Raw genomic sequence first — 72,089 nt, 5'->3', positions numbered from 1 at the left:
GGCAAACCAGTCGCTTATATTAAATTTGTCATCTTTTTTTTCCATCCACTTGTGATTTAAGTGCATTACAATCTGTATTGAAATGAAAGCAGTCAAAAACATTGTAGTACACACTCTGATGCATGTTAATGTCTGTTAGCCACAGTGGACTCCATTGAAGCAACTGTGGTGGACAATGATAATCATGCACCCAGGACAGCATGAAGCTGGCAACACTGCCTACGAGCCAGTGGGTAGAATAAGACTGGAAACTAAAGCCCGTGTAATAGTCCATGCTTGAGTCTGATGTACCTCAGGAGTGGAGCAGGCACCTGGTGTGGTCCACTAGAGGCCACGCAGGTTGAGAACAGTCCACAGTTTAACAGCTCAGCACATTCCTCAGACTAGACTCAGATAATAAAATGATAGGGGGGGACAGCAGAGCAATCTTTGTTTGGAAATAATAAAAGAGAAGTTCAATCAGAAACAGGCATCCCACACATGGTGGAAAGTGGATGCTTTAAATGAAAGCGTGTGTGAATTGTTAAGCATCAGTATATGAGCATTGTCATTCACATATCAGGGTCTCTCATGTTTAGAAAGTGCTTTAGTTCCTTGATTTCCCTAGGACCATTCAATGAAGTCCTTCAAAAGCAGGAGAAGGCACTAAGGGCTCGATGTGAAATGCCATACACCGGCATAAATCAACAGAATGTCAGAGGGGGTTTGTGTTTGTATACTATTTAAATCCAGCCTTATGTGTGCCAATTGCCACAATAGAAATAAAAAATTAAAGTTTAGGCATTAATTCCAGTAAGGCAAAATGAACTTCTGCATATATGTTCCAATTTTAAACAATTCACTAAACCAACCATTCAATCATATTTGCTTTGACATGCAATGAATAAATAATTCACCCCCAAACAATATATCATTTTCTAGTCTAGAGGTATACGGTTACATCAGGTAAAGTGAAGGCAGCCACTGAATAATTTAAAGCCATTACAAGGCTGTATACTCCTGCGATATACATCCATTCATAAAGGAAGGACCTTATTAATTATCTTCATAGAGAAGTTTCTTATGGAAAACTGCAAGGACGCAACCTGACCAGTATATGGAGTGTACTCTTCTATTGCTAAATTGCCCTATGTGCTAAAACCCATCAAAGGAGCAGTACAGTTTATTTACTTTCCCCAAAGGAAGTTCAAGCTTCAGAAACACAGCCCCCCAGATATCCTTCCCCACCCCCATTTTGACAACCCAGTGGGAGGTTATCAGAAAGGTTCATAGTGCACAAATACAGGGAGGGGGAGGCTGGGAGTACACAAACTGAAAAACAACAGTGTAAGTGCATTGTTTTGCAACTGTTACAGAAAGATAGCATGGCATGACTGCATTGCATTAAGAGGCTGAGAAGTATATAGATCACACGTATCTTGCCTGTCTTTTGTGGAAAGAAACAAAACAGAACTCTAGCTAGGCTACATCCTTCTTAAAATAATTAAATAGTCTTAGGAAGCGCAACTTCCACATCAAAACAAAGAGCTAAAGTGAATGATGTGCCATTTCAATAGCTGAAGCCAAAGTAAAAGAGTGTGCCCATACACAGAAGGAAAAAAACGTGCTACAAAAAGGCATCTCATTCAGCAAGTTAGGACAACATAAATGAAGGGTACTAGGGGTACTGGTTTATGTTTGTGTGCCCTGTCAGTCAATACACCTGCATACAGACTAGAGGAGGTGGCTTCAAAGTGGACTCTTTATACCCCTAGATACCCGTCACACACTCAACACTGCAGTGAACCTCAATACTCGCTTCCTTGCGTTTGACTGAATACCCTCGATGTGCAAAGACCACAACAACACAATCAGTCGTTGTCCAGCTGCCGCAATCCCATAGCAGTGTCAGATCAAGCCAGCACGACTGCTAACACCAAACTTGCAGCAGCGAGACTCAGGTAAGTTACAGCAGAGATACAGCCGTGCATTTTCCCCAGGAAGGAAGTACCAAGCAGGTATTGGATTACCACTGAATTTGCATTGATCTTAGCAACGTCCACTAGTATCCCACAGGTTAGCTGATGCGGGAACAGCACAGGCACTACCGTCCAACACTCGGGACAGACAAAAGCACGGCGTGTTTACCAGCTAATGTCATCCTAAAAAAGCAGATCATTACGACACGCATAGACGCACTAGCAGCTGGCTGTGTACACAATCCGAGCGGCTGTCTCACCGAGCAGGGAGCGGAGGTGCTTCAGGCGGGTCAGGACGTCCTTCTTTGGGTCCAGAACTTTCTGTGAAGATTTCTTGACGTCGCCATGGCTCCTTCGCGAAAACATCCCGCTGTAGAAGGCGATCCTGGCGGCTGAGGTCTCCTCCTTTATACCATGCAGTCCCCCGTCTTTCCCACTTTCTCCTCCGTCGCTCCGGGTTGAATGGGAAATTGACGCTGTGCGCCAGCCGTCTCCTCCTTTCGTGGGTGTGTAAACACGGAAGCGCTGCGAGCCCTGGCGTGTGCGTGCTGTGCGTGCTGTGCGTGGGGACGTACGGGAGGGGGCACGTTGCCAGCAGCGGGTGCTGTTGAAATGACTGCCCTGTGCAGCACCTCCAGGCTGTGCTTTGTTTGTGTGTAAAACCCACACAAACACAAGGCACAATAGAGGTGTGGATTGATTAATTCTTCAATGTGAAAATGCAAAGACAACAGTAATCCTAATAAAATGTGTAATTATTAGCTAATAATAATAACTAGAACTGAAGGTATTTGAAGATATTGTCTGCATGAGACAGTACTTTTGCATGATGTGTTTCTGGATATGTTTTTTTTTTTTTTGGTAGTATGTAGGTTTGGAGTAGAATGCATCAGTAATAGTATTTACATGTAATTGATTAGTAGCTGTAGTATATAGCAGGGATACATGATAGTATGTAAGTTAGTATATGTAAGTATTGTTATACATAATTATAATATTTGTATACTTATTTATACTTTATTATTTACATATTGAAGTGATTTTTCAGTGCCTAGTCTGCTGACCTAGAGAAGCCTATTGATGTCCCCCAATTATAGATTGTACTGTAATGCACTGTATTGTAATCTTATATGTTGTACTATAATGTGATACACTAGAATATACTACACTGTATTGTATTGTACTTGTAAAATAATGTAGACTATTACAATGTACTGTATTGTGCTGTATTGCATTGCTTGAAATTGTCATACAAGAGCAAAAAGTATCACACTCAATCAAAAGATGTCATACAGGAGCTCACAGAATACATTAGATACACATTGACATTGTATTCTTAGTATTCTTCTCATTGTATTAATTGAGTCGTAGCCAATTATTAACCCCCGGACCAGTTCTATCGCAGGTTGTTACCATAATTGAAGTCAAAACACGTAAGTGAGGTTAGGAGTAGTAATATATGCAAAGTGACAGTGTGTGGTAAAGCAGCTATATTATAATAGCAAGTAGATTAGTGTGTAAGTATGTAAGTTGGCTCTGTATAGTATGTAACGCAAAAGCAGTGATGTTAAGAACATAAGAACATAAGAAAGTTTACAAATGAGAGGAGGCCATTCGACCCATCATGCTTGTTTGGTGTCCATTAATAACTGAGAGTTCCAAGGATCCTATCCAGTCTATTTTTGAATGTTCCCAAATTTTCAGCTTTAGCCACATCGCTGGGGAGTTTGTTCCAGATTGTGACGCCTCTCTGTGTGAAGAAGTGTCTCCTGTTTTCTGTCTTGAATGCCTTGAAGCCCAATTTCCATTTGTGTCCCCGGGTGCGTGTGTCCCTGCTGATCTGGAAAAGCTCCTCTGGTTTGATGTGGTCGATGCCTTTCATGATTTTGAAGACTTGGATCAAGTCCCCACATAGTCTCCTCTGTTCCAGGGTGAAAAGGTTCAGTTCCTCAGTCTCTCAGTAGGACATTCCCTTCAGACCTGGAATAAGTCTGGTTGCTCTCCTCTGAACTGCCTCTAGAGCAGCGATATCTTTCTTGAAGTGTGGAGCCCAGAACTGTCCACAGTATCCAGATGAGCTCTAACTAGTGCATTGTACAGTCTGAACATCACTGCCCTTGTTCTCAATTCTACACTTTTGACAATATACCCCAACATTATGTTTGCCTTTTTTATTGCTTCCCCACATTGTTTGGATGGAGAAAGTGAGGAGTCCACGTAGACTCCTAGGTCTTTCTCATGCGATACTTCATCTAGTTCTATTCCTCCCATAGTGTAATTATAGTGGACATTTTTGTTACCTGCATGTATTACCTTGCACTTGTCCACATTGAATTTCATCTGCCAGGTGTCGTCCCACAACTGAATGTTATCTAAGTCCCTTTGAATAGCCTGTTGCCGAGAGTGTATCTGCTGAGCCACCTATTTTAGTATCATCGGCAAATTTGACAAGCTTGCTAACTATCCCAGAGTCCAGATCATTAATATAGATTAGAAAAAGCAAAGGCCCGAGTACTGATCCCTGTGGAACTCCACTAACAACCTCACTCCAGTTAAAAGCAACTCCTCTAATCGACACCCTCTGTTTCTATACATCAACCAGTTCATAATCCATCTACTTACATTACCCTGAATGCCTACAGCTTCCAATTTGAGGATCAGTCTTTGGTGTGGAACCTTATCAAAAGCTTTTTGAAAATCTAAGTATATCATATCATATGCTTTCACATGATCTACAGCTGCAGTTGCATGTTCAAAAAATTCTAATAAATTAGTAAGACATGATCTGCCTCATCTAAACCCATGTTGACTATCTCCAAGAATATGGTTTTCATTAAGATGCTCCTCTTTCTGTCTAATAATTTTTTCCAACATTTTACAAGTGATGCAGGTGAGATTGGTTGTTCTGTAATCTCAGTTTTGTCCCCTTTCTTGTGGATTGGTGTGACATTTGCTGTCTTCCAGTCAGTCGGCACATCCCCTGTTCTAAGTGTCATTTGGAATATTTGAGGTAGCGGCCTATAAATAATTTCACTAATTTCTTTAAGTACTGTTGGAAATATCCCATCTGGCCCAGGTGATTTGTTTGTTTTTAATTCTGCTAGTCCCTTTAGTACCTCCTCCTCATTTATCCTGATCTCTCTTAGGGTTTGACTGGACTGGTTGTTAACCTGTAGCACGTTATCTATCTGTTTTTTCTTTTGTAAAAACCTCTGTGAAATACTCATTTAGAACATTTGCCACATCTTGTTCGTTTTCCAAGATACTTCCATTTTTACCCTTTATCTGTTTCACTTCCTCCTTTATTGACCTCTTGCTGTTGTAGTATTGAAAAAATCTCTTTGCATTATAATAATAATGTTTGTTGGTCCTCAATTTGCTAAGTTTTGGTACAAAACAAAAACTAAAAATTAAGTAATAGTGGAGTATATAGCTTACAGTCTGTAAGTGTATCAGTCATTCAGTCAGTATCACAGAGGATAATAATGTAGGAGGACAGGGGCGTGTCATTTGGGACAGGGGCATGTCATAAGGGACAATCTTGTTGGGGACAGAGGCGTACCATAGGGGACAATGTCATTGGGGACAGGGGCCTGTCATAAGGGACAATGTCATTGGGGACTGGGGCATATTGTAGGGGACAATGTCATTGGGGACAGAAGTGATGCAGCCTTATCTTTGGCCCATATACTATACTCCAGTGGCGAGCGGTCATATAGGTAAGCGGTACTTGACCAGAAGTAATTAAAATGATGAGAGAATGTAGCCTACATAATATACATTTAATTTGTATTATATTATTATCACTTGATCTTATCACTATATTTCTGTTAAAATCATATAATTTAAGTATATTTTCTTCTGCCCCATTTATTTTCTCCACAAAGAACAAGCACCGCCTTTCATTTTGAGAGTACAGTGAGAACTATCCGATCTAAGAATGGAAAACTGGCTAGGGTTGAGCTTGCTTCAAGCATGCACTCTTTGTATGCCCAAGTCAGGTGTGCAGCTGCGCATCAGCTCCATCACGCGCATGTTCTATGCTGGCTGAAAATGCTTGTTTAGGCACCACACATGCGCACTGTCAACTAGGGAGTTTGCTTTATTTTTAAGAAGATTCCAAATTCCTCTTGGAACAGCTTCTATGACAGAGCCACTGGAGAATTTACTAGAAAGGATAGCAGGATGGACTTAATTTACAAATAAGGTAGGAAGTGGTGCATTACAGAGCATTACTGGTCCTCCCATGCTGGGGTGTCTGGCCCGCCGAGGCCTCACAACATTGCGTGTTGAGGGGCTTTAGTGTAGCTTGTCCAGTTGCTAATGTTACCACTTGCCACTGGTACCTGTTTTTATATTATCAGTACAACACTGGTCCGTGTCTGTCCTTGTCAGTCAGTATTTTTTTACATTGGAAACTTACCAAATAATGGTGGAGGTCAAAACCCGGCATGTCTGCTGCCTCAGTACTTCATGACGTGACTTCCGGTGATGTGGTATTGTTTCCGCTATCCAGAACTCGTCTTCCCCGCGACAACTCGGTCATTATCAATCCAAGCTGATGTTATGTTTCTTACACCATATCACTCCTTGATAGCAATGATAGTTTCCATAGACCATGTGAAGTGTTGCTGTGTCCACGGCTGTGAGGAAATTGGAGACAGAGTTATTAAGCTCCTTTCCAACAACAGCAGAAGATTAATGTTTGTGCAAGAAATCCCAAAAAGTAATATGTGCAGCTATCACTTGACTCAAATACAAAGAACAAACTACCGAAATGTCATGCTTCTGAGATTTGTCATACAGTATCCACCCTTCTGAATAAGTCTCTCTTCTGGTTGTTTTTATATCAGGTGCAGATAGGTTTACATTGTAGTGTAGTGCAATGTAATATATACCTAAATTGAGAATAAATTACATCAAAGACTAAACAGATTAGTGATACAAATGTTGTCAGCCTGCATTGCCTTTTTACATTGACACCTTATTCAGTTTGGCATGGCTATGCCTGATTTAAATATTAATGTCTTTCACTTAGCTTTCACCGTCCAGGATGTAGGAAGTCACTTACTGTACTTGTGTAAATTGTAAATTGTAAATTGGAATTTGTAAAATGTATTTTGAATTGCTGTTTTAGCTAAATTGAATTTGTAATGATTGATGCCTTGTACTTCACTGTATTTCTGCACTTTGTTTTCACTTATGTTGTAAGTCACCCTGGATAAGGGCGTCTGCCAAGAAATAAAAATAATAATAATAATAATAATAATAATAATAATAATAATAATAATAATAATAATAATAATAATAATGGTAACTTAAATATACTGTTCTGTCTGAAACTGGTGCAGTGACAGTGCTTACCCAACTGAGCTGTTAATTATGTTAATTACTTAATTGAACCTCAAACAATGAAGTAACAATGTGCTTAGATTTGACTTTTTAAATTGTGAAATAAAATAATTGGTTCTTCAATACGTTATTTATACAATTCTATATTTTTTAAAACAATGAAAAGACCCTGATTTAGGAAATGATTATTTCAATTAAATAATTGAGAGCTCGGTTGGAACAAAAAACAGCAGAGTGGGGGCTCCTCCAGGACCAGGGTTGAGAAGGCATGTCGTAGAAGACAAGGTGAGTCTTAGTGGACTGGATATGTTATAGGGGACAGGGTGTATCAAGGTGCTGTATGGGATGCTTCTGAATAGCCATGTATGTATGTGTGTGTGTGTGTGTGTGTGTGTGTGTGTGTGTGTGTGTGTGAGAACAAAAAGTATCTGTAGTGTTATCTGTCTGTGTGTGAGTTTGTGTATGTACTGTGCTGGCTGTGCCTCACAGGACCAGTTGTGATTTTTTAGTATAATGAAACTTTACATATTTAGATATCTATGCATGGGTGTATTTATTCTAATCTTATTTTATTAAAATATTCACTTGCTATGGGGGGCTTGAACCCACAACTTCAACATGTATATTCTACAGCGGCCACATTGTAATTCTGTGTCTGAATAGTATAATGCTTAGTACATCTCTGACTGGGGCAGTGGTGCTGTACTGCACTGTACTGTACTGTACTGTCCTGCTGTTTGCTCTGCTGGGCTACGATTGGACGGTTCAGAGTTCGGCTGAACCAATACTTCAGTTTCATTGGTCACAGGGGACCAATTAGCTTCAGCAGAGGGGCTGCTGTAATTGGTCGACACAGTACCAGAGTCACGTTTGTATATACAATTCCTTCTCTCGCTTTTCAGCACAAGACTGTGTGTCACCTTGTGTAAGAAGCTCTGATTATTAGACCGGTTACTAGGGCCCGACAGATATATCGAAGAACCGATATTATCGTCCGATATTTGCCTTTTAGAGGAATGTATGTATCGGCACATATTCCACCGATATATTTTCTCTAACTATTGGCTAAATATTTTATTCAAATTACAATAAAAACCTCCCTCAGACTTCAGACAATAAATAAATACCTGTTTCTTTGGTTTTACAGTCGTTATGGTGCTTTAGTTTTTGCTGGAAGCTCCAACTCTACACTGACTGTAAGTGCAGCGCCGGTGAAACACACCCACTGAGAAACACAGGCTCATACACCAATAAACATGAGTTTTACTAAAACCCTCATAACGAATGAAAGTTAATTAAATCGCTTTTCAAAATGCACAATAGCAATTAAAATTAAATAAAAAACAGTAAATGTTCACTGAAGATGTTGACTTGGATATCAACAAACAAATGACAAGCAAGCTCAGATCACAGGAAAACATCTAAAGAAAATGAGAGTGAAAAATGCATCTCAGACAATGTTGGATAAAACTGAAACTATACATGATATTTATACAACTATTTCAAATCCTACATTGTGTTTTGGCTGTGATTTGTATTGTAATACATTTAACATACATATTAAATAAGTTACACTTTCAAGGGCATTTTTAAATACATTTCTTTAAAACAAGCGCAGCTGGGCTGGGCTGCCTGCACTAATAACCTGCCCCTGTGTGATGGGCAGTGTTGAGCTCTGAGCAGGACTTGCAAATATGCCAAACCAGCACTTAACACTAACATATTATGTGCTCTAATGTATAGAACATGAATATTTTTCCTTTATTCTCCCTTATTCTGATTTATTTTTACAATGTTTGATTTGTGGTTGTTATTTATCATGAAAAATAATGTTAAGTTTATGTAAAATGTAAAAATGTAAAAGGCCTGCCTTCAGTGCATATTTGACACAATTTCTCTCTGACAGGGAGATATTTGAAGGATCCATGCTAGAAAAGGTCTGTTTTCATGTTAAAAAAATAAATAAAGTAAATATTGCTTCCCAATGATTGGTATTAGTTTCGGACCCCCCAAAAAAACATGTATCGGTCGGCCTCTCCTAGAAATATTCCCACACAGACAGTATAATGGTCCACGGCACTCCCTTAGGTGTGTGTCAGTACAACATAGGAGCTGACGTCAGTGCATGCTCTCGGTACAAGCAAGAGAGGTTAGATGACTCTTAGAAAGCTGCCCTGGCATGTCTATTTGGTACTTTAGCAATATGGCGTTATGAAGATGTTTTTGAACACAGTATTATTCTATTATTAAATACAGCCACAGCAGCAAAATAGAAAAGTTTGTTTTGATATAGTCTTGATTTGCCCTTAACTTAAGCTTATGTCGAGAAGAACGTCATGCAAAATCAGAAGCATATTTCTACATACAGTGAGGGAAAAAAGTATTTGATCCCCTGCTGATTTTGTACGTTTGCCCACTGACAAAGAAATGATCAGTCTATAATTTTAATGGTAGGTGTATTTTAACAGTGAGAGACAGAATAACAACAAATAAATCCAGAAAAACGCATTTTAAAAAAGTTATAAATTGATTTGCATGTTAATGAGGGAAATAAATATTTGATCCCCTATCAATCAGCAAGATTTCTGGCTCCCAGGTGTCTTTTATACAGGTAATGAGCTGAGGTTAGGAGCACTCTCTTAAAGGGACTGCTCCTAATCTCAGCTCGTTACCTGTATAAAAGACACCTGTCCACAGAAGCAATCAATCAATCAGATTCCAAACTCTCCACCATGGCCAAGACCAAAGAGCTGTCCAAGGATGTTCGGGACAAGACTGTAGACCTACACAAGGCTGGAATGGACTACAAGACCATCGCCAAGCAGCTTGGTGAGAAGATGACAACAGTTGGTGCGATTATTCGCAAATGGAAGAAACACAAAATAACTGTCAGTCTCCCTCGGTCTGGGGCTCCATGTAAGATCTCACCTCGTGGAGTTTCAATGATCATGAGAAGGGTGAGGAATCAGCCCAGAACTACACGGGAGGATCTTGTTAATGATCTCAAGGCAGCTGGGACCATAGTCACCAAGAAAACAATTGGTAACACACTACGCCATGAAGGACTGAAATCCTGCAGTGCCCGCAAGGTCCCCCTGCTCAAGAAAGCACATGTACAGGCCCGTCTGAAGTTTGCCAATGAACATCTGAATGATTCAGAGGAGAACTGGGTGAAAGTGTTGTGGTCAGATGAGACCAAAATCGAGCTGTTTGGCATCAACTCAACTCGCCGTGTTTGGAGGAGGAGGAGGAATGACCCCAAGAACACCATCCCCACCGTCATACATGGAGGTGGAAACATTATGCTTTGGGGGTGTTTTTCTGCTAAGGGGACAGGACAAGTGCACCGCATCAAAGGGACGATGGACGGGGCCATGTACCGTCAAATCTTGGGTGAGAACCTCCTTCCCTCAGCCAGGGCATTGAAAATGGGTCGTGGATGGGTATTCCAGCATGACAATGACCCAAAACACACAGCCAAGGCAACAAAGGAGTGGCTCAAGAAGAAGCACATTAAGGTCCTGGAGTGGCCTAGCCAGTCTCCAGACCTTATCCCATAGAAAATCTGTGGAGGGAGCTGAAGGTTCGAGCTGCCAAACGTCAGCCTCGAAACCTTAATGACTTGGAGAGGATCTGCAAAGAGGAGTGGGACAAAATCCCTCCTGAGATGTGTGCAAACCTGGTGGCCAACTACAAGAAACGTCTGACCTCTGTGATTGCCAACAAGGGTTTTGCCACCAAGTACTAAGTCGAAGGGGTCAAATACTTATTTCCCTCATTAACATGCAAATCAATTTATAACTTTTTTGAAATGCGTTTTTCTGGATTTTGTTGTTGTTATTCTGTCTCTCACTGTTAAAATACACCTACCATTAAAATTATAGACTGATCATTTCTTTGTCAGTGGGCAAACGTACAAAATCAGCAGGGGATCAAATACTTTTTTACCTCACTGTACGCTACAATCACATTGAGTTCATTAATGGGTCATTAATTCATATATTAGTTATACAGGTATTTTAGTTTGCATAACATACTTGCCTAGATCATTTATATTGGACTCTACAAAACCGCATCAAATGTTTCTGAACTATAAACCCTGTTACTTAATACTCACCTGTCTTCTGTTCCTACATGCTATTTCTGCCCTGTTCTGACTCTATACTATTCTCTACCCTGTTTTGTTTAATACCCTTTTGTATTTTTATATGACTTTATTTGTTCTCTGTGAGGTGCTGCTGGAGGTGGTGAGTTTTTTTTGTTTTTTTTGCTAGTGTGATCATGTTAGTTGCCATGGATAAAGACATCTGCTAAATGGCTTATAGAAATTAAACATCACAAGAGTCTTTTTTTAAATTATTTTTATGTATGTATTTATTTTTTATTTACAATGGACTTGCCTTGATGATTCCTCTTACTAATGAACAGGCTGGACATTAAGCTAAAAATCCAATTCTATTATTTCCCAGGGTGCATTTGTCTTAGAAAAGCACTCTGCATCTCTACATTAATTGATCTTTTGACTCAAGGGGTTTCTCAAGGTTATGGAAACCATGGTAATTTTTTGAGATAAATAGAGAGTCGTATTTCCATTTAAACTAACCTTTCTAATTTCCACTTCTGAATCATTTTTATTCAGTAAAGGAATAGAAAAATCAAACAAAAGCTCATCACAAAGTGTTCCCTATTTCTGTATCGTAATTATAAGTTACAGTATTAGTTATTTTACATAAATGGTACAAGGTTCTGTATATCTGAACAACAAAGGCTTAGACATGAGGGCAACTATTCTTTATAATCAGCTCAGGGAACATTACAAAGTTAAAAGAAAACAACCCTCCCCGCAAAACAGCAAAAACCCAACACCATAGGGAAGTGCTGAGTCTCAAAGAAGTTCCCAAAAAGTTATTCTCACTTTTTTTCTGTAATCCTTTGTACTGAATAACCATGTAAAAATACAAATATAATTAGTGGCCATGCTTGTAGTGTCTTTTTAAAGAGTAAAAGCCAATCAGACAATACATCTGTAAAAGAGACCTTAACATTAAGCATGCATTAATTGTGCAGTTTTTAAAAAGGTATATACAATGGTATTATAAACACTCACAGACCGTGGACTTCCACAAAGGTACACCATGACTTTTGCATTTATTGTACAACAGCAGAGCAAATGCTGCTAAAGGTCATCTCTATGTGGACACTAAGATTTCAATCAAATGGGGGTCTGATCAGGGTTATTGCATATCAGTGATGCACCCAGGTTCTTGTTTATTATGGCTGCTGAGAGACATAGCTTTCTCGTCATGCTCATTCCTCATCTGTATTTCTATGGTTGAACAGATATGTTTGGGATTAAATTTGGCAGGGAAGTGCCATCTACTGCAGAAATATGCAATTGTAGTTACTGGAGTAATTATATTCTCCTTTAACAGGATACATAATTGAAAGTAGCGATTCTGCTTTTTGGTGTTTTGAGATAGAGGACTTGTACACTGTATGATGAATTCAGGTTGACCACAATTTGTCAACCTTTGGTGTAGACTGTGAACAAATGATACTGGCATGTCAAACCAATAGCATTACTTTTTGGTTATCAATCTGTGGTGCCTTCCTTTAAATAAATAAATAAAAATAAAAAGATGATATAATGGCTTTTTCCTGGAAAAAAACTTTCCTTTGCTGTAAATGTAACGCTGCTGGCTAGCACTTCTTCCAACTCCCTGCTGTACCATTGCAGATGAAGGGCAATTAGATTGCTTCTTTCTTCTGTGGCTTCTCTGTTTCCATTCAATTTGTTTTTTAAAAAGAAGCTTTTATGGAGTGATAAAGAAAACAAATTTTATGGAAGCAAGTCCTCCTGTGGTTAAAGTGAGCTAAAGGTTAGTCTGCTTTAATAGCAGTTCAGCTTCCCGTAGGTTTTAATTGATTATTTAAGTAATTAGCAAGCATACAAATGAACAGTGTACAAATGCAGAACATTAATTTCCCCTGAAGAATCCAGAAAGGTGATAATGTACTTGCAGGACATTGTTGAAAATATGTATAAATTAATCGTTTAAATTGATTAACTGGAACTAATGCTGAGATTTTTCTCTCTCTCGGGAACTGGTATTTCCTTTAAATGCTAATGTGACTCATATAAAGATTTCCCTGGGATTTTTTGTTTTCAGCACATTTCATTGTACATTGAAAAGACCAGAGTTCAACACTGCAGTGACTGACTCTCTATCTTATGAACAGCTTGTGTGAGGTCATAAATACACCTGTTAGTAGAATACAATCAGATATTTAATTTTCTGAGTGGCTTTGGTTAAATTGTTTCTGCTGTTAATTGTGTTTACCTGATTGTTGGGCCAGATTGTGGTTGCCAGTGGAACAAGATTGGCTTTTTAAAGTTAATAACTGTTAACTTTATAGTTTCTGTGGATGAAAAAACAACTACACTTGTTCAAGACATTGTGAGATATGGAATTCTATTACACACGGTTAGGGAAGACCTTTACCATCTCAAAGTAGAAACCCACCATCTGGCTCCTTCATTCATAACAACTTCATAACAAACACTAAGCAGCGCAGCCGTTGAATTATGCTCTCCATAATGCATTCAACCTTATGTAATGGTAAAGGGGATGGAGTGCCAAACACTGTTTAAACAGACTGATTTTACTCTGTCGGGTTTACAAAGCACATAGAGTCCTTTTAAAATGTGTAACTAACATCTGCTGCACTTTTCTCACGGTGTCTGTCAATTGATGTTATATATATTTGCCACGTTAAAGAGGTACTTTGAAGTGAATGGATCTTGATATTTGTGTCACCTAATATATCACTTCCATTAGGTTTGTTTTTCTAGTCTGCTTATTTTCCATTTCATAGGAAAAAACATGAATTACTGTAAGTGATTTGCAGGCTTTCCAGGAATTTTGTAGTATCCATATGCTTTTTTTAAAACAAAAAATGAATCGGCTGATTTTTTGTAGACCTTGTGTCAGGCAGGTTGCCAATCTTTTCAGATTCCTTTAGGCTCCCTTAGATTTCTTTCAATTATTGCATGTGTTAATATTCTGAGACGGGTAAAATGAAGAAAACAAGGTCTGAGAATAGCTTATTTAGTAATAACCGAACTTACAATAACAGAGAGAGGTTGGCAACTCTTATGACTGTATACAAAAATAGTCTAGTTAAATATTGTTAGATATTGTCTGATGTCAGATGAGAGCTTGCAAGCCACTTTGGAAAGGTAGTAGCTGAGGGTGACCAGAAGGTGGTGCTCTTTCTCTGCCCTATCAAATACAGGCCGCTGCAATGGCGATAGAAGACACAGGCCTTTGTGAGGAAACGTTGTCTGTGAAGAAATGTTAATCAAGCAAAAGGTGTTCACACTTACCACGGTAAACATTGTATTGCGCTGATTTGGAGACAGTTGAGCTGTTTAACCTGGTGTCGTATAGAAAATCTCTGCACTGAACAAAGTAGAATTTTGCTACTACTAAAAAGGCTCAAAAGCTGCTTTGCACTGTTTTCTTTTTCTTTTTAAATTGTGCTTTAGCAGGAGTCAGGTTAACATTTTACATTAAGTGGACACTGGGCAGTTGTCTTATTATTAGGCTACTTAAAACCATGACTTTCACATTATTTATTTCATTGTGTATGTTTGATAGCAGGTCTCATCACAAGTAATTTAAAACTCACAAACAACTGTCTGTGGGAAAAAAGGTAGATCATAATATGAGATCAATAAATAAGTACAAAAATATATACTAACTTTCTAAGACAAGAAATGTATGTAGCAAACAGTGCTATATGTGCAGTCCTGGCAAAAAAAATAAAAAAATACAAAACATATATGTTTGTAGGAAAACCTAGATGATGATGTTATTATTATGATTTTTTAAATCTCATGTTGCAAGGAGGCTTTGGAATGGTTCAATATTTTAATCAACCACTTTGGTTTCCTTTATACCACCATCTACTATAAGCTCATCTGCTGCAAAGTTTGTATACAAAGAAAGCAGTAAATCGCATTGGAACATTGTCTCCAAGGGTCAAAGGTCAACATTTGAGCATCAGGTGGAGTGTAGGGCTTTATCTCCAGGAGTACAATAAATTTCTCATAGAGGTCAGCAACGACAAGAAGTACTATCTCCTCTAAAGGACAACGTGCTTTTAGAGAGACAATTTTCCTATTTCAAGGTTTACAATTTATGCACTGAATAGATGCTCGTGAATGGCCCGGCGATGTATGAAAAGGGTAATAGAATTGAATGAAATCACTGATCAATTTGGTCTCAGCCTAGCCATCTTAAGGATGTGCGTTTCATTTACATGAAGTGGACACTGCTTGTAGCCTAAAAAAAAAGGTCTGCATATGTGTTTGGGAAAGTCCAGATTACGCTATTATCCTGATGTAGAAGAAGATGAACAAAAAAAAAAAAATGCATGTGGAGGAGAGGCTATTTTCTGCAATTTGTCCCTTATTTGTCCAATTACCCATTGTCACTGTACTCTTTGGAAGCTCGTTGCTTCTGCTTCCAGAGGCTGTAGGCCAAGAACACACATCTTAATATCAAGACGTAACAATCCTTTTCCATAAGAATCTCCTTTTACCTGTCAGTGACAAAGGACTACACAAGACAACAACTGGACGTTTGCTTTAGTGTCTCAGGTTCCCGTATTAACCGAGAATTGTACAGAAGCTGCAATTACAATTTTTTTGCTAAATTAATGACTAAAAACAGTGAATATTTAAATGCTGTTTAAATGCAACATACCTGGCCCTTTAAATAAATACATACATACATACATACATACATTCATACATACATACATACATACATACATACATACATAAATAAATAAAACCAGTGATAGAGATTTGTATCGCATTACTGTTTTGGTTTTGTCTGAAGTGTAGCTTGTGTTACAGTCATATACTCTATCACTACCATGAGCTGGGTTGTGTTTTAAATATGTTTACACTAGTGTCTGTGCAATCATTACAATGTAGGCTAATTATCTTTGTAGGACAAACCATGCAACAGAAACTCAAAACACATGGATAGATGAAGCCTACTGACATATATACAACATTTCTGTGGATGTAACATGTATTACATGTATACAAAAACAGTGTTCATTAATTTGGTAAGATTTGATCTTTTATTCAACAACTAGTTTATAGATCAATAACTGTAACCCCAATACTGCTCCTACATGAGTAATTAGCACGTTTATAAGCAACTGATGAATATAAAGAGAGAATCTTGTTAATTAAAGAATAGTTTGTAAAAATATTCTTAAATGGGAAAATTCTGCACAAAACCACTACCTCCTATTGCTTTGAATGTGTTTTACCACTAGGCGGCAGCATAGACCAACAAATGCGAGATATTTGACACCAGCTCGGCGACATTCTATCCAAGCTTTGAAAAGCACTTGTCTCCTCTAAATTGTTCTTATAAAGAGCTTGGGTATACTTGACTTTTCTCCTTGTATGGTTATGTCTTTCCTTTTTGTACATATAAGTGCCATTAAAATCCAATGTAACTAATTAGACTCTACTAAGGCACAGAGAATAATAGAAGCACATTTATTAAATGTAATATATTTTGAATAGAAACACTCAGTGACATTTTTAATCTATTTTTTTAACAATCAGTTTATTATTTGAGAATATTTAAATGGAGTAGGTTAACAGCATGAAGCAAAATAAGGGCTACAACTCATATATAAAGACTGGCATAAGAATAAAAACACAATGTGATAGAATTAAACGTTATTGCATTTCACAAAATAGAAAGCTATATCAGATATGAGCCAATCAATTATTACAATTATTATTATTATTATTATTATTATTATTATTATTATTATACAATTATTCTTGGGAAATGGGCTGTTTTTTAGTCTATATGGAGCACATATTTGTTATCTTGTTCTTTTGCCCAATAAGCATTTTGATAGGTCAGTTTAATTACTTGAAATTCATATAAAGCCGGAATATAAACAACGTAAATTGTTGTATTGTAGATATAATGTGTTAGTTGGTCTAATTATTGTGGGTATTGGGGGCTATTTTTGGGAAGAGCCAGATATTCGGAGACAATCGAAAATATCAGTGAAATCCTACATGAAGATGTCCTTCAGGCTATTCTGAAATTACTTTCCTGGACTTCATCCTCCCTACATTACCCCCGACTGCACACACTGTGCCAGGTTGTTCGGTGTGAACTGCATGTGGAAGCTAATGCAGAGAAAAACATGAGCCTTTACAATTGCCCAAATCTATATTTTCATGCAAACACAACACCATGACATTCTGAGCTCATTTGCTCATCAGAAAGGCTTTAGATCAGCCATGATGATGATGATGATGATGATGATGATGATTATTATTATATTTTGCATAGTACTGCTGATATTTCTGTAAATAAATAATTGTAATTAGTATATAACCAATGATCAATGTGTTAAGAATAAATACATACCTACAAATTAAAGCCTATGTTTACATTAAGCATTAGCAATCACAGAACATAAACTAATTTCTTAGTTACATAAGTAGATAAATAATAAGGGTGATGACAATAATAATAATAATAATAATAATAATAATAATAATAATATGATGATGATGATTAATAATAATAATAATAATAATAATAATAATAATAATAATAATAATAATAATAATGCATTGCACGCATGCGCACACCCTGAAAGACATGTTGGGAAATGCAACGTCACCGGCTGTTGTGATCCCGACCTTTGCACTGGAAGTTGCACATAACTATTTACTTTGAGGAAAAAATAGCACGAATATACCGTTTGGAGAACATGGTAAGTACACGGAAAACATTTCAAATGAAATCATCCATAAATTATACTTTCAACAAACAGTTGCATGTACGGCGATGACGTTTTACTGCAAAATGTTGTCAGCAGTTTTTTTTTTTTCCGATTTTTGTCGTAATATAAATGAACAAAACAATATAAAACAAAAAGGCACATTTCTCTTTTCTTTCTGTTCATTTGTTCATTACGTTATGATTTACCACCAGATGTCGTCTCTGTCCTTTTTTCACAGAGCATGTTTAGCATAAATATTTGCGGAGTCAATATTGTAAACTTTTCATGTGCAATAAAATAATATATGAATAGAGTTTCGGGTCAGAAAAATGAAGTAAATTACGACCAACAGAATACGCACGTCTTCCTGCTTTTTGTGACACTAACGGCGTTTTTGTACGGGTATATGTTTTTATTTTGAGGAGTTTTCGGCATTAACATGGTTGTTGTGCTGCGCACTGTGACCGCCAGGTGTCGCCAGGGCGCGCATGTGCGGCTCCACCAGCTGCGCAGTGGAGAACAGCAGGACATCTGCAAGAGACGGACAGACAGAGAGACCTAAAGTGGATATGGTCGCACAGTTCACAGCACAGAAAATTACTTTTTTGTAAAACAAACAAACAAAAAATCATGAATAATTTGCATTAAAGATAACCCACAACCCTACATCACAATTATAATAGTAGTAGTAGTTGTAGCAGTATAAACAAACATTCACTTTATGTTTTTTATGTATGTATGCATCTATGTATTGTAGACAAATTACTTGCCAGATTCTTTGTTAAATTGGTACCACCCATTCTGTCAATATATATCAGCAAATAAATAAGTTTGTTTGTTATTACTTTTACTCACATATTTAGTGATTTCGTGGGTTTGAGTGATTAATCCCTGTCTGCCCCTATACTGAGAGAGTTTTCTAGTCTGTGCTATAAAGCATGCCCTCCTTCTCCAATGAGATATATATATATATATATATATATATATATATATATATATATATATATATATATATATATATACATACACCTGCCATAGTGATTAAGTGCTCCATACAAATAATACATTTAATTATTTATTAGATTTTTTTGATTAAAGCATTAAAGTTTCTTGTAAGGGTTTGACTGTTAAAGGAGGATACTTGGGAGCAATTAAAACATAAGCATAATGTAGGCCAAGTATAATGTGGAAACTCCAGCAAATACTTAATTAAAATGGCACCAACAGCATCTGTATCTCAATTGATAATCTGCAGTGAAATTAATAAGCAGGAGATAATTAAACCATCAATGTGGAGTAAAAACGTATTTTTTACTGTATGCATAGCAGGGGTCTCTATCTTAAATGCATGATATACACTGTACAGTAAATAGTTCTTTAGTGTTCCCTTCTTAATCTGATTCCAATTTAACTTGTCTACTGACACTGTACTGAAAGAGCAGATATTTAATTGAAATTCTTTCACTTTAATTATGTTCACTTAAATTGAAAATTACCTTTTGAATGAGAATCTTGCATCTTTTAACTAACCGCCAAATGGTTTCTACGTTTGTAAAGGCCCGGGAATAATTAATTAATTCAGATAATGTACATATTATCGTACATCAGTAGTGCAGAAATCTCAGACTTGAGCCCACATTATCAGTGCGTGGCCTTGTATTTTCAAAGATCAACACAAATGTAACGTCGATTCTTCTGATTTTGAAAGGGAAAGTGCTGGAAACACAATACTGTACTTAAATGTGTGCTTCCGTGGGTCATTAGCACATGAGTTTGAAGCCTCGCAGAAACTTTTCTTAAGTTGCCTCTCCATGTTTTCCATGAATACATTTCCAATCATACAGCTAATCACAGAAAGGTCACTGAAATACGGTTGTTCAATGCAAAAACATGCTTTAAGAATTTTCACAAAACAACACAGATTTGACCTTTTTCTTTATGAGGAGTTAAGTCTTCACTTCCACTGAAGATGAGGTAGAAAGCTTATTTGTACATGTTGATCAACAAAGGGAAATGATGTTTACAAATACAAATGCTTGTTGTCTCCATTTATGTTTTAATTGCCATTTTGTAAAAGAAAATGATATGGAAGTGGATTTCAAAAACGGACCCCAAGTAATAAAAACAAATCGGGGAAAATGTTTATGTGGAAGTGCAAACCCTTTTAAAACGTTATTCTTTTTTTCTTTTGGAGTGGGGGGTATTGGAGGAACCTCCACTGAGTTGCCCTTGAATCAGCATCTGAGAGAAAAAAAAAGGGTTGGGAAACCAGAGCGATGCCTTACAGACCCGTATTCAGCCCACTGGTGGGGGGGCGGCTAGGGGCTTACAGCAGCAGGGACTCCAGACTTATTCGGGCTTTATATGTGTGACCTCTTGTTCAGCCCTGGAGTGTGTGGGAGCTTCCAAGAAAATAAAAACTTGGTTAACAGACGAAAAGACCCTCTACAGTTTGCTGGCCTATTTGTCCCATTGCCCAAATCTTTGGTGGCAGAGCTGTTTCAGAAATAGGCAATCGATTACATTTCCTTGCACTAGTGGAATTATACCTTATTTACCAAGCAATTTACTTACAAATAATAACAATAACAACAATACAATTTCTTTTAAAGTACTTTTTCATGTAGAACAATTTGTTTAATGGAACAACAGCTCAGAAATGTTGAAAACAAATCACAAATAATCACTGTCGTTCAGATCAGAGAGAGCATTGTACCTGACTGGGCACAAACCTGTCCTTTTCAGAAGAGGTCACACAAACATTACACAGAACCAGCTTCCTTCCACCACGGACGCCACTTTCCCACATCTCCCACTTTAACCCCCCATTCCATCATACCATCATTTACTTTCTTAAACTGACAAAATAAAAGAAAGAAGCATCTCTTCACAACATCGATGGCCAAAGTGTTGTCTCACTATTATTAATTGTTTCCCGGGCCTCGGCTGGAATACAAGCTGCGCAGTGTCTTTCGGTATCTTGCTGACAGGAAATCAATGGCTGGGTTCCCATGGGTAACTAGTTAGTGAGACACTTGTGTGATGTAGGTAGTGGTCCCAGATCTTGATGTCTGCTAATTGTGTCCAGTAAAAATGCATGAGAGAGACAGGGCTTGGGAAATAGGGCCAAGGGCTGAGGAGGAATAAATCCATAAACCAACTCCGGTTTCTGCGGTTTCATAGATAGGCCCTCGCTAGAAAGACTGGACATTCACTCTCCTATCCATTCATGATGGAAACCGATAAATAAGTGATTGTGTGTGAGTGTGTCTGTGTTCTAAAGCTTTGATCTCTGTAGGTTCTGACCCTTTTTTTTTTGGAGAACATTTATATTTAGAGAAATCAATACAGCACAAGTCAAGTTTTTATATGTAAATTGAAGCACAAAAAAGGTTTTCTGACCGCTATGTGAGGCACTGCTGTCTGGAATTGTATACAGCTCTCATAGAAAACACACAAATACAGCTTTCTATGGTGTATATCATGTGGCATGTTGAAATGTTAATATAGATTTTTCTTACTTCAGTCATGATCTGAGGCTGAAGCCAGAGAAAAGGACCAAGACAAATGTATCCATTAGGCCATAGTTAACAATAATTAGAATTTATTCCAGTTTTTTAAAGTTTCTGGATCTTGAGTTTGCTTTGCTGCTGACTTACTGACCCTGATGGGTTTCTGTCTGAAGTTCTGTAACCCAGATTAGTTCCTGGCACCTGCTTTTCCTCAGATTGAGTAGTTCTGCTCTGTACAGTTGCCTGGAGGTGAGGCGTATGCAATAACATTGTCTGAGCCACATGTAGTCTTGGGGTAGCATGCCTTCTCACCTGACTATAACTATGTTGAGTCTCAAGGGAAGCTGGAATTCTGAAGTTTTAAATAATTAGAGTCAACAGCTTTCTTAAGATGATTGAATGCATTGAGATTCTATTCCAGTGTGACATGCTTTCTTTTTAACATGGCTGAAAAGTAGAAGAAAGCTCAGCAAAGTAGTGTATAAGACAGCAAGGTAAAATACAAACAAACCAAACAAATGACACAAGCAGAACTCGAATGCGATTGTGCGAAGAGATTATATTTTTCCCAGGCAGTGAGGTGTCCGCCTGATGCTGACAACACTCAAACTCAAGGTCTAATAGTGCATCTTTTGGAGATGGTAAGTGGAAAACATTGTCATCAGTATGTCAAAAGCTTCTTCTGTATTCTGCCTTTCAGATGTATAAGGGCAAGCTCAATGAGTCATCAAAAAGTGCCATAGATCTAATAAAGACGATATATTTTCTTAAGGATTTAAATAGTCATAACACTTTACTTGTCATTAAACCTGTGTTCCATTCACAGACATAAGACTGTGATGGTTATGCTTTATAGTGTTCACACACAAGTCTCTTCACCTTGTGGACACTAAACTGTGTGTCTGGGAAGGTTACTATTGGTGCCTTCCTGTAGTTTATGTTACTGAATAACAGTTCATTTTGAAGAAGACACACAATATGTCCTGTTGGGTACAGAAGCTTTGTGGAATGTGTTAGACAGACATATTTCCAAGATATTTGGTCCATATCTAGAACCAGTTAAAAAGATATCAAGAACTGCCATCTTTAAAACATTTCTGGACGTGGTACCTTGGACTAGTGTCTTCTTTTCTGCAGCAACAGGTATGAATTTAATACAAGAGCTAGAGAGAGAACACAAACAGTGTGGTAATGTCTTTAGTATTAAGTTCAAACGATGGCCAGTTAAAAGAGTCCAATCTAGAGAACCTGGGAGGGGTGGATAGCACTTCAAGTTACATACATAAATACATAAATACATAAATGTCTAATCCTGTTCAATTCAAGATAGTAATGTGATGGGAGTTTTGTTGAGATTTCAATATTTATCTTAAGCAGTACACAGTCTGTATTATCCTATATTATTGCAATTATCTAATTTAGCACTTTTATTTGATGTCAAACAGCTTGCTCTATTGGTGCAAGAAAAATATAATTCTCTTTTAGATGAGCTGATTGTGTAAGATGGGTAGAAATGGTCAAGACAGGTGTGGGTTGGAAATGGGCAGGACAGGGCAATCAGAGGTTAGGGAAAGATGTTGTGGGCGATCAGGCAGACAGGCAATCGGAAATATCAAAGTTGTGGTTGGGAAGTCAAACAACCCAGCAGGCAAAATACATTAGAAACAACATTTCAACGTTATATTTCAACGTTGAAATTTAATTGAAAATTGGTTGTATTTGCAAATGGAATCAATGTCGAATTGTCAACATTCCTTCAACATCAATTTAATCAGCAAATGCAAACAACCACAGAAAGAGAGAGAGAGAGAGATGACAGATAGAGTTAATCTGGGGGGAGAAGAAAAGAAAACAACTAAAATACACTTTCTTGGTGTTAACTATACAACAGTAGAGGAAAAAACACTGTACAGCTTCAGGATGAACCTAGAATGAAAACTTTTTGGCTGAAATTACTTACAGTACCCTGCACATTTTGTGTACAAAATAACACAAAATGTGTCATAGGACTATTAACACATTTGTTTGTGTAGAATTTCTACACATTACTTCTAAGAGTGTATATTAAACCACCTGAAAATCAGATTTAAAAAATGCTATCAATCTTTTATACACACCCACAGTTTTTCCAATATGTTTATACAGGTCTCCAGCTGAATTCAAGTTGAAGTAAAAAAAAAAAAAAAATGTTGCACGCTGACATTTTTCAAATTTCAAATATCAACGGTCACTGATCAAATATTTTAATTGTAGTTACCATTTTGATAATACATTTGATTAATGCACACATAATACAACATTGTTATCCTGCACTGAAATATTTTGCTAGTAAAATATTTGAGTTAAACTAGCCGTTAATGACTTATTTAAATGAACGAAACTCACAAATATGTTTCCTTTAGAGGATGTGCTTAAATTCTTAAATACCTTCAACAATTTCTACAGTATATAGCAGTTAAACATTTAAGCAGCAAAGACCCTTTCAATAGCCTACACAAATATATATATATACTCTTGAGAAAACCTTCCTCCATACAGACAGCTTCAGTTAAAATGGAGGTTCTTCCCAGGCTGTGTTCAAGTTTAGAGGCTTTCCTGCTTTCACCTAATTGGCTGATTACTTGATTACCCTTTCCGACTCTATCTGATTCGTCGGCTAAGCTGTTTGTAATAGAGTAGCATTATATACACTCACCTAAAGGATTATTAGGAACACCTGTTCAATTTCTCATTAATGCAATTATCTAACCAACCAATCACATGGCAGTTGCTTCAGTGCATTTAGGGGTGTGGTCCTGGTCAAGACAATCTCCTGAACTCCAAACTGAATGTCTGAATGGGAAAGAAAGGTGATTTAAGCAATTTTGAGCGTGGCATGGTTGTTGGTGCCAGACGGGCCGGTCTGAGTATTTCACAATCTGCTCAGTTACTGGGATTTTCACGCACAACCATTTCTAGGGTTTACAAAGAATGGTGTGAAAAGGGAAAAACATCCAGTATGCGGCAGTCCTGTGGGCGAAAATACCTTGTTGATGCTAGAGGTCAGAGGAGAATGGGCCGACTGATTCAAGCTGATAGAAGAGCAACTTTGACTGAAATAACCACTTGTTACAACCGAGGTATGCAGCAAAGCATTTGTGAAGCCACAACACGTACAACCTTGAGGCGGATGGGCTACAACAGCAGAAGACCCCACCGGGTACCACTCATCTCCACTACAAATAGGAAAAAGAGGCTACAATTTGCACAAGCTCACCAAAATTGGACAGTTGAAGACTGGAAAAATGTTGCCTGGTCTGATGAGTCTCGATTTGTGTTGAGACATTCAGATGGTAGAGTCAGAATTTGGTGTAAACAGAATGAGAACATGGATCCATCATGCCTTGTTACCACTGTGCAGGCTGGTGGTGGTGGTGTAATGGTGTGGGGGATGTTTTCTTGGCATACTTTAGGCCCCTTAGTGCCAATTGGGCATCGTTTAAATGCCACGGCCTACCTGAGCATTGTTTCTGACCATGTCCATCCCTTTATGACCACCATGTACCCATCCTCTGATGGCTACTTCCAGCAGGATAATGCACCATGTCACAAAGGTCCAATCATTTCAAATTGGTTTCTTGAACATGACAATGAGTTCACTGTACTAAACTGGCCCCCACAGTCACCAGATCTCAACCCAATAGAGCATCTTTGGGATGTGGTGGAACGGGAGCTTTGTGCCCTGGATGTGCATCCCACAAATCTCCATCAACTGCAAGATGCTATCCTATCAATATGGGCCAACATTTCTAAAGAATGCTTTCAGCACCTTGTTGAATCAATGCCATGTAGAATTAAGGCAGTTCTGAAGGCGAAAGGGGGTCAAACACAGTATTAGTATGGTGTTCCTAATAATCCTTTAGGTGAATGTATATCTTTGTTTTATTTATTAATGGGGATTTTTTTTTTTTACCATGTCACTCAAAATACACCCATGAAAAAAGTACCCACTGAGGAAATACATTTGTTTGAGAGGACATTGTGTTTGTTATCTGGGGGTCTGTTTGATTGTTTTGACTGTTACAACGTCTATTCAACCTGAAAGCAATGTATATTTCGAACTTGATCAATCGTTTCCAAATCCACGTTGAATAGTAGTTCTTGTTGATCCACGTCGCAACCAGATTTCAACCATGAAACAAAGTTGAAATTACGTTGAGTGCCTGCTGGGAAGAGGTTGAGGATTTAAGGCTATACTAAGGCACGGGGAGACTGCTCAGGATTGTAGATAAACTGACAGGACTTTGCGATGACTGAGTGTTAGTGAGGGGTTTATATATGGAGCAGAGAACCAGGTTGGGAGGTGCAGGGCGAATGAGAGCAGAGGGTGATCGCATGAGTGCACAGGGGTTTCAGGAATGTAGATTGAATGATTGAGCTGGCAGAGGTGACTGGTAAGGAAGGGTCATGGTGACATTTAGTGGGGAAAAGTGGAAGTGCTTGGACTGGGAGGAGAGTGGTGGTCTGTGGCCATGATATTACCTCCTGAACTGGACCGGACATGGCGGGGATTGCCACTGGGCCGAAGAGCAGGTGCAGAGGGATGAGCAGCATGAAAGTCAGAAATGAGCGGAGCAGGGAGCACACCATGTAAGCAGGACCATCATCCAGATCCAGAGACAAGACAGGCTAAGGAGAAGGCGAGGGATCTGACACCATAGGCTTTAACAGGGAGACGTGGAATGTGGGTGTGATCCGGTAGTGAGGGGGCAGCTGCAGGCGGTAGGTGACTGGATTTATCTGGTGCAGAATCTGGAACGGACCAATATATTGGGGACTGAGCTTTTTGGAGGGGAGCTTCATCTTGATGTCCCGGGTGGACAGCCAAACCTCCTGTCCCGGCAGATATTGAGGTGCTGGACAGAGTTGATGTTCTGCTGCGGACTTCTGGCGGTGGATCGCGTGTTGCAGCTGGGTGTGTGCCTCTTGCCAGACTGAAGCACTGCGGCGAAACCAGTCATCCAGCACCGGGACATCTGTGGATTCCTCATCCCAAGGAAAGAGGGCAGGCTGGTAACCAAGTGTACATAGGAAGGGAGTGAGGCCAGAGGAAGATCTGGTGAGGGAGTTCTGCGCGTACTCCGCCCAGGGTAGATAGCGACTCCAGTCCATCTGGGACGAGGTGCAATAAGTGCAGAAACCTCCCAATCTCCTGGTTCAGGCGACTGGGTGTGATAGCTGGACATGAGGCTGACATTCATGTTTATTGTCTTGAAAAAGGCAGACCAGACACAGGAGGTGAATTGGGGACCCCGGTTGGAGACGATGTCCTCAGGCAACCCGTAGATGTGGAAGACTGAACAGCATTTCCGCAGTCTTGAGCGCAGTGGGGAGTCCCCACAGAGGGATTAGCTAACAGCCCTTGGAGAACCAGTAGATGGCCACCAGGATGGCGGTGTAGCCCTGGGATTTGGGGAGATCCGTGACAAACTCCACGGCAATATGGGACCAGGGACAATGAGGGACAGGAAGCAGCACGAGCAGACTGACGGGGAGGTGTATGGAGGCTTTGCACTGTGTGCAGGTGGAGCAGGCGCCGACGAACCTGGTGATATTACACACTAAACCGGGCCACCAGAATTTTCCACGAACCAGGATGGATTGCACAGACTGTGGGGCAGGAGAAGAGTCGAATTGGCGAGAGAGGGAGTCCGCCTTGGTGTTCTTCGATCCCGGGCGGTAGGTGAGAGTGAACTGGAACCTGGTGAAGAAGAGTGCCCAGCGCGCATGGCTGGTGTTGACGTGCTTCCCTGACTGGATGTACTCCAGGTTCTGGCGGTTAGTCAGAACTAGGAAGGGATACGCAGCACCCTTCAGCCAGTGCCTCCACTCCTCGAAAGCCATCTTCACAGCGAGGAGCTCACGGTTGCCAACGTCGTAATTTCACTCCGCCGGTGACAGCTTGCGGTAGAAGAAAGCACAGGGGTGAAGCCTGGGTGGCTGTCCATGGCGCTGGGAGAGCACAGCCCCCACTCCAGACTCAGAGGCGTCCACCTCCATGATGAAAGGGAGAGAGGAGTCCGGGTGCCCGAGGATGGGGACTGTCGTGAACAGGGTCTTGAGGCGGGTGAATGCGGCAGTGGCGGTGTCAGTCCAGGTGAATGTCCGGGGGGATCCCTTTAATAGAGAGGTCAGTGGAGAGGCGACAGAACTGAAGTTGACCAGTGCGTTGCCAGTCCGTAACAGCGCTCACCTTCTCCAGGTACATGTGCACACCATGGGCATCGATGACATCTCGCACTTCTCTGCCTTTACATACAGTCCGTTGCGCAGCAGACACTGGAGCACCTGGCGCACCTGGGAGATAGGGCTGGGCGATATGACTTAGTTTGGGCGATACACAATATATATCTCGATATTACTTGTTTTTATCCAATCAAGCTACAAAACAAGAACAAAGACATTCAAACTACAAGTATTTCATTAATCATTAAATATGCAAAACTAACAAATATCACATGCAGGCTGTCATGGTAAATGTAATGCAACACATTACAGCACAAGTGTTGTGTGATTACAATTTTTACTATGATTTACTGTCACATAACAACAATAACACATTTAATAGTAATCACGCAACACATGCACTGTAAAATGGTATAGATTCAGGTAGATTTACCACATCCGGGTTTATAGCGGCGCATTTAACATCTGCTAGACAGACATTTCTCCTCTGACTGTCGCATTTCGATTCTACTTACCGGTACAGCACGTGTTAATACAAAATAGTTATAATAATAATAATAATAATAATAATAATAATAATAATAATAATAATAAAACTGTTGTACCACTTCACCATCTTAATAAAAAGAAAATGTAACTTTCTGCATGTGTTTGCATTGCTTTCCAATGAATTAAAATGCAAACAAACTTTATTATTCTTTAATTTTATACAAATTATATACATCTAAATTAGCGGGGGTGGGGGGTGCGATGGCATATTGTCGGGGGTGCTTGCAGATCGAGTTTAGCCCGGCGACGAGAGTGGGGCAGAACATGTGCGCTTGCGCATTAAAGTGTCTTTTATTTATTTTGGTTATTCTGTGTCAAGTTCACTCTCCTCCATGTTTGTTTGTGTTTCTGATGCACAGAGAAGGGGTATTGGCGAGATTGAATGGCATGATAGCCGTTGTGTGTAATGAACACCGTCTTCCATTCATCCTCCTCTCGAATCCAGATGAGGTTGTAGGTACTGCACAGGTTCAGTTTGGTGAAGTTGCGGGCTCCTCTCAGTTGCTTCAGTGCGGCGGGCACTAAGGGCAGCGGGTACTGGTACTTCACCGTCACTGCATTGAGCCCCCTGTAGTCAATGCAGGGCCGAAGACCCCCATCCTTCTTTGAGACGAAAAAGAAGCTGGTGGTGGCAGGTGACGTGGATGGTCGGATGATTCCCAGGTCCAGACCCTCCCTGATGTACTCCTCCATGGCCTGGGACTCTGGGAGAGAGAGAGGGTAAATGCGCCCTCTGGGAGGAGAGGTGCCTGATAAGAGGTCTATGGTACAGTCCCTGGGTCAGTGCGGTGGCAAACGGGAAGCCTGGGTTTTGCTGAACACCATCGCCAGGTCTGTGTATTCAGGGGGGATCTGTGTCAGAGCAGAAAGAAGGGGGCTCTCTATGTATGTCGCCCAGCAGGAGTGAGACAGGCACCGGGAGAAACAACTCTGCCCCCAGGATATTATGTCCCCATCAGTCCAGGAGATGACTGGGTTGTGGTGAGCAAGCCATGGCAGACTGAGGATGATGTCCGCTCCCGAAGAGTCAATCACAAGGAAGGGGAGCTGTTCTGAATGGAGCAGACCGATGGACATAGTGATGGGGCTTGTCTTTTGGGACACTGGACCACAACCAATGGGCCCGGATGCAGAGAGGAGGCACACATGGTGAGAGAGGGATGTGGTGCTTAATGACTGTCTCCCTGTTAATGAAATTCCCCACAAACCTGGAGTCCAGCAGCGCATAAACAAAGACACGTTTATCGCCGAGCTGGATCCGAGCCCAAACATGGCACTGAGCCGGAGTAACGAGTGTACACAGGGTGGTGCTCACAGGGTCGGCTGGAGGAGTGATGGAGGAGCCAGGACAAATTGAACACTTGACCTGGAAGTGCCCCGACTGACCGCAATACAGACAGAGGTGCTGCTGAACTCTCTGTTGTCTCTCATCAGGGGACAGGCGTGTTCTGCACAGCGGCATGGACTGCATCTCGCACACGGGGCTGGGTGAAGGGCTGAGGCTGGCAGGCGATGAGACACAGCAGGAGTGGACGGGGTTTTCCTCGTCTTCATCAGATTGTCCAGCCTGACCACCAGCTGGATGAGTTGCTCCAGGGTGAGCACCTTGTTTTGGCATACAAGCTCGGCTTGCAGGTCCTGGTCCAGTCCCCAGCGGAACATAGCGAGCAGAGCCCGATCTCCCCATCCCCTGCACTCTGCCAGGGTCCGGAACCTCAGGGCGTAATCCACGGCAGACGAGGAGCCCTTGCACAGCGTGAGGAGCTGTTCCCCATTGTCTCTCCCCTCCACTGGGTAATGGAAGACCTCCTGGCAGTGCTTCAGGAATGCGAATGAGAGCAGAGTGTGATCGTATGAGTGCACAGGGGTTTCAGGAATGTAGATTGAATGATTGAGCTGGCAGAAGTGACTGGTAAGGAAGGGTAATTGTGACATCTATTGGGGAAAAGTGGAAGTGCTTGGACTGGGAGGAGAGTGCTGTTCTGTGGCCATGACAGTATGATTGGTGTAATGTGCTCTATACCTTTAATAAATTGACAATCATGATACGACTTTTTCATTTGTGGGCCAGGAGTTGTTAAAAAAAACAACAACAACAGAAACTGATGAATAAGAGAATACTTCTTGACAAACTTTGAGAAATGTCAGCGTTTAACATTGTGGAGCAGCCCCGTCTCCTATCTACGACAACATGCATTCGGCACCCGATATTTCAGATTTTTGTCCCCCTGCTCTGCAAATCCTCTGCCAATCTCCTCTTAGGAATCTCTGCCAGTCCTCATGCATTATTTTGCTGTACCTCCTTTCTCCTTTTTGATGTGACAGAACAAACCGCGACCTATTAGGATTAGGGCTTTGAAAAGATCTTTGAAGCTGTGCAAGGTTTTCTTTAAACTGAGAACTGACAATGTAAGCTGTGTGGCTGCAGGCATTGAATGGTGTGATTGGGAGTCTTCAGCAAAGTCTTCTGTCAGTTTTTTTTTTTTTCCTTCAGTGCATGTTATATATAAAAATACATAAATGTGTATTTATTTAATGCTCTTTTTGTGCTGTCATAATGGATACTGGCAACAGATGAGTTGACTGAACGTCCTTGTGATATCTGAACTGTTCCTTATAAAACTGAGGACAATTGCTAGTTATTAAAGACGCAGTTTTGAAGGTAACTAAAGATGAAGGGAAATGAAATATGAAAGATGGGAGGAAATGTAAACGGAACTGAAAAGCAGTTAAAGTTATATATATATATATATATATATATATATATATATATATATATATATATATATATATATATATATATATATATATATAAAACATTACTGAACTCTGTTGAAAAGAGGGAATTCACCTCTATATATCCCTAAGCTCTGCTGGCAGAATAGATTTTTGTGCCATTGTTGCTGACATGACATCTAAGGTGAAATGCTTAACTCATTTCTGCTTATAAAGTATTTATTTTGATTTTGCAGTCTTGCATTTGTTTGAGTAATTTGTTAATTCTACAACTGTAGCACGAATGATCACAAGATATTAATTTCTTACTTATAAATGAGACACAGAAACTACCCTTTGACCCCAAAAAATACTCTGAAATATGTTTATTACCTGTTAGTTTTATCTTCATATTATTTTGGAGGTTTTAAGTAATGCTTTTAAAGCCTTTACAATAGTGCTGTTGGAATGTATATTAATGCAGACAATGCATTATTATTGTAAATAATAGTAATGCATATTCCTGACATTTGAACATATATATATATATCTGTATTATCATAGAATATATCATAATGAAAAATATATATGTGCATTCCATCTATTATAGACAGGTTCTAGTTGTCATCTGCAGAGAGATGTTGATTTCAGCAATAGATTCAACAGGATTGTATCTATTGAAATGGCAGAAACTCCCATTTAGATATATCCAAGCTCTTTCTTTACCCTTTGGTTTGGAAAGAAAAAGGTGTTTCCTTCCCGGAGAAAGAAATGTCAGACAATGAAATGTGCAAAAATTAAGTCATGGGACAGTGTGGAGTGTGCGTCCCGCTGAAAAGACAAGGTCTCAAAAAGCTGCGACGATAATGGAAATATTGATCTGCCATTCTATCTTATCTTAAACAGTATTTTCCCTGACTTCTCCCAAAGCTGCAAAAAATAAACTTTCACTCCCCACTGAAGTATATAATCTTCTACTGACTGGAGTGCCTGGAGTTTTCATGTCATTTTCTATGTTGTATTTTAAAATTACTCAACCAAATGCTGACTCCTACAAGAGCAGTCTCAAAGAAGAGATAAAAGAATTGATTTTGTGTACAGTGAAGAATAGGTGTCTGTATTAGATGTGAGTCTATTGGAGTAGCAGCTCTTTTAGAGAAGGATAGGTAATGTGTTTATTTTGAGCTGGCTGTTTAATGACACCTATTGCCTATTTGTCCTGATTAATTTAAATGGAGAAGCATGTACGTGATGTCACCTTCAGTTTTGACGTGTCTGGAATTGTATTGGTAACTTGTGAGTATTTGAATAACATGACTATTGTATTCCATTTCCTTTTCAAAATTGATGTTGCTTTGGAGGTTTGAAACCATTCACAATTAAGTCTGTTTTCATAGTTCACACAGTAGGCTTTAGCTTTGGCAAAAGCAAACGTTTTTGTCTTTTTTGTGTGTTTTTTTTTTAAGTGTCACCACGTGCTAGATGTGTGGCGGATACGGCTTCAGCTGTTTCAAATAAAACTGTATACAGAAAGTCAGTAGCACCTGTTAGAGAAACAGTCAAGCTTTGGCTAATATCCAGGGGGGGGGGCTTGTTGGTATTAAAGTAAAACAGTGCTGTCACTCAGACTCATTCATGTTTGATTTTCATTGATGAGAAAACTACTGGGGCTCAACAGAACATTGTTTCTTGTAAGTGGTGCCTATTGATTGTCAGAAAGCCACGTTGGGTTTCGTTTCATGGCGGGAGCAGCTCATTTTAAAAGGCTTAATGGTGCATGTAACCAGTCCAAAACACTGTGCTTTGGAACAGCACTCTGCAATTTGCCACAGAACTGTCACCGTTTCACTGAATGGCCTATAAATAACAATAAAATTGTAATCGCATATGAATGAGTGTTGCTGGTAGGCATGGGCATAGCAAAAGCTTAGGGACCCTTTAAAACGTCCCCCTAGAAATAAAGATTCAAGAGCACAGACATGGGAAAACAAGCACATTGTCCCAGGGAAGGGTTTGTTTTTTCCTTGCTCCTCTGTTTGAAATAAAAAGCAAGCAGGATCTTTGACATAAAGTGGGTTCTCATGTTATTGCTCGGCTAATCTCCTCCTCTCCAATAAATGCTTAGAATATGCTGTGATAAGATAGCCGCCGTGATTCTGATATCTGTTCATCTTGAATTAAAAAAAAATATATATATATATCACTAAGGACAAAACAGAAATCAATATGCAGTGTTTCGATTTAGTAAGAGGTGACATGAGAAGAACGTTAATTTATTCTATCTATGCAACTAAAATCCTATTAAAAATGGGTTAATTTGGTGGCACTCATTTAAAAAAACACTTAATAACAGTAGGCTACATCAGCTGAGAATCCCATTACAATACTGATGTAATTTATTAGTATAATACATGTCATGACAACACTAACATGATGTTTTGGAGGGGGAGGAAGATGTACGACTGTATTGCACATTGTTTTGTAGTGCAGCACACACCCGATCCTCGCGATTCTACATGCATTGAAGTACCTAGTAGAAGAAAATGTCACACAATCGAGGTGAGTGGGGGCCGCCCCTGTAGCTCCCGGAGACAAAGGCCTATGTATTGAACCTTCACGATATAGCCCCCCATTGCAGTCTGTGGAACAACTACCACAAATTCCCTGGGTTGGGGGGGTTGGTGCTGGTGAAGTGCAGTCTGGGGGGGCGAGGTTGCTGCCAAAGTATCACGGCATGGATCGGGCAAGGGGTGATCAGGACAAATATGGCACTTCAGGAAAGAGAGGGCAGGGCAATGAAAAGGGGCAGTGGCTCGTGCCACCCCAGCACCCCCCTTCTGCATGTCCCTGATTTATTTATACATCTGTGGATTTATTTCTGTAGGTATAAGTAGTGTATTTAAGACAACATAATAGAATGAGGACAGGTTCATGTAGCCTGTATTACACTCTGTATGGAAACTTGGCGCCGCCTCCAGAAGCTGCAATACACTCACTTCAGCCTTATTTCACTTTAACATGCTTTAGCTTTGAGGCATTCTTTCAAAAAACAAGGCCCAAGTCTAAAACAATGGTCTACAATTTTAGAAAAGCAAACCTTGAAGGTATGAGGCGGCAGCACTTAGAAGAGTTAGACTGGAGCACACTGGATACAGATTCGGTTGAAAATGGATGGTTATATTTTAAGAATATACTACTTGAAGCTCAGGAGCCAAAATGGTTTAATAAAGGTATGCAAAAAAAATATCAAGAGGAAGAAAATGTTGTATAACGCATACAAAAGGGATGGAGACGAAACAAAATACATAGAATATGTTGAGCTGCAAAGAGATCTTAAGAAAGGGATCAGGAAAGCAATGAGGGAAATAAGAAAGAAACATAGCTCCTGGAGCTAAAACGAATGCAAAGAGCTTTTTTCAATACAACAGCAAGAGGACAATAAGGGAGGAAGTGAAACAGATAAAGGGCAAACATGGAAGTATCTTAGAAAACAAACAAGATGTGGCAAATGTTCTAAATGTGTATTTCACAGAGGTTTTTACAAAAGAAAAGACAGATAATATGCCACAGGTTAACAATCAGTCCAGGCAAACCCTAAGAGAGATCAGGATAAATGAGGAGGAGGTACTAAAGGGACTAGCAGAATTAAAAACAAACAAATCACCTGGGCCAGATGGTACATTTCCAACAGTACTTAAGGAAATTAGTGAAATTATTTATAGGCTACTAACTCAAATATTCCAAATGACACTTAGAACAGGGGATGTGCCAACTGACTGGAAGACAGCAAATGTCATACCAATCCACAAGAAAGGGGACAAAACTGAGCCAGGAAATTACAGACTAATCAGTCTCACCTGCATCACCTGTAAAATGTTGGAAAAAATGATTAGACAGAAAATAGAGGAGCATCTCAATGAAAACCTTATTCTTGGAGATAGTCAACATGGGTTTAGATGAGGCAGATCATGTCTTACTAATTCATTAGAATTTTTTGAACATGCAAGTGCAGCTGTAGATCATGTGAAAGCATATGATATGATATACTTAGATTGTCAAAAAGCTTTTTATAAAGTTCCACACCAAAGACTGATCCTCAAATTGGAAGCTGTAGTCATTCAGGGTAATGTAAGTAGATGGATTATGAGCTGGTTGATGTCTAGGAAACAGAGGGTGTCGATTAGAGGAGTTGCTTCTAACTGGAGTGAGGTTGTTAGTGGAGTTCCACAGGGATCAGTACTAGGGCCTTTGTTTTTTCTAATCTATATTAATGATCTGGACTCTGGGATAGTTAGCAAGCTTGTCAAATTTGCCGATGATACTAAAATAGGTGGCTCAGCAGATACACTCTCAGCAGCACAGGCTATTCAAAGGGACTTAGATAACATTCAGTTGTGGGACGACACCTGGCAGATGAAATTCAATGTGGACAAGTGCAAGGTAATACATGCAGGTAACAAAAATGTCCACTATAATTACACTATGGGAGGAATAGAACTAGATGAAGTAACACAATGAGAAAGACCTAGGAGTCTACGTGGACTCCTCACTTTCTCCATCCAAACAATGTGGGGAAACAATAAAAAAGGCAAACAGAATGCAAGGGTATATTGTGAAAAGTGTAGAATTGAACAAGGGCAGTGATGTTCAGACTGTACAATGCACTAGTTAGATCTCATCTGGATACTGTGGACAGTTCTGGGCTCCACACTTCAAGAAAGATATCGCTGCTCTAGAGGCAGTTCAGAGGAGAGCAACCAGACTTATTCCAGGTCTAAAGGGAAAGTCCTACTGAGAGACTGAGGGAACTGAACCTTTTCACCCTGGAACAGAGGAGACTACATGGGGACTTGATTCAAGTCTTCAAAATCATGAAAGGCATCGACCACATCAAACCAGAGGAGTTTTTCCAGATCAGCAGGGACACACGTACCCGGGAACACAAATGGAAATTGGGCTTCAAGGCATTCAAGACAGAAAACGGGAGACACTTCTTCACACAGAGAGTCGTCACAATCTGGAACAAACTCCCCAGCAAACATTTGGGAACATTCAAAAACAGACTGAATAGGATCCTTGGATCACTCAGTTATTAATGGACACCAAATGAGCACTATGGGTCGAATGGCCTCCTCTCGTTTGTAAACTTTCTTATGTTCTTAACATAATGTTTAACAGTCAGTAGGCTGTGTGTGGTGTATATTCTATGCTAGATAGCATATTTATGACCAGAAGGTGGGATGCAAGAGGATGCTCAGGGGTTCCTGTTTCCACCAGTACGTACAACGAGTCTAGATTCCACGTTGACAGCAATTACAGTTTATCCTTAGACTTGGTTAATACCTTTCAGCACACATTTGATGGTGAGCTGGTGGAAGACACCAACCTTCATCCATCACAGCTTCTGTGCAGCATGATCAGATTACTCTGGTAATTCAAAATGTCCTTTTGCTCATCTTGTGCACAAGCGGTGAGTGTGTGTCGAATGTTCAGTGATCCCACATTGTTCTTGACATTTCAGTTGGGTATGCCCTAGTTAACAAAACTGTTAGCGATGCTTCACGCTACACACCAGTTAATAATTGGACAGCAAATAAGAGCACAGCTGCCTGTCATTCCTGTCTTGTCTTGCAGAATGTTGCTTTTCTTTTTTCTGCTGAAGTGGGACATAAATGTTGTTTCAAAAAGCATTTGTGGTTAAAATGGACCCCTTGTTTTTGTAGTTAGGGCTAACCAATTTGCTATCAACTGTTCATGAAGTTTTCAGGAAGTGTTTCAGTAAGGGCTACGCAATGACTAGAAAATGGTTGGATCCCCACCCCTAGAGCTTAAAAGTGCTAGTTTAAACAGCTGGACCACATATTATTATTTAATAAAAATATGTCAGGGATTATATGGAAGTGTCAAAACTAACCTATATAATTCTGAATCATCTAAACAGATTTAGAAATGTACACAATGTACACAGCAATATTAGTTGAGTTAAATCCGCACACACTACTTTATCACTGTGACGTCTTGGTTTGTTGATGTATTACTGATTGGATTACACAAGAACTATCGAATTCCCTGTAAGTACTGTCAAAAGGATGGCTGAGGGGGAATTCATTTCACCCCCCCCAGTGTTCGTTCTGCCACTGCTTTGCGGTTTCTGTTACTTGACTGTAGTGCCTGTTCACAAAGACTAACAAGGAGGTATTCCCTTTGCTTTAAAACCTATTGAAAAATTGAATAGATGGTGCAATTAATGTAAGCCATAAAGCTACCCTTGACCTTGAAGCATCTCCATAGTCAGTCTTGCTTCAGACTAGGAGTTCCCAACATTATTCAACAAAATGTCCACTTACCTCATATACCCCTCCCTCTGAGGTTAATGGATTCAATTCTGCAAGGCTGTCGGACATATTTATGGGGAGATCTGGGCGATATAAACCATTTTTTTTCTTTCTTGTCATTTACAAGCTTCTTCCACATAAAAATAGACAAATACCAATAATTTAACTAATGAGAGAGTAGTGAGTAACAGTATGCTTCTTGTCCACATTTTACCCTTGAAATATGTTAAACAGACTGGATGTCTAACTGAAACATGGCCACCTTGCTTCCAAACTTTCTTGAAGATCATTTATTAACATCTGTTCAATGTTTGGAATTTCCAGTAATGTTGACAAAAACTCTTTAAAAATCCTATTTCCATATCTGCTGCCCTATCTCTTTTCGAAATGTAAGGATTTTCTCAGTATGTATAGTGAACACAGGATGTCCACAATATTGTCACTTGAAACACAAATAATCTTTTCATCACTGCCCTGACTGAGCCACCATATGTGATTGTCAAATAAACTCTTTGATGTATTGCAGTATTTAAATTTCCAGTTTCCTATAAATTATGTCAAACAACTTAAAAATTACATTGTCACAATCTCCACTAAGCTTAGAGGAGTTTATGGATATGTTTATTTTGGATCAAACCCCACCTGTTTATATACTGGTTCGCCAGTTGTACACAAACAGTGCAATGCAGTGTGACTCCCAAGTACAAAGCAACATTATAAGAATGAACTTCGATGTGAGTGTGTGTTGTCATTGAAAGCGAGCCAGCTGTTTCTTCTCCTCCTTTGTATGACTGCAAGAACAAACAAGCAGTGAGACCTGAGCCATATCTCGCATCTCCAGTTTTAAACCATGCAACACAACCCCATGCAGGATTTTCAAACGCATTATCAGCCAGCACTTCATTACGTAGAGTAGTCAAATTGTTAGACAGGAGAAACCTTTGCAAAGTTTCAATGGCATTTTTTACTTTCTGGGCAGATCACAGGAACACTTTCAATTTCATGCTGAGAAAAGGAGATTTTTTTTCACATTGAAAATCCATGCTACTGTCAACATATTGTTGTTTGTTTTTTCCTGATCTGTAATACACTACTGTTGTTGTGTTGTGCTGTGACAGGAATTTGGCTGCAGTCAGGAGACCATAGTCCTAAATGTTTTCTCAAAGACCCATTCTTTATGTAGTACATCTTGAGATTTGAAGGCATTTTTGAAGGGTGACACTCTTAAGTTAAAAGATGCCAGATATCCTTTAAAATACAGTTTTGTTATTCAACATCCCTCTTTTTATCTGGCCATTGTTAACGTTATTACACAAAAAAAGAGGCACAGTGACCGTAAACAGGCCAAGAAATGTATACTTGGAAACCGGCAGTCATGATTTTATCTGTTTACTGCACGTTAAGTTTGATGATGTTGTGTACCTATGTTACAACTCTGAAGATCACATCAATGTATGTAGGGTGTGAAAAAAAACACAAAACTTTGGGTTGTAGGTTTGCTCTGGGAACCTCTACTTAAGACTTGGATCTAAACTGACCACATTTGAGATGAAGCAGGGAATTAGAAAACCTTTGTGTGTGGAGTTAATTACAGGTGTTTATACAGTTGACTGGTCTCTCAAGTAATGTTCTTTTGCTTGCGGTTGTGTCAACACCAGTGAATTATGACAAAGGCAATCAGAGCGCTCTGTAATTGTGGGACACTCAGTGAAATGAGCTGGCCAGTGTGGTTTAGTCCACACATCAGCTGCTAACCTCTCGAAGATGTTTCTGTGCCTGTTCCATATGGAGCAGTGAGGGAGACGCAGAGGAACTGATTTAAGCCTCTATGGCTTTTCCTCCCTGGCCTAATCACAGTGATGTTTGTGTCACACAGTGTACTTGCGGTGGTAATTTTCCCATCTTGTAAATTCAAGGTTGAAATTTGGCAAAAGAGTGGGGCCTTGGGGATGGTTATCATTTTTGTTTTTGTTTTCAAACCCCCACAAAATAATGATACTAAGAATAATACAAAATAAAACCCTATCATAGCCTATTTGCTCGAAGGTGGAGATGCATGTAAATACTGTGCAAGTTGGTCGCTCAAGGGCTTCTTTTGTTCAGAGGAATCAAGGTCTCAGTGCTATTGTGAAACACGGGCCACATTGGAGCTGAAGAAGTATGTGAATGATATGACCCTTGTATGAAAGCAACATCTTCTATAGCGTTTCAAGGAGACACTGTTTACACCTTCAAAGGCACTGGAGTAGGATTTTGATCGTGTCTATTCTTTTATTGGCTGCCTGTTTTGAAATATTAAATGGTGGTTTAAAATGTGTTTTTCACCACAGGAGAGCATTCCGTTTGCGGTGTTGTTGTCCCAGATAATACTTATTCCAGGAGGTAAGAGGAGATAGGGATGTGGAGTGAAATGCTTTAAATTGCTTGTAAAAATGCAACTGACTCACATCTAAAATGCTAGTAAAAGTTAACATGCAGAAGGAGTAAAAAGTCTCGATGTTAGAGATATCATGTTCCCAGCCAGTCCAGAATTAGGCCGTTGTGCAAAAGTGCCACCATTGCGTCCCTGCATAAATAAAACTATTTTCTATCCACAATAGGTGGTATGCATTGGGTTTATCATATAACTTGCATGTTCTTGCGTAATCAGTTTTTATTTCATATGATTAAACCTTGTGATTGTTATATATTAATTAATTTTACAACTGATTATATTTCCATTTGGCCACAATCTATTGAACTTACATCATAAAATAACTCCACCAAAAACTGTTATAATTTATAATAATAATAATTTAAATCAAAGCAAGTCTTCAGAGAAACCGATCCCTCAGGCAGATTCTTTTGGGCTATATAGAATACAGCATACAAAGTTACTTTAGGCAGCCTAAAACATAGGCTAAAACCCATTTTGTTACTATGTGCTCAGAGCAGATAAGAAACAATCCTACAGGAGAAGATGGTAACAGACTGATCTAAATCAGTCTGAAGTAGGTGAAAATACTTATACCTGGTTGCACACACCGCCATAACTTCTCATTTCAGACTTCCCTTTGTGAGGACATGTGATTGTGAAAGAGCAGTCTGTAAGTGCTATGCGACAGATGGAATAGAAGACGACGCCATTCTTTACAGACTCTTGAAAACAAATATGTGTTAAAGATATTGTCTTCAACTGGGTAATAACAGACAATCCAGTGTGTAAAGCTGTAGTCCCTGACAAATAAAAAAGAGAAAAAAAAATTACACTGAGCCACTCAAAGAAAATGACTGCAGAATGTCTTGTACTTGAAGTGAAGCATTGAAGAATTCACGGCCGCCGTGTATAATACCATTAGATTTGAAACCGTGATGTATAACATAATCTGGTTATCTGAAAGCTGCTAATGGTATTACTGTATGTAGCTGCCAAACTCTCATTTCCATATTTAAGGTTTGTTTGTGTTCATAACATGCCATATACCTCACAAAAACCCCATCACCTTTTGTTTCAAAGTGTACCAATTGTCTACCAGTTGTGTGTAATATGTCCCAAAGACCACTTAGGGCACCGAGGGAAGAGAGTTACCAATGAGCATAATTCCAGCCTGTTGTGTCCCCAGTGAGGGTGGATATTCCAAATCTACACATATGTTGTACAGAAATATCAAGTCTATCAACACAGTGATCAAATGACAAATGGACAAAATTTGACATTTTAACAGAATTGTCACACGGTGATCAATGCACACCCATGACATGAATTGATAATTATGATATTTTATCTTACCCTGTGCTAGTTTTTTTATCTGTCTGTCATACAGATAGAACCGATAGAACTGCACAGAAACAAATGATTTGGAACAATTTAGCCAGTTATTAAAAAAACAAGCATTAAATGTTATTTTAGATCTCCCAATAAAAAAAAATAATAATATATATATATGTATGTAAAAACACATAGGCTGTAATTGTAGTTACAATACAGATGTATCATTACAAAACTCTTCTTTAAACATATTTAATATATTGTAAAGGTGATCAAATTTCATACCTTTCAACCTAAAATATGATTTGTCTCTGTTTTTTTACAAATAAGTTATTTGTTATCCTCAGTCTATAATATATTAATGCATTTTCTATTTAATGTTTAAATATGCTCTTTGTATGTATTTATTTGATCAATTTAATATCACATGACATGCCACTAAGCAAAAATAAAGAATATGAAATATTTTTTCAATAGATGTATTAAATGTAACCTACAATATCAAACCCAAACATGTCCAATATATAATTAACCTTTAAAACAGATCTATAACTTCAGTAGGCCTACAGCTTTTTTTTGTTATGGGATTATATTCCCTTATATTATACATGTGACTTATACCTTAGCATTTGTTATCATGATACATTTTCATATATTTACCACAGTACCACTTATAAATACATTAAATACATTAAAGAAACAAACAAATACATACATAATTATACATTTAAACCTAAACATTAACGCCCACTAACGTTTTCTTTAGAATCTAACATCTAACTAAATTGTGTGTATTTTCCCATTGACATATGTTTTACAATATATCTACCTAGTATATCAGAAATTAGTCTGAGTCCATACCCCTGCTGTTCTGTGAAATTGAGCCATATGATCTTTAATGTCCATGAAGTAGACAAGGCCAGGGTATAACACCTTACCCTAAGGACACTGCCTCCAATGGTGTCCATTAACTTCATGCTGGGCCTCTGGCAGCCAAGTTCCCTTCCTTGGGGTAGTCTAACCCCACCGAGCCGTCACTACCACTTGTTAGAAGAATGTGACACAGAGACCTCCAACCAAGCAACAAAAGAGTGCATTGAAATCAGTGCGAACACAATCACAGATGGGGGAGCAAAATAATAATACTTTGAACATGGTTAACATGAAAAACACAAAGGGCCATGGGTTTAAAGCAACTCCCTTCTTCGTACCACACACATACATATCAGCTCAAAAATAAAATACAAATCAGATTTAAAATGTGAAAACTATTGATGTTTTGGAACAGAATTTCAGTGCTGTTTTTTTTCTTTTTAACAAAAAGCACTGACATATTAATTTAAGTTATGCTGTACAAGTATGTCCTATTTAATGCGATCCTGGATGCCATTGAATATTCTGTCCTTCTCCATTACAATAATCTGTAGGACATCGCAAAGCCCCAGCACAGCCATTGATTTCTCCATTCTGTTTGGAGGATGACGCTTTTTATGCAGCTACTCCTTCACACAACATGCTAGGATTGTTCCAGCGAGAGAATGTCAGGGGTTAACCCCAGGCAGAGCTCAAACCTTTAATCATTTTACCTTGGTGCTCCGGCGCTACCTTTTCACTTGTCAATATTCGCTGTGAGTGTCCGTGATCCCTGAACCCAGAATGTAAAAGCTGTCTTCCTAGCAATGTGATGGCTAATACAGTGCGCCACTGTATACAGTTGATGGTGTCGAAATAAATTACTTACCTATTGTGTAACTGGATCAGGAATGAAAAGTTCAGAAGAGTGTATTACTTTCTGATCTGCTCTTTACTTAATTTGACCTTGCTAGTCTACAAATACATGTGCGATGAGGGCATTCAATTTGTTGCTTGTGAAAGGTATTGTATTGCTAAAAGCTAATGGTTTGTATCCATCTATCTATTTATCTATTGATCTATGTATCTAGGTATCTATCTCCTTGATTTTAAATGAAGAGACACCACAAGTCTCCTTTTTTTCTTCTTCTTCTAACTTTGTACTTAGTTTAATTTCATGTTTACTAAGCCTTGTTGGTGTGGTTGGTCATTTGACAGAATGCTAAATGAACCCCACCCGGCCAGACCATGTTGTCAGATGCCTGTGATGTCGTTGCTAATGGCTTTCCACATCCAGAGTGACGGAGAGAGTGGGAAGCCGTGGAGATGCCGAACTGCAGGTGGGGAAAAAGCAATTTCATGGTTCATTCCATCGTTAATGCGCTGCTGTAATCTTTTGAGAGCCCTGTCTTTTTGTTTAAGTTTCGCCGAATAAAGGGTTTAACTATCTCGGCTCTGTCAAATTAACCGTCAGACCGAAAGGAATGGGGGAGCTTTCAGTTGGGTGTTTTTGAAGGTAACTAAGTGAGTATTACAGGTGATTCTGTCTGTGCACTGAGGTACACAGGCTAAGTTAATTGCTAGTAGACACATTAGCTCTCAGCTACTTTTCTCAGCCACCCGTTCCCCCCCCACCTCTCTGCTCAGTGCCAGTCAGGGCCAGAAGACAATCAGACCATAAGGGTCGTTTTCTGCAAGAGCTAACCTTTTTCCACCCTTGCAGTTTGAAGCCTTTGTTGACAATGAAATGCTTGGTAGGAACATTAAATTATCAGTTCATGTGTGCAAGGGCAAATTCATTGGTAAGCACAGGAAAAAGTCAGGGAAAACAAACACTCTATCATTTCCACTTCATTTAGCCTTTGAATAGAGATACACTCACCTGGAAAGCGATGCAGTCGGGGGTGCAGTGAGGATAATGTAAAACACACTCCCACCTTGGCCTGTTGTCACAGTAGATTATGTTGCACTTTGGGGCTTTAAGGAAAGGTTAGAGTGAGGTGAAGCCAGGTAAACTAAGAAAGCCTTTTGATTACTGTATTACGTGGCAAGGCAAGGTCAATGTCGTCATCAACCGTAATGGCTAATTCAATGAGCATACGCTGGGTATCAAAATACTGCTTACCTGTAATTGTTTATTTTACACCTGTCCTCTTTGCCTCGTTAACTCATGTTTATGCCACATCTCCCTTGGCATGACCTCCTGCGATGATATAGGATAATTTGTATATACATAATCCTCTATTTCAGAGAATGGTTGGAGATTTTTCGGTGTAGCTGAAAGCTGCATATTAATCGTTCTGAACCTGACTTGAGCTACAAGTGATTCAAAAACTCAATTAGAATCCTACTGGACTTCTGTCGGATACTATTTTATAACCAATGTGTTTTTGCCCTCAAACTTTACTGAATAATCTTAAAATTGCTGCGTAATCATCACATCTAATGAAAGGATGGCAAGTTTTAAATAACACAACCATGTCATAGATATTGTTTAAATTGGCTGTTGTTTAGCATATTGTCGAGATTTTTGTTTCTGCCAGTTCTTTGCTTTGCATCGTGTTTATTCGTCTTTGATGTATGCTGAATTGATGCTTATTTCACAAAACCTGTAACTGTTTTACTTTAGTCTTTTCAATGCCTGGGTGGTTTTAAAGCCTATGTTGCTGTGTACAGTCAGTGCATTAAACAAGTCCTCTCCTGAGCATTGTACTGTATTATATAACAATTTCCCTTTGAATATGTTGTGTTTCCCTTACTTTGGAAAATGTTACATTGTAATAAAGATTGGAAACTTTAACAAGCTGCAAGTTAGACATACTGGATACCAAGATATTTTCCTTGATGTGAGGAAAGCGCACATTTCTAGGGTTAGAACATACCAGCTTAATTGTTGTGTTGATTTTTGTGAGTGTTTACAGCCTAGTAAGGGAGAAATCTTTATAGGTCAAAATCTAGAGAAGTATTTTTCTGAAAGTGATATATCAGCCTCAAATTGAGCAAACCCATGTGCCTTTATGAAATGACTTGTTACGCTTCACAATATGTTGTGTGAGGAGGAATGGCATTTGCTATTATCATTGCTTGAATAATTTAAAACCACACAATGCAAAACATCCTTCAAAAGTCCTCTATTCAGAGCAGGGTAGCTTTCGCTTCACACTTTCTGTTATTTAAATTTTCTGTTTGTTACAAATAGGTTTATCTGTACACAGAAAACACGAGCAGAGGTTTTTGACTGGAGCAGAAAAAATATAGTACTTTAGGGGAAATTAATTGTTGTGTATCACCTAAATGTGAATCATTTGCTTCTGTGTACTTACATGGCACATGTGTTAACCTGATGGAGAGATGATTGACAGCATTGTGTAGAAACAGCTTAAAGAGTGATTAAAATCACTTGGGACAATAGGGACCATCATGAGAAAGAATAGAGTGTAAAACATTGCAAGTCTGGTTGGTCTGGTCAACGCCCCCAACGTAGATGGTGTGTGTTTGTGTGTGTGCGTGTGTGTGTGTGTGGTGTATGTGCAAGGGTAGAGGGTTGAAGTGGAATTAATATGTGGTACTTGTGCATTTTTAATAGATCTGATTGTTAGCATAATCAAGTACAATGTTCTTTCAAAAGACTGAACACAGCTTGCATAGAGCGCTTTCTGTTCTATTATTAGAGATTTTGAGTTTGGGCTTGCGATAGTTTATCAGAAGATTAGGGGGAGAATATTCAAATTTTAAAGAGAAAAAAAGATATGAGCTTTGATCATTTCCCAAGCTGTAGAATCAGTTTAGGAATTGTAATTTACATATATATTTTTTTAACTTATGAAACATAATTACAGGATCCAGGTAAATGAAGATTTCATTTTAATTGAAGAGCAGTTGTCAAACTAGACTTTCTTCTCCATCTCCATTTCGTATCCTCTGAAGGGTGAGATCTTATCATGGATTAGACTGATGATATTTGTCTAATCTAAAATGTGCATGACCACATACTAGGCACAGCTTAAATACTCTCATTAAAAAAACAACAACAACATGCACACACACACAAACTGTTAAACCCGATTGGCAAACTCAACTGACAAGTCGGATAAAATACATCTGATTTACAGCGTAACTTGTCAACCATCCCTCATCAATTGGCATTCACTCCAAGAGCACTCGAGGGAAAGTGAAGTTTCGAAATTCTTAAACGGATGTGTGCTTGTCAGGTGATTGCATAATGAAGTTTAATGGTTCTGTTTGTTTAGCATGGAGCTTTGCTTTTCACACTCCCCCACCTCCTGTGCAACAGCTAAGCCACCAGTTTCTGAAGTGGAAACACTTGAGATACTGAAAGTGACAACATCTTAACATAAGCTGAAGGGAATCTGCTGACAGTTTCCCCCCTATTTACTGTGCTGAAGGGGGAGAGGACAGCCTGGCTTGTCTTGACAGCCTCGGAAAGGTGCAGGTAAGGGATTAAGCAGGTGATTCCCAAAGATCTGTCGCCGGACAACAAGGTGCACCGGCTCCCGCGCCATCAGAGTAATTGTTTTCCGTAGTTTTCTCATCGCAGGTGCCACCAGACAGAAGTCAAACCATGTAATCCCCGAAAATCCAGCCTCTTCCGAGGAGTGTTAACCAGGAATGTTCCACTGGGTCAATGGATTAGACAGAATTCATGGTGGTAGCTTGGCTGAGAGGAGGAATTAGAGAGAAAGGGATAGACGCTGAACCGGTGTTGTATTAAAATGAGCCTACCAGGTGGTCTCGGAAAAGTGGACACAGTGTGTCAAGTAATCTGAAAAGCCGGGGGTCTTTGCAGCTCATTGGCTGGGGGCCTGGTAAAGGACGCTGGCTATGGGGGTGGCACTGATGTAGCTATTGAAGCCTCAGTGAAATGTCTGTCAGGCTTGGTTTACCACAATCAGAGCAGTGATTAGGGCCCTTTTGATGACAGGTTTAGTTTTCTGTCCATTGGAGAGAAGGGGGGGTGGTTGTGGGGGGCTGGAGAGCAGCAGTGCAAGCAGGAGGGGGGGAGGGGCTGGGACAGCATATTTATGTCTTGCACTGGGGGCCTACGTAATTTCCCAGCAGGTCAAGGGGTCAGGTTTGTATTTAGTTAGCGGTAATGATCTCGTTAGGGATCTGAATGGACCACCGTCCAAGCCCATTCAGGGGAATGAGCGTGCCTTCCCTTCCCCCTCCTTTCCCTTCGTTGTGTGGGCTTACACAAGACATGAACTGTGATTAATGGACTTCCAGGGCTTAATAACTTGCAAAACAGTATTAAACAAGGGGAGCCCGGGACAATTGGAGTGGGACCCAGGAGGAGTAGGAGGTGGTTGTAAACAGAACCAGCACAATCGCGAGGCATGGAATTAACTAAAATGGGCGCATACAATGGTACAGCTGGCAACTGGCAGGGAGCCAGGCCTGGGAGAAAGCTGCTTTGCTGCTTCCAGGTGGCCCAGGCCAGGCTTTTCAGTTTTGTAAGTGTTAAAAAATAGAAGAAGAAAAAGGCTACATTTGCAGAGGGAGAGACAGTGAGAGGAAGCCATTGAGCAGAAACAAGAAAGAGATTAAAGAGCAGAGAAAGTGATAAGCAGATAATGGGAAAGACATTCAATGGAACAAGTAATCCTTGACATGCAAGCACAAATATGAATGCTTTTGTTTCTGTATTTAATTTAACCCAAGATGCTAAAGTGGGAAAATGGGGCATAGTAATTTAGCTTGCCCCTCCCCACCCCCCTTTTTTTTTTCTAGTCACCACAGACACCCATTCCCGCCCCTGATGTCATTGTAGGTGCTTGTCAAAATAAATAGAAATAAAACACGGCGCACAACAGAATATAAGGATGTGTGTACATACACCTCCGAAGAGTCATTTCTTCTCTCCACGATATTGTGTCTTTCATGCTTTAGGCAGTGAGTACTTAAGGGTATTCAATTTGGTCTTCTGTTTATGCTAAAAATAAAACAAGCATTTAAAGCCCTTCAAAAAATAAAAATAAAGGAAGATTTGGCAAATCAAAGCTCATAATTCCAAAGTGGTTTAATCCTGTTTTATTGATACATTTTTGTTTCTTTTTCGGAATAAGATGCAACATAAATAATTGACATAAAAGGTAGGAATTGAATACTACTCACACACAATCATAGGAAAATTGACAAACCGAAGACTAAAACAGCCAAGGGTTCTTCAGTTATGATATGAAATTATCTAGACTGAAGACAAATCATCTCCATTGAATTACACTCTATTAATGGTATTATAAAGCAATTTCTTACTTGATTTGACATCCATGTTAATCTCTCTGGATTTCTTTGTGTGGTTGCCATACACTTGGCTTTCACATGTAGTGACGGCAGATTGAAGTTGTATATTTCCTTCCTGTTGACATCCATGACTGTAGACATCTGTATTTAAGATGTTAAAGCAATTAGCCCTCTAACAAACTTGTCTTAACAGTTAAACACGCCATCTTTATAATGCAGCTCTGTAATGCAAAGGTAACATTTCTCTATCTGCATGAATTTTGAAATGGTTGCATGTAACTTTTTTCCATTGATTTCAAATGACTGCAATACCAGTCAGAGCACAATGCTCAGTCAGTGGTTAATCGGTAAAAATGGAAAAGGGGGAGCAGTGTGTGAATGAATGGAAGTGATCTCACACTGGGAGAGGGAACAGAGCCGTCTGCAGATAACCCTCCGTCCTTCATATAATTAGTAGAGTTCTCACCGCTGTATTGGACAGGGAAGACAAGGTGTAGCTTGTTACTGAAAATACATTTTGTGACTTTGTGAAATACCATGAAATCCAATCAATAATTAATTGCAAGAAAAACTACAATTTAAATACATGGAATGTTGAAAGGATTTTGTCAAGATGTCTTAAAAGTTGTAAACCAAATACGATATAGCACAAATTATAAGATGTAATATATGTACTCCTCTTCAATAGTTTTTGCACTTCAAATGGGTGATCTGGCGTATCCCTATCAAAAAGGCCTGCCTACACTGGAAAACATAAATTGAAGAAACAGAGAAAATTGAACAGCATTTTCAGTTGTGCTGGTGCAGTCTGAAATACATTTTGTCTGCAAAGCAAATTAATCATTACATAAGGAAGGGAGAATCAGAGATATAAACCTCGCTCTCCTCACCTACTTGTCTGTCAGTCATTCATTAAGATTGGGGAATAAATGACCAGAGAACTCACTCTGCTGTTGCACTGTGTAATATGTGAGCACCCTCTCTGCTTTGCCAGACCCCTTAAAGATGGGGGGAGAATGGACAGCAACACACTAAATATTATTACATTTATCCGTTTAATGTATTGCACCCAAATGCCAACATTAAATTGAAGTTCATATTTTCTTCCTCAATATTGAGTGCCGATGACTTTTATTTCAATATTTGAACTGATAAAAATAAACTACATTCAGGTAGCCTATACTGCTTTTATTTAATACCTCTAGTTAATGTCTGCATAGCCCCTTTACTTGTTATAGAAACCTGACTTTTTGTCCTCCTGCAGATTTTAAGAGCTGTTGAGTTTATTAAAAGGCATTCCTGTTTTAAGTAAGTAAGGCAGAAGACACAAGCCTGTCGTTTGAAAAGTGACACCAGCACCATAGATACTCTCATGCAGACTAAATGCTGATGTTGGTTATGAAGGCAATTTATTTTATACTGATCAGGACTGCGGTCTAAATCTAAACTACCCTTGAAAAGAATCAAGGGAAAAGTGGGAAGATGGCTTTAACACCTGGGAAATATAGATGGTCATAACAGTTTAAAAGACTACCCCTCCTTTAAACATCAGACATTTCACTACATTATTACAATCGCAGAGTGGAAGTAAAAAGGTTGAAGTGAACAGATTTAAAATGACAGGGTAGGGAGATGATTGATACTGCGCTGGCAAGCACTTTTTAATGGTTACATCTTGTTTACACACCTGTAGAATTGGCAGTTCTTGCCTTCTGTGAAGGAAAAGATTGCATCTGAGGCACAGCAGTCAGGTGGCGCAGAACCATCTCTTTTATGTTTATTTCTTGTTGCTATGGGGAAACAACCTACTCTTTTGCTATTTATTAGCTATAATTATATGCATCCTTTCATAGGGCTGTGCTTTATTACATTTCATATCCCATTAATTTCCAGGAAATACAATTGTGCCACATACCGTGTTCACCTGCATTAAGCAATGTAATACAAACGTCTCTCTCCAGAAAAATAAATACAGATGGATAATAGATGGCCATAATGATGTTTGAAAATATAAAAAGCATATATAATTTAAATACAAGTATTCAAGGCATGTGCATGTAACTTTTACCAAAGACTACAGTGATTAATTAATTTAATAAATCAAATAATTTTTTATACTGGAATGTATACATTAAATGGATAATGTTTAATGCTTACATTAATGGAAAATGTTGGGAGTGAATAGATGTTGACAAGTTTTAGAAAGCATCTAATTTGATTTATTTAAAAGTTTGGACATTCGTAGTATGTAAACAAAAACAGACTACATTTTACTTTGTAGAGCAATGTGTCAATCATGGGATGTGTCGAGTGAGTGAGTGTGTATGTGAGAGTGAATGAGTGTGAGTGTACGTGTGTGTGTTATGAACATATGCAGTCTAATCTGTACTTTTAAGTGGTTGCCCACTGTGTTATTACCAGCATTACAACTGGACTTTGCTAAATAACCTGCTTCATATTATTTGACCATTGACAAAGACAATAGATTATAATTACATCGGCCTGGCTTTATCTCCCGTAACGTTATTAGATTTCGCAGTTGAAAACAGGGGCTATTTGACATTCTCTCCAGTCTGTTTGCTGAGAACTGGGCTGTGACTAAATTCAGAATGAATGACACTGCTAAGAACAGGTTGGATCTAATCTGTTTTTCCTTCAGCTCAGAATTTTTACATTTGTATTTACTTTTTTTGGTAATAAGATTTTTTAAAAATATTTGCGCAAACCCTTAAACACAATGACTGTCTGAGAGGTTGCTCAGTTCTACTGTTTTACCCCCACTTGTCAATGATGCCAATGTGTGCTGCCGATTTTTTTTTTTTTTTTTTTTTTTTACAGCTGTTCTAGAGGCACCGCTCAATCTCCAAACTGCAGAATCCCCTTTCAGCAGGGGCCATGGCTTGATGTTGGTGGTTTTGTGTGACTGCTGAGTTAAGCTTTTGACTCACCGCGTTGATTGTTGAGCAGATTTTTTTATCATGAATAATGTATCTGAAAATAAATGTATCTTTTAATAGCAGTTGCCCATCTGAAGCAGTTCAATTTGCGGGGTTTACACTTTGCAATTGTGTTCTGTCTTTTTGAAGTCTTGCATTTCTTAGTGTCCTAGAGAAGTGTAATCAGGCTTGATTCAGGGGGTCAATACCACTTTTTAAAGAATAGTTTTCTTCAAGTTCACTAAACGGGAGGTGAGGAATAAGCTTAGTGTTGAAGCTGAGAGATAATTCTATTTATCACATGAGCAGGCCATTGTTTTACAAGTTTCATGTCTAGCAGTAACTTCCCTCCGTAAAACCAAGAAACAGAACTTGATTTTTCACTTAAAGTTAAAAAGTGCAACTATTAAATGTAAACCCTGACCGCGATATGTAAACTGCCACTGAACTATTTATTTACTCACATGCATAAATAAATTCCTGCAATTAATGATAGTTTTATTATTTGTTTGTTTGTTCATTCATTCATTCATTCATTCATTTTTTGTAATTGTCTTTACATTATTGAATTGCAAACTCAACAGAAATATATCCATTATATAAATATATCCAGTAAGTAAAGAATATAGGTCTATTCCTTTGAACTCAACTCAATCTAATTGTTGATTTCTGATTTACAAAAACTTAAAATTATTATGAAACCACATTTCCTGAATATTTTAAGTTATAGAAGATATTATATATATATGTATGTATATATATGAACTTCTATAACTTAAAATATTCAGGAAATGTGGTTTCATGACTTTCCAATTTATGTACATAGCATGTGAAATAAATGGGCCATATAGGTGTTATAAAAGTGTTAAAACACCACTACACCCATTTCCTGTGTTCAACATGCAGAAACATGCCAGCTTTAATGCATGCATTACATTGTACGGCAAAGACCGTCTTTGTCTTAGTATTTATACTTAAAACAACAGGGGCAATCGAACAACCAGAGCATTTTAATATCATAATTGTTGAAAAGGTTTCAGATGAAGAGATAATTGCCAAGTATCAATTGAAGTGGGAGGCTATCAAAAATCATCTCTGCATTTATTGATCCATTTGTGTGCTACTAACAAACAAAGAGACTCCATCAAATTGTGCTCCATGCTTAATTTGTTTTCAGATAATACAGTTTTGCTTTCTGACCTGACCATACAGAAACATGAGACTGAAACCTATTCAAGTGAATTATAGAAACCAATGAGGAATCTTGATTGAATTCACAGGTCAGGAGTAGTAGAAAGACCTACCGTGTTTGCAATTACAACTTATACAGAAATATAGTAACAACCTTCACAATACGGTGTATAAACCAGGAAAATTATCAGAAAACTGTGACTGCAGAGAACCTTTGTAATAATAATTGAAAAAAAAAAAGCACCAGCAGTCACTTGTAGCTTGTAACATGAATCTGAATATGTTGGCTTGTTGATGAAGCAAGCAAGTTACCATTTGTGATGTATTCTCATGTCAGCTGGAAACAGGCTTCATGATGGTATAGTATCAATCATATCTGTCACTCAAATGTATATGTATATGCGTAAAAATGTGTGTATACTATTATTAATTTTTTTTCAGCTGCATCAATTTTCCTTAAATGCCTTTTAGAAGGTTTAAGAATGGTGTCACATACATTTTTGAGTTACAATTATTCAACAGAAAAGAAAAAACAAAAATGTTATCAGTTCAGTGTAGAAAACACGGTGAAGGGGCTACCTTGTTTTTAAAGAAAAAATAATAGTTCAAACATTGATGGAATTTAAACATTCAAGTTTTTTTTTTTTGCAATATCAATATACAATATACATCATTGCAATACCAAATGCAATATTTTGATTCACTTCTATATATAAAGGTAACTTATTTAAAAATATCATATTCACTTTCTTTCACAAAAGTCATTTGGAATCTCAAACTGACCCGTCTCTCAATATGCTGTGTAGCTGTGCACTCTAATGGGGGAATAATGAAGCTTACTTTGTTTAACTAGGATAATGTGGATTTATTCTGCTATCACATTCATCATTCTATCAAGCTTTACATCTATATTTGGGCTCTCGGGAAGATAAATGGTCTCGCTTCCTTAAGACTCTGTTTGTGTAATCTAATTCTAGAACTCAGTAGGAATCTTTTATAATTGTTATGCTTCTATAGAAAGCTGATCTGGTGCTGTATTTATAAAAAATAAAATAAAGAAAAAAATGACATACACATCTGGTTTATCAATGTGGTTGTGATATTGCATTTGATCAAAGAAAACCACCCCCTTAATAAAGAATAAAGATTTAAAATGGCTTATTAATTGCTGAACCGATTAGACCTGTAAACAGTTTGGCACAGAAGATGCAATTGAAGGTATATAATGAGATTGAGTCATGGCTATTTCTGCCTGAAAGCTATGGAGTGTCTTGTCTACGCAGTTTATTTCTTGTTGAGTCTTCAATGGGAACAGATTATACAGGTTTGTTATACTTTTACTTCAGCACTTATAACTGCAACACATATAAATATGATGCCAAAAGTAATGATATACACAAGTTTGGACCAAAACAAAAATATCGATAAAAACACAAAATATGTTAAGCTGAATGTTACATAATTTGTTTAATTGTTTAAAGGAATTGTCTTTGATCCTCTATGACTTGACTGAAATGCATCACACAAAATGAAATGTAACATCAATCCTTTTCACGTTTATATTTTAGATATGATTACATAATTTGGAAGCAAAAAGCATGAACTATTTATACCACAAAAAGAAAACAATACTTGTTCTCTTTCTAGAACTATGCAAGAGAACAGCAGGATATGAAATATGAAGTCAGACACAAAACTGTTAGCCAGTCATGTCCTTGTTGCTCACATAAAGGGATTTGCCAAGAATATTACATTTGCTATTAACCTCTTATTTATTCTAGTTCCTTCTGGAAAAAATAACAATAGCGCTGATTGCACCATTTACTTTGCAATTGTTCTTTAGTGGTTGAAAATTATTAGCTTCTGCAGGTGTCAGTGTGCTTCGTCACTATTTTTAGATGTCAAAATCATAATTTATGAATACAGTCTCACTACTGATATCAGTAGAACCTAAATGTATCTTTATTATGGACCTTTGCAGGTGTTAATGTCATATACATGTTTATTGTATTTCCTATATTGCTGTAATGTGTAATGAGAATGTATGGCAGATCTGTTTATATGCTGAATTCTAAAGGCTACTCCATAATTTAATAGTATTTGTTAAATCTTTAATAAATTAAAGTTGGCTGAAGTGACTGAAGCATTCCTAAAATACTATTAATCCATTCCATTAAGGTTTATATATATATATATATATATATATATATATATCAGTCGTATATACAAGTAATTTCAGGACATTTATATCATGGGTTTATCAGCTCTCATTACTTCAAAGTCAGTTCTTGCCTTCACATACTTGTTTGCATATACAGACCTCATCTTCTTAAGCCTGACTTGCAAAAGAGCTTTACATTTTTGCCTTCAACCAAACAGTCCTTCATTAAAATGTCTTTGTACTTGGGGAACGTTTATTTCTGCTCGCTGTTAATCATGCTAAACATCTTCTGATGTAATCCTTGGAGTTTTATGATTGTGTTATGTTATTATGATTGCAAATATTTTGACTGTTTTCATTGTTATTTGCCTGGACTTTGTGGAAAATGACTATGCTGTATTGGAAGCTTTAAACGTGATAAATATTCTACTAATATCGATTACAGACTGCTTACATTTCTACCCTTGTCTGTGCTTGTTTTTGTCTTCTATATTCAGTTATGAATATTCATATTTCTTCTGAACTCAACATCCTTTCCGCAAATCAGCAGATTCCTTCAGTTCAATTATAGGATTGAACCACAGTAATATAATGACAGATGTTAAAAGTTCTGTAACTTTATTTTTCCTAAACAATAACATAGTTGTGTACCGTACCTTTATTAGTTAATAATACAGAAACTAAAATTTCATTACATTTCTTTTAGTGATACTAATGAGAACATTATTTGCCACATTTATGTAAAACTATTATTATTATTTTTTTTTAGAAGACGACACCAATTCGCAAAGCACGCAGAACAGTGTAATAAAGACCTAAAAATATCACCAGCCATGTGCTATAGGTTTCATACACAGCGAGGCCTACATATATATAGGCAAATTGTTATCAAGACACCACCACAGCCTTTACCCCCCCTCTCTTTCTGTCCCTCCCCAGGATGGACCCTCTCCCATATCAGTTTATGCATTGCGTCTTGGGCCTGGGGAGGACCTACTGAGCTCTCTGGTCACTTTTGTGGAGGAGAAGAAGCTGAAAGCCCCATTTATCATCACTTGTGTGGGCAGCATCACCAAGGCAACGCTCAGGCTGGCAAATGCCACTGCTTCGAATACTAATGAGGTACTTGGCAGGACTGTTGGCGGCACTAAGGCCAGTGTTGTTGTGCTCTAGGAGTCTGTTGTAGAGGTAAACAGTCGAAAGGAAATCAATTGTGATTTCAAAGTGTTTCCATAGTGTTTTTGTTGTGTGCTTTTTTTTGTATTTTTGGCAAAGGGTCTAATCTTTGGTAACCACATTTAAAATAGTAGGGAAATCTGCCTTTAATCCCATCTGCATTCTGCAGCACGGATGTGATTTTCAATTTCTTTCCTTTCTTTTTTGATTTAAAGGAGGCCTATACTGCTTTTTAGGGCCACTTTAATATGGAACTCAAAACTTGGCCTTAATTATTGTGCTAAAATCTGATAGAAGATTTACTTTTCATTTATTGCTCATTTCAGAATCTGTTTTTTTTTTAATTTAATTGGCTTATGGCAGCCCTCCCCAAATATTTTAATATCAGTACTCACACGTCACAGTCTTTTCCATTACCCATCCTGTTTATCTCACACACTTTCTCTGTGCTTTGTAGAGCCATTCTGAGTAATACAGAAAATCTGCAATTGAGTCTCTTTCTAAGCAACCACAACACCCAGATAACCAGAGAGAGCTCGGGGTCTTCTGTGTTCTTTAAGAGAGGAATTGATGCACACTAACTGCAGTTCTTCACGAGACATTTTCCAACAGACACACTGAGAGAGCTTTTTTTGCATAACAAATTATGATGATTATGATTAAGATTATTATTATTATGGCAAGTACCATAGTGTCCCGCTACCTTTCACTGAGTCAGAATCTGACAATAAAATGTTGTACTTTTATTGTTGAAGTTTTGTCCAATGATGGCAGCCTTCTTTCAATTGTAACCAATCAGAACACAATCAAGGCGTTCAGGTCACATGTTGTCACATGTTGTCTCCATGATGTTTAAGTTCAGGTTACACTGTAAATCACTTTTGTTGATATTTTAAATGCATATGATTTCATTGCAATGTATATTGTTAATTTGTCAAACAAGCTCATGGGTATTTAATTGACTGGTAAAATTACATTCTCTAATATGCACATCATGATGTCAATCAATATGCTATATCATATAAGATGAGTAAGTTGCAGATAGGAAAGGAAATTAATCTGATGTTTGTTATGTGGAAGATTTAAAAAAAATTTGTTTTAGGCCTTTGTACAGTATAGTACATTAAAAGTACAGCAGATGCATGTATTTTATATGAAACCTTCCATAAACATGACCCATGTTGCAGCTGTGTAGCATAAGGATGTTTTATTGTTGTTGTTTTTTAGATGAAGGGATTACATTTTTAATTGTGCTTTTGTTGACTCTCTTTTTCTTTTCCCTACAGATAATCCATCTGAATGAAAGATTTGAAATTGTTTCCCTGGTTGGCACCTTAAATAAAGAAGCTCACCTGCATATCTGTTTGGCTGATAAAGATGGCAAAACTGTAGGAGGACACATTATGGGTGACTTGGAAGTGTTCACTACTGCTGAAATAATCATTGGCGAGGCGAGCAATCTGCAGTTTACCCGAGAGATGGATGAACGCACCGGTTTCCCAGAACTTGTCATTAGCTCTCACTCTAAACCGGCCTAGCAATTTACACTCTGTAGATTATAGCCCCCTGTTTTTTCTCTCTCTTCTTTTATATAAAAAAGTGCATTGAATAAATTGGGATGGAGCATGCCTTCTCCGCTCATTGCATTTCTTTATTGATTCAGGCACTTTGATCGAGCAGAGCCTAATCAATTCTTCAGTGAGAAGACGGGGGTAAAATAATTTCAGGCAAACTCTTCAAATGACTTGTCATTAATTTGCCTCTTTGCTAACACTTGTTTGCTCAGAACGAGATGCGTTTGGCTTTCTCTGTCTATTAGCAGGGTTGTGCTCTTGGGATTTTCATGGGCTGCTAGGCGTAGGGAGGGGGGGATGAATACACTATGTTTGCTCATCCTTACAGAGTCACTTATTACTGCTAATTGGGAGGGACAGTTCAAACAAGCACAGAAGAGCAGTTGTCACACGAGCGTGACATGGGTGTAAAGAGGCAGGCAGTGCCGGCTGCTCTGCCTAGCTCCAGCCGTCCTCCACGCTGGCAGTAGCCTGGCTGGAGGCCCAGCTCTGCATCCTGCTCAAAGTGGGGTCTTTGTCAAGACAGGCCCATTAGCAGTCAGCAGTCTTAAGAAATGTGACCGGGACAAGCCATTGGAGAGAGCTGCAGACAGACATGTGGCTGTCTGAGACACTTAGGAAGTCAACAGCTGACGGAAGGGGTGACACAAAAGCACGCTCCTTTAGCCCAGGAAATGTGATCTGAATGTAATGCGTCCCTTTCTCTGTGTGCGTTTTGTCATCCTCACATCAGAGTTCGAAAGAACATGTCACTTGCCCTGCCGAGTACATGAAAAGCCACCCCCTCCCAAAAACAAAAAGGCTTTCCTATCTACGTATTCGTATATGTAAATATAAAAGGTTCAAATGGCCCCTCTAAACCCCTGAACACACCACAACCACCATCATGTTTTATTTTTTTTTCCCATCAAAGCACTGCAAAAGAGATGGCAAAAGCAGTAGATGCTAATTTCAAGGATTATTTAATGCCATAATAGCTGCAATTATATTCTGTAAAAACCGATTTAAGGTATAAGCACCAATTAGTAACTGGTCATTATCTTAAGCATTTGGAATTTTGACTAAAGTAATAGGCTGACATTCTCCAGCCTGTGCCGGCAGACTCGGAGAGAGCAGCCATAATTAGAGACGCTCGTTTGCCCGGAGTCTCCAGAGGACGTTGCTGTCACTCCCAAACTATCTTAAACTACGAGCGCATTTTTATTAAAATTAAGATTTCCATATTTGTCACAATTAGGGAAGGGATTGCTCTTAAAGACATGAGGCTTAAATAAATAAAAAAATGTAAATACCGTGGTTCGGAAAGTACAATTACTTTGTGTTTGAATCTCATAACACTTCAACACAATCAGATACTGTCGCATACTTGCTGAGATCTTCACAGAACAGTAAAGGGAAAAACTCGAATACTGCCGTTATACAGTCGCAATAACAGTAATTGCTCCTTCGATGAGTTTTTCAGACAAATGGGTTGATGTTAAATTCAATCAAGGAGTGATTATTCCTGTTGAAATGTGAATTAATACACACTGCACATGATTATAGCACAGTCACAGGTGTGATATGAAGCGTATAGGTTACACTGAAAGAGGAAATAAAATATATACACATATTCAAAGCTCTGGACAGACACATTAGGTAGCCCCTCATTTTTTTTCCATACTTTCTCATAATAGTGATATTTTATTTAGAGATATTTTAAGTTTAATATTTAGTTTTTTTAGTTTAGTGTTAATGTTTAGTTCTGCCTTTGACTATGTTTCCTTGTAACTGCACAGAGCTGTTGAGTGGGGAGTCTTGGAAAGGCCAAAAGAGAAGGATAACTTGTTCTGGTAAACTGAATAAGTGATGTATGGCTCACATGTGATGCGTGACTGGGAGCATTATCTCGTTGGAACAGGACTTCAGAAAGCATGGAATTGGGAAGAAGAATCATCAATAGAAGGCTTCAAAACGTTTCCTAACATGTTTGCGTAAGGTTTTAGTGCTCATGCGCTCCTCACACAAAAACAACTTGTCAACCCCTTGCCAAAGATATATAATCCTACACTCTAATGCTCCTACCGCCAAATTTGACAGTTGGCGCGATGCAATTAGGATGATATTCTCTTTATGAAAAGGTCCCCAGGAGTTCGACAACCTACAACGAAAAGAGGAATGAGCTGTATAAGGAATTGTGAAATAATATTATTTTAAAGCATTTTTCTATATGTCAGTATTCTTCCTTTGTAGATTTTGTTTAATAACCTCATAATTGCTTTTCTTCAGTCCTCAGTGGTCACAAATTTGAAGGTCTTCTGAGTATCCAAACAGAGACATTTTCAAAAATCATAACTGAGGTTGTGATGCATGTTAGTTTAGTTGTCGGTACTATTTCTCAACCAGACGTTGATATATGTCACGATTCTTATTAAAGCTACATAGTGGACCCAGATTGTGTCTGTTTTCTGGTGTGCATAGAACATTTTAAATCAAGTGGTTATATGTTGTATTCAATGTGTGCATATAATGTTTCTTTTATCTCTATGGCATGAAATCACTACAACATTAGGCGCTTTTACTCAGCCATTTCTGATCCGGATCAAATGCATCGGCACATTTAATCTGGATCAGTGGTGTGGCGTCTACACTGCCATTTGATCAGGATCAACTTTCAGCCCCAGGGGTCTTCGCATGTGCATCATGTAAGTCCAAACTTCATTATATGTATTAATCCTTTAGAATACAGAGCTATATTAAAAACTGTCTTTGTCTCGTTACAAATTATTCTAACAAGTAAAACAAGTATATATATTTTGCTAACATACATTAAGCCATTTAGTGTTAATTTTGGCAATATTTTATTTATAATGAGGGAAATAGGGAAGTGTTCTTCTATCTGCTCCACTGATGCTAAGGGTGCATCTGCCCCCTGCCTTTAAAACAAACGCCGCAGCAGTGCAAGCTGGGACTTGAGCCGTTGAGCGTCCACACTGCCAGGATCAAATGCATTTCCCTGAGAGGTACATTTGATCCAATTTCTCAGCATTAACTCTGCCATCTCTGAGCAGGATCAAATGCTACAAATGAAACTTGCCTATTGTTCACACTCTGGGTTATCCTGAAGAGCTGTCATATGTGTCAGTTTGCCTGAAGAAAAAAAAAAGTTTCTCCACATGACTTCACTTTTCCCTGAAGTGAGGCCCCCTAGTGGATAATTGATCACATCTATGAATTAATTGGGCAAGTCTGGTCTTAAAGCATTCTTAATTCCACTAATATATGTTAGTATTTGGGAAAGATAAGTACAAGAATAAGATCAATATATTTTTTAATTTGTGGTAATGTAAGGTGGTAATTTGGGTGCTAATATGCCATTATGGCTTTGATGGGTCTCCTTGACATGTTTTCATGAAAAATAATGTCGTTGTATGAAGTGAATCCTACAAATATGATTAGGGGATCATGTTTAACAAAACAAAGGAGAGGGAAATGCACATATATTCATCCAGTATGGATTGAAAATGTCAACACAAGGCTACAGCAAACTAGGAATTGGGATTTCCACATAAAGTGCATCAGCACAGCACAGGCTAATGGGAACTCTCGTGGGTGCTGTACTGGGCTTTGCTAATAGATGTTTAACCAAACCTCTCTTTTCAAATGAATTGACCTTTGATTCATAAACAACAATATAAAAACTCCCAAAGGGTTACTTTTGACCCCAAAGCAAGCAGGCCACAGCGGTAATAAAAGAGGTTGACATTTCCCAGGTTTAGGGGTAGGGAGGAGCAGGGGAGGGGAGGGGTGGGTAACATGGGGTTGTAATGACATCTTGATGGGGCATCATTCACACCCACAAAAGCTGCGGTTAATTCTTGATGTTTTTTAATTGGCCTTTGTGTCTGCCTCACAGATGTCCCAGTGATGATTTGCAATCTGGCTCTTGTGGTTGAGTTTCTTTATCTACATGGCTCTGGTGTTCCTTGAAAAATCATAAAGGAACATTTTAGAGGGTTTCGCTCTGTCGGTTGCCATGTTTTAGAATGTGATTATTATTATTTTTTTTATGGCTGAGGATTGCAAAGTGATAAACTACAGGATCCATACAGCAAGAAGGGCCAACTTCCCTTTGACCACAGTCAATAATATAGTAAGCTGTTGTTCTCATGATACAACCTGAATTCACATTTTGAGATGTAAAATGGCCTCAATTAATTGAACATGCTCACTGGTGACGGGAGAGGGAAAACTCAAGTCAAATCAAGCTTCCGGGATGTTATACGGCGAAACACAGAGCTCTCTCTACATCCAAGGGTGAAATTCAGTGGAATTCATACTGACCTTGATGTGAGTAACTTGAGTGTCGAAGCCCCTTCAGTCGGCATTGTTCACTAGAATAGAATGTTAATGAATGCATTTGAATATTAATATCTATAGCTACATTCAGTATGTCGTCAAAATACCACGGAATGTGGAGTACCCTGGCGCTATCATGGTGACGATTTATTTTTTAAATGGGTACACAACTGTAAAAACCCAGGCTGCAACCATTCCCTGCGTTTTCTGCAGGGTGGGTCTTTTCTTTATCTTTGAGTCTCCACCATTCCCGATGCAACACACAAAAAAGCATTCGACACAAATAAGTGCTGTAAGATATTGTGTATTCTGAAAGGACAATACCCCTTTCAGGGCGTAACGAATGCTAAGTCCTTCCCGCAGGCCCGGAAGTCATTTATTTTGTCTGGAGACAGCTGCAGGGCCTGTTTGTCTTTGACATTTTCTGGTTGCTTGGCATACTTGAAGAGGGCACGAGCCTCAATTGTTTTTTTCGCCGAATTTGGCATTACATCAGCTGGAGATTGTTTATGCACATTGGCAGGAGAAAGTCAACTGCTATGTATGCGAGAAGCAAGATGCAGCCTCAATTATCTGAGATGTATTAATATTGACCAAAAAGAACAAAGAAAGCAAAACAAAAATCTATTCTATAAGCTGGATGCTATATTTTTTAAATAAATACATATCTTTCCATACAGTACAAATTTAATTAACACTATGCATTTTCCTTTAAATTATAATAGTACTATAGTTTATTCTCTGTGAATGTATGAATTTATTTGAAGTGAACATAAAGGTAAATGCTTTGCAGAATTCCCTCTGTGTTTCATCGTGTAAGATTTAATCATTTGCATCTACATCAAGGGATAATAATACGAATATGGTATGGAATTGTTCTTTAACTTGATAACTATTATTACTAACTACACACCTTCAGAAACAGCTAGGAACAGGTCAGGTGTCATGTGTTGTTTTATGACATAATTCAAGATATTGTGGTAACCCTGTGAAAAATACAAAAAACACTTCCATGAAAGTCTTTTATATCTTGTCAGAATTTCTAAAATTAACAATGATTATTATTAATAAATTATATTATTTGTCATTTAGCAGACACTCTTATCCAGGGCAACTTACATTTGTACCCATTTATACAGCTGGATATTTTACTGGAGCAATCTAAGTGAAGTATCTTGCTCAAGGGTACAACAGTACAGCTCCACCCAGGATTTGAACCCCCAACCTTCCAGTTACAAGTCCAGAGCCCTAACTACTACTCTACAGTGCTGCCTTATGTAATATATAATATATTATTATTAATAATAATAATGTAGGCCTATATCTTCAATCTATACAAGAGTGGGGATTTTTGCATGGGCATGTAATTTTTCTTTAGTTGTTGGCTCACTAGATGTATTTATTTTTATGTTTGACGAATAATTTTTGATATGAGAATATTTACTTCATATTTTGAATACCTTTACTTATTCATATAAATGCTATGTAAAACTGATTTTGCAGTGTCTCGGTGCAATCCAGGCATTTTGTAAGGTAAAGAATTGTGGTGAAAGAGGTGTTTGCCAACAGGGTAGTTAAGACTTTAATCCATTATATACACATTTTAAGTAAACCTCAACTTCATATATAAAATTAAACAGATGGCTCTATAGGAACTGAAAACAAAATATTTGCTGAATTGTCTGAACAAAAGGACTGGGGGAATTTGTGAAAAATGTTGATTCAAGTAGATTTTACAGTAAATAATCCCTTTTTTCTTAAAACAGCCTCCACAATGAAATGAGTCCTGTTTTCTCACTGAAGGATGAAGGCATCCCTTTTATTTCTCCCTCTGTTCATATCATTAATAAATGTTTGCCTTCGTGGCTGCGTCACTGCAAATTCTCCGGCTCGGTGTGCTGATTTTCACACACACACACACAAAATCAAGCACCGTTCCCCTTTGAAGCTCTGCTGCTGGATGTATTATGCATATAGTGCTCTGTACTTGGGACCAGCTTACACAAGCATTATGCTAAGAGTCGAAATCAATCATTTCCTTTTCATAATCAAGATGCTTATTTTGCTTTTGTCCTTCCTTTTTCTTTTTTTTTAAACACTTTATATGAAATGCAGTGCTGTAAAGAATGTCAGAAAGCCTGAAAACTCAATTTTTGTGTGTTTCTGTCAAGTATTTCTTTCTCTTAAGGCTCAGACGGAAAGTAACATCTGATGACACATCTGAGCCGTTTAAAAAAAGGGGGGGGGGAAGATGAGAGACGGAGAACCCACATGGGATGTAAGCTCAGAAGTTCTGAAATACTGGTGCAGCAGACTGAGTCAAAGGAGCTGTATGGCACATAAATGCATTCACACTCCAGAAAGGACTATAAAAGCAGTTGGGTTTTTGTTTTAAATTCAAATTTCAGACGGCTTTAAATTGAGTGAAATGGTATTTAAAAAAATATCAGCTGCTAACATCTGCAGATTATGATTTGCATTTAGAAATTGGCTGCTTGAATTAAACTTAGAGGACTACTGTCAATCTTCTTTTATGCACACTGTTCATTTACTGAAATGCTAGAGGTCAATGCTTTGTCCTTAAATTGGTTACTATAAAAAAAAAAACTCCCCCTTTTTTATTCCAAATTTTCTGCTTGCTATGATGTGTAATAAGAACAAGAAAAGAATGCCATTAATTATGTGCTGAATGGGAGTTGTTATAGTTGGTTAACCAGCTTCAAAGGAAGATGCTTGAAGGAACTTTTTTTTTTGTGCTGTCTGTATTTTGGTTATCAAGATTTTTTTTCCCTGTCGAAAGAGACTGCTCTTTTGCGAGGGTGTATTATCTTATGTATTCAGCTTTCACATCTTCTTTTTTTTCCAGATGAATATGAGCTTAATTGGGGTTGTGCTTTAAAGTCTGTAGAGCTCTTCAGAACCTCATAGAAAAGCATTCAGAGGATGCTCATTTGCCTTGAGTATGTTTTAGATGTAAAAATATTATTTACTTTTATACTCCAAATCAAAAGGCACATTGGAACTAGTTTATACAAGCTGTTATTATATAGCAAAATCCACTGCAAAACTGTGCGATTGCCTTTGTTTCAATACAGCTATTAAATATATTTTGAACACTTACTGTGTGAAGTAGGCTATTATTAAATATGTAAATGTTTTCCTACTTAGTATCCCAATTTAAGAATATATTCTAACAAATACCTCTATTTTATATTGAACCATAATAATTAGCCTAACCATAATAATACAAAAAAATCTCTAGCTGTAAATTGTGGGAACATCTGTAAATGACAATCAAAGGATATAGCTTTTTTCATTCTTTTTTTTAATCATATTTACTTTTTAAGCACAGGCCATCTGGATTGTTATTATTGATACACTTTAAAGCAATGTGTTAATTTAGGTGACTATAGAAAGCTGGGCTGGAGGGCTGTGTTCTCCCTTGGCCCACAGTCATTCACAGAGCAATCAGCCAGGTCAGAAGTAGGATAAGGCCACCGGGAAGAGAGGATTTGCACGTCAGAGGACATTACCTACTTCTGTAGTCATATAGTCTCTCAGAAATCAGACTTAATATGTGTAGTGACTCTGAGATGTGTGTATGTGTTGTGTGCCACATTTTTGTTTTGCCTTTTAAAAGGCACTGCTACAGCACAAACTGATAAATATAAACATAAACATGTATTACAGAATATTTATTTCCACTGCATGTGGGCTTTTGCTTGTTTAAACATATTAAAAAAAAGGATTTCAGCAAAACCTGTTTTTCATCAAGTCATGGTTATTTATATTTGCTTTTTTATAATTCCTTTTTATTCATTCATATTGTGTCATCTAAAACAGAGTTCTGAATCAGTGTATTAGTAATTGTAATATGTTGTATTAAGAATAATTACATGTTTGAATATAAACTGAAACAGAATTATACCTGTATTTATATAAATTGATTGTTAAAGTATGTATTATTATTATTATTATTATTATTATTATTATTATTATTATTAGTAGTAGTAGTAGTAGTAGTAGTAGTAGTAGTAGTAGTAGTAGTAGAGTGTGTATATATATATATATATATATATATATATATATATATAGCCTACTTTTACTAAAACAATAACACTGAGATATTTAATAAATTCATTAAAAATGTTTGTGCTTAGTTAATCATTTTACACATTTCAGAAATGTACCAAAATAAAGACAATTCATTATTATCCCACAGCTTTCAAAATAGTATTTTAAAAATGTCTTCATATAACAAATTAAAAAGGCAATTTACACAGTATTGATGGAAGAAGCTTTTCACATTGAAAATATTTCAACTATTTACAGTACAAAATGCTTCTTTCTGAAATCCATTGCTGCTCTGAATGGAAGCGTAATATAATATACATGAACTGATGTTATGGTATTTTCAGTTTTAATTTAGTAGAATATTACAATGTAGGGCATGAAGCATTTCTGTGTGGTTATTGTCTTGTTGTTTTCCTCACTGAGAAAGCTGGTGTGCTGCTGTTTGGGATCGCAGGAGAAATGTGCTAGCTTTGAGGAATGTAATGACTGTGGGGAACTTGACAACTTAGGTGGCTCATTTCGCTGCTAGCGTTGTGACAAAATTTACGCCGGGGACAGATGCTAAGCATAAACATTTTTATGCCGCGGGAGAGGGATAGGGCGTTACTCCAACAACCTCACCACCACAAAAACACACCACCAATTAGCATAACCATTAAAGCCATGGAGAAGTTGTTAAGTTAAAGATGCCCGCAAAGTGCTTACTCCTTATCTCTTTTAGAACTTAGTTGCTTCTTTACAGCGAACATATGTACAGTTATGTGAAGTGTTTCCATTACATAGATGCACGGCAAATATTTCAGATAGACTGATGAATTGGAGATGTCTGATACTCTTTCTTAACTCCGGCTTACTGTCAGACACATCCTCATTAGTTCTTGTCATTCATAGATGCCAAATGCCGAATAAATGAGACCACTATCAGGTCTGCCTTGATAACTTGCCTTATCTCATTAGGTTCCACATCAAAGTTAATCAGAAATGTGAATAGTAATTGCTGGAATAGACAATGCAATAGATCATGGGGCTTTTTTTTGTGTGTGTGTCATCTTGAAACATCAGGAGGCTGGCACTAGCAGATAGGCTCGATGGAGAGGGAGAGAGAGAGAGAGAGAGAGAGAGAGAGAGAAAGAGAGAGAGAGGGAGAGAGGGAGTAATGGTAGAGGCATAATAAGCAAGCTGCTCAGAATTAATGAGCTTACCCAATAAGAAAAGAATAACCAATCAGTGTGTGTTGGGCAAATATAATTTAGGAATAATTGCTTGATTGCTTTTCTATAGTAGGCTGATTTGACCACACACAAGAACTGAGAATTAAGATGTCAAGACAAGAATTAATTTGGCAACCGGGGGCACACAAATTCTTCCTTTTGCCTTCCAACTGAATGGCGCAATGTTATTTGAGTAGTTATGTGCTAATAATGAAAACACAGAGATAGATTGCACATTCATTTCTTTGTTTCCATTTTACATAAAATGTGCTGTGGTTAATGCCACAGATGTCTAGATTTCATCTAAAGTGTACATATGTTGAAATGTAATTTAATTGGGATTTTTACATATTCTAGTCCAAGGTCAATGGCTTGTTGGAGTTGATTGTTTTGTTTGTTTGGTTCCTGATTTCCTGATTTTATGTATGTATGTGTTTATTTATTTATTTCCCTTTTGGGTAAGGTGTAATTATTATCTTTTGATATGGTTTTTATCCAAATCAGTACTTAATTGGAAGCTCCCCCACCCTCCATCCTTGCTTTTTGCCAAAATATTTATCAAGCACAAAAGTTTCCCTGCCCACTTAATCCACAGGGGTTTATTCTGTTTTCATATAAGGCACTCAGGTTCGAGGCAAATTAGCATATTGTAGGAAATGGAATAAAAACCATGACAGTAGAGATCTTGTAGTTAGCTACAGTATATGTGGTGGTATCCAGAGTAACTGACCTCAAAATGGGACATGGATTTTAAGGGTGAAAATAAATAAAATAAAGCAAACGCGAAAGCGTAAATTTCAATTCAATAGATTGATACTGACCAAGGGTGTAAGACATTTTAAGAGGAGGTTCCAAAGTTTTTGTGTTTGTTTTTCAGTGGAAGTCACATACAATTAAAGCTTATTACTGTAAGGCTAGCTTAAATGACAATAAAATGAATAATACTGTAATGGAACAATGGCTTATTTTGATACAAACTGGTGCAATTCCAAATTACAGAGATCCACTAAAGCAGTCTCTCCTGAGGTAACAACATAATGTTTAAATTGATTCACAACTGGACGGTCGGTCAGTTGTCCTATAGCCTGTTCATAAGAAGAGCCTCTTCTCAGGAGGGATTTGTGACCACTCCCCTCTCGTATGCACCTCTCCAATTTGTCCTGGTTGCTCGGCTTCTGTGTCGGGACTGGTTTCGTCGGTTCACACCACAGATGTTCTCTTGGAGGTCTGTAGGTTGGCTTCATGCTCCTTTAATCATGTGGTTGAGGACCTGCATGGGTGCTTCGGATGGTTATCTTGCTGGAAAGTTCATTTTCAGCCCGCCTTGAGCTTCTTGACAGGGGACAGCAGATTATTTGTAAAAAATGTATTCTATCAACTGCTTTTAGAATCCATCCCTCTCCCACAGCCATGCCACGAAACAAAACAGTCCCCCTCCATGCTTTACAGAGATGAGCTTCACCTTGTTTTGCATCACACCCCTGGTAAGCATGTCCACAAAGCACACAAAAACTGGGAGTCTCTTCTTTTAATATTGCCACTTATCCAAGGGGGTTTAGGAAATGTCATTGATTAATGGTCTTTTTTCAAGTAGAAGGAATAAATGCAAACATTGAAATGATAACAATGCAATACAAAACAAACCCAAAACAATCAAACCGATTATTGTTGCATCAGCTGGAGTTGATCTGAAATGGCAACATTTGCAGGGATGCTTGTTATTCGCAATGTTCTTCCATAGTGATGGAAAAATGAGGACACAAGCACAATGAAATGTATTAAATTCACCCCCAATTGATGGTGCAAACGATTATGTATTTTTCTCACAGTATCTTTTCCCACTCAGTTCTGAAAAGTAAGTTTAATTACATATGTTGCATGTGTTTATATAGGTATTACTTGTGGATCCAATTTTTGTAAGAATATATACATACAAAAACACATATACACACTGCATATGCACACGGACATATATAATACGAAAGCACACACACACACACACATATTACTACATTAGCATATTTCCATGGGTTCAATTGGAATCCAAATTCTGCTGTCGATCACCGATGGATGTTTATGGTTTCTAAATAATGAGTTCGAGACACATTTTTTGAAAAACCCCAGTATTTGTGTATTATCACAATCTGGGCAGGCAGAAAATAAATAAATAAAGTGCTTCTGTCAGGGCAGAATTATTGCTTCCCTGGTTGCCTGCAGCCGCAACAGCACTGATGCACTCACAGGTCCCTGTTCGCGCTGTCTAAACTATGGGGATGGTTCAGGCAGAAGGTAAATTTGCTTTGATCTACATTACACCTAATTGAGTCACAGGCGATGTCTCTATCCCAACATCAAGGAATTTGAAAATGTTAGATTATTTCGCTGGGGATTAAACCTAATTTTCGTGTGTTCCGCATTAACCTATTAGGCGGCCTCATCTGCATTGCTAATGCGGCGCAGACAGCTGTCACTGCTGAAGAAAAACATGATCATGCAATCCTTGAATGAATGATTCCAGCTCCGATTAGTGGCAGTGAAGTTCGCTGAGCCCAAGTGATAAGGAAAGAAAATTCCCAAGTTGCCAATAGCTCTGAAAATTATCAGACTGTAGGCAAAGGAGAAATTGTGCCTTCCGGCTCACGGGCTTCAATCCAGGGGCAGCCTAGATTGACGTTATTTAAAGCTATGGAAATGCAGACAGCCTATCTGGGTTTGCTAAAATAAGAATTTCCTTAAATATGTATGTATTTACTTGCAGGGGGGGGGGGGGGGGGGGATGCTGCATTCTTTAAAAAGCGATTTATGTCAATGCATCACCTATTGGTGCAATGTATTAAAAAAAACATTAGATGATGATTTATCTTGGATTGGCATGATGCAATAAAACTATAAGAACCATGTAGCACAATTTGTTTTTAATTGTAAGTGCCGTGCCTTGAGGCATTCGTGTTACTGAAATAAATTGACGTGGGATGCGCTTGTTTAAGAGCCTATTCTATACTACGGTATTGCAGAGCATTTAAGTTTGGATTTTATTATATTTTGCAACATAGCTGGTTCTGCATTTGTATTGGCAGTGGCAGGAGCATCTGTAGCAATGCCAGCCGCAGTAGTAATCCACTATAGGGCTTTTTCCTTATCTATATCACATGCTAGCAAAAGTGTACAGTAATGCATGTTGTTTTCTTCCCCCCAAAATGAATTCAAGACATGTTGTTTATGGCACAAACGCAGTCGTCTCCCCACCCCCCCAACAGAAGATGTTTTTATGCATATTTTTACAGCAGAGACAGCAGAGACTTATAGATGGCACATCATGAATAAACAATTCGGGTTAATGCCGTGCAGTTGTGATCCTGACGCCGGCTTTTTGCGCTGCTCGACACACACCCAGGGCAGAGAGAGATGTGCATTTACGCGGAGTGAAGGAGCTGCACACTGCATGAGTACCTATTCAAATTAACAGAAACAGCAATCACCATCAAGCATTCCCATGTTTTCCACACTGAAGGGTCACACTGTAGTGGCCGTGTACTCTTTTTCTTTTTTTTTTCTCTTCACATTTCATATGCTCTATAGTGTAATGACTTTAGCATATTAATATAGCCACGGGATTTCTCTCTCTCTCTCTCTCTCTCTCTCTCTCTCTCTCTCTCTCTTCTTTTGCATTCCATTGTTTCAGTGATGCACTTTTTTTGTATTGTTTACCAGGTAGGATGTATGTGTGAAAATCATTTTGGACTCGTAAGATGCCAAATTGCATTAGCCTTTATCACTCTGTGCTGTTCTCTTTTCCACTGAGCTGTCATTGACTTTTTTTTTTTCAAGCAATGGAGATTAATTTTGTTCTTTTTCTTTTAATAATGTCTCTAATTGTATAGGTATGACTGAAATGCAAAACGGTATCAAGGAAGGTGATCCAGGCCCACCCACGTTTGATGTTGTTTTTGCGGCAGTCATAATATTTTGTGCTATTTCAAATCCCCCCTGCTTCTGTGCATGCATCGGTTTAATTTTGTCAATGGCACGTCAACCTGGGAAATTGCAGCCTCTCGCACATGGGGACGTTTGGAAGACATTTTATATTCATGCAAAACTGAAACAGAAGTGCATGGATAACTTTCTTATTTGTTTTGTGCATGCACGTGTGCTGTGGCAGCTATAGGCACTGCCAGACAGCAAAGTCTTCCACCGGCCCACTGACAAACACTGATCTTTAACCTAATTCCACATTAAATCTAGGAGTCGTGGAATACAAAGATTAACCAGTGTTAGGCTGGAGTGAGATTCTGCTTGCCCAACCTATTTAATCTAACTGCTAGGTTTGCGTTCGCCTCCTGATCCTGTGGCCTTTGTGTACATTGTAATGAGCACTAACATAATCCTGGGATTTTTCTCCCTAACGCTCCCTCCCCCTTGGTGTGCGCTCTGGGGCTGCAGTTAGCTGCAACAAGGGGGGAAAAAAGAAAAAGGAAAAAAAAAAAAAAAAAACGCAACAATGACAAAGCCCCATGAGATGCTTAAATTTAGGGATGGTTTGGAGCTCCCTGTGATAGAGCTAGTAACCAATTTAATCCTATTAGCACCACCCAACAAAGACTAAATCTTCACGGGCACAGACAAGAAGAGAAGCTGCAATTTGTTTCCATTGGCCAAATATGAGTTGTTAGGGAAGGAGGGGGGTATCCTTCCGTGACGAAAATAGAAAAATAGATAGCTTGAGAAAAAAAAAAACCAGGTTGGGCATAAGCAGACTTGTTATTGATCATCCATTCACCAGAAAGGGGGGTCTTTATTTGAATTTAACAAAACAAAACAACGAAAACATGACAATAAGACATGAAGGAGGGACGGCTGTCTTCAGGAAATGTTCTCGTGCCTTGCGGTCTTTGGTACCTCGAGGTTGCTACAGAAAAGCCCCAGATGTGTCAATGTGCTTTTGTTTCGGCTGATTGCGGGCCACGGTGGCTCAGTGTGCTGGTGGTCTGTGCTATTGCCCCGGTGACTGGCTGTTTTACAGATTTAGCATGGCAGCTAATGCTCTCCCATTGTGATAAATGGGAGGGAAGT

The 72,089-nt window shown here is 38.5% G+C and overlaps 2 protein-coding genes across 7 annotated transcripts in view; one reads left to right on the top strand and one right to left on the bottom strand.

Annotated features, from left to right (window-relative positions):
- Nucleotides 1–2,466, bottom strand: part of ralgapa2 (Ral GTPase activating protein catalytic subunit alpha 2) — a 140,836-nt gene extending 138,370 nt beyond the window's left edge. For all 5 annotated transcript variants that reach the window (XM_066721915.1, XM_066722177.1, XM_066721997.1 and 2 more), the window contains exon 1: nucleotides 2,219–2,466. In XM_066721915.1, the coding sequence (XP_066578012.1) occupies nucleotides 2,219–2,324 (106 nt within the window). In that variant the 5' untranslated portion in view covers nucleotides 2,325–2,466. The remainder of the gene's footprint in view (nucleotides 1–2,218) is intronic.
- Nucleotides 2,467–18,045: 15,579 nt separating this feature from the next.
- LOC136767744 (bifunctional protein GlmU) lies at nucleotides 18,046–57,450 on the top strand. Of its 2 annotated transcripts, XR_010821891.1 has the most exons (4): nucleotides 18,046–18,149; nucleotides 43,313–43,434; nucleotides 55,586–55,768; nucleotides 57,109–57,450. XR_010821891.1 is itself a non-coding variant. In XM_066721753.1 (3 exons), exons 1-3 carry the CDS (start codon nucleotides 18,147–18,149, stop codon nucleotides 57,358–57,360), a joined length of 438 nt encoding a protein of 145 aa, XP_066577850.1. In that variant the 5' UTR covers nucleotides 18,046–18,146; the 3' UTR covers nucleotides 57,361–57,450. The 2 variants fall into 2 exon arrangements, 1 of the variants encoding a protein (XP_066577850.1); XM_066721753.1 differs by lacking the exon at nucleotides 43,313–43,434.
- The last annotated feature ends 14,639 nt before the right edge of the window (nucleotides 57,451–72,089 follow it).

The sequence above is a fragment of the Amia ocellicauda genome, chromosome 1 (genome assembly GCF_036373705.1).
Source record: "Amia ocellicauda isolate fAmiCal2 chromosome 1, fAmiCal2.hap1, whole genome shotgun sequence".
Taxonomy (NCBI): Eukaryota; Metazoa; Chordata; class Actinopteri; order Amiiformes; family Amiidae; genus Amia; species Amia ocellicauda.
The sequence above is the reverse complement of the archived record's forward strand: the minus strand, read 5'-3'. Positions and strand labels throughout refer to the sequence as shown.

Coding starts and splice junctions, on each gene's coding strand:
- LOC136767744 (XM_066721753.1), top strand. Junction 55,769..57,108: donor CTGCTTCGAATACTAATGAG/GTACTTGGCAGG, acceptor TTTTCCCTACAG/ATAATCCATCTGAATGAAAG.